Source organism: Aegilops tauschii, chromosome 6 (genome assembly GCF_002575655.3).
Source record: "Aegilops tauschii subsp. strangulata cultivar AL8/78 chromosome 6, Aet v6.0, whole genome shotgun sequence".
NCBI lineage: Eukaryota > Viridiplantae > Streptophyta > Magnoliopsida > Poales > Poaceae > Aegilops > Aegilops tauschii.
Window position 1 is genome coordinate 309,483,731 of NC_053040.3, and position 72,089 is coordinate 309,555,819.

The 72,089-nt window shown below is 44.6% G+C and overlaps 1 long non-coding RNA gene across 1 annotated transcript; it reads left to right on the top strand.

Annotated features, from left to right (window-relative positions):
- Positions 1 to 21,233: 21,233 nt before the first annotated feature.
- On the top strand, positions 21,234 to 35,422 carry LOC109743015 (uncharacterized). The gene is made up of 5 exons (XR_012187817.1): positions 21,234 to 21,711; positions 31,161 to 31,416; positions 31,530 to 31,669; positions 31,854 to 32,808; positions 33,958 to 35,422. It is a non-coding gene; the product is annotated as an uncharacterized lncRNA (long non-coding RNA).
- Positions 35,423 to 72,089: the final 36,667 nt, after the last annotated feature.

Consider the following 72,089-nt stretch of genomic DNA (forward strand, 5'->3'; position numbering starts at 1 on the left):
ATCCTGCAGTAGTGACACTTGCATGTGGACCAAATTTATGTATGAAAAGGGTGGTTTGATTTTCAAATACCAAATGCTACTTCGATGTGGCACCTATCTCGCAAAGCGCACGGTACTGTTTGCCCCCCTGCCCCGCCCCCTCGTGTCGGCACGAAGGGAATCCTAAGCTATGAATGCATGCCCCCTCCCCCCAACTGAGGTTCACCTAGCAAATTGTGAAGTAGCTAGCAGCCCCCCTCCCTCGTGTCGGCATGAAGGGAATCCTAAGCTATGAATGCATGGCCCCCCACCAACCAAGGTTCACCTAGCAAAGTGCGAAGTAGCAGCTCCCCCCCACACACACTTTAAGTCGGCGGGCTAGAGAGGCATATCTCACCAAGATGGATCGTAAAACGGACTAAGAATAATCCACCTTGGTCATACAACCTCTCTCTTGTTGTTGGTCAAAGTGATGGCTGTCCATGCGACCACGAAGATGGGCTAGCTCGCCAAAAATCATGCAATTAGCTAGTCCGTGAAGACAACCACTGCATGCGTGTGGCCCAAACATATGTATGGAGAGGTGTGTTTTTGAGTACACAATAGGACAACTTGGATGTGGCACCGTCATTTCGAACTAGAAATCCCCACACTGAGTGAGGGTTAGGTTGAAGATGCATATGTATGTTACACCACACTTCAAGCCAACGACGAGGATTCATGCATGCGTGCATAGTATATGCGCTCAAACTTCATTAGGTATCACTACTAGGGAAAACCTTATACACAGAAATTTAGCAACAGCGCGGGTCAAAAAAGGGCGCTAGTGCTAGATAGCAGTAGCGGTTCAGAATAAACCGCGCTGCAGACACAATTGTAGCAGTAGCGTGTGTGGCCGTAAAAGCGCTACTACTAATATTCCCATTGGTGGAATGATAGGCTTGGAGGAAGCGCGCTACCGCTAGGGCATGAGTAGCAGCGCGTTTCCTAAGAAGAGCGCTACTGCTAATGGAAATAAAATAAAATGAAAAACAAATAGAGAAGTAAATGAAAATGAAAGAAACAGAAAAAGGAGAAAGAAAAAAAATGTAAAGCAAAATAAATGAAAAAGCGAAAAAACAGAGAAAGGCATAGCTGTAGCGTGTGTTCGTAAGAGGCGCTATAACTAACGTAGCTGCAGCGCGTTTCCCAGACCCCCGCTATAGAAACAGAAAAGGAAATAAAAAAGGGAGAAAATTACATAGCTATAGCAGTAGCGCATTTTAGGAAAAGCACTATAGCTACCTTAGCTATAGCACGTTTTGCGAAACGCGCTACCGCTAATTTTGACTTAACCAAAAAACCGTTTCCCCCCGGCCACCACTTGCACCCCAAATCTCTCGACCCACCCCGCCGCCATCTCCCCGATTCACCGTCGCCCCACTTCGCCGCCGTCTCCTGCCGACGTCGACGCCCCCGAAACCACCAGAGCCGTGCGCCGTCGACGCCACCGGAGCCGCCCCCAACGCCATGGAGCCGCGCGGCCTCATCAACGCCACCGGAGCCGCCGTCGACGCCACCGGATCCTCCCTCGCCACAACTGCCTCCCTCGCCGTCACCGGAGACGCCCCTGCCTCCCTCGCCACCACCGTAGCCATCCTGTGTAAGCCCCAACCCCTCCTCTCTCTCTCATGCATAGGTTAGCTAGTTTAATTATGTTAGTTATCTAGGTTAGGGAAAAAATTTAGTTAGGGCTTTGACAGAGAAGTAGTTAGGTTAACTAGTTTAATTAGGTTAATTATCTAGGTTAGTGCAAAAATTTAGTTAGGGCTTTGACAGAGAACTAGTCAGGTTAACTAGTTTAATTAGGTTAATTATCTAGGTTATTTAGGCAAGCTTTATTTTAAAGATGATCCCTTCCTAGACTTTTATTGTTGATTATATCTTTTCATTGAAGTGGTCATGTTATATCTTTTCATTGAAGTGGTTCGATTGTGCCCAAGTGGCTTTGTTGTTTCAATGAAGCTGAGTGGCCTATATATGTTTTGCCGGAATGTTGATTCATTTCCGTTCCGGAAAATTTCAGGTTCTCGATTTGTCCACTTTTTAGCAAAGGTCATGCCGAAATTTTCCGTGAATTTCGGCATGACTTGTGCTACAAACTAGGACATATCGAGTGCCCGGGATTTGCCGCACCAGGAAGGAGTCAACGTTCCTGCAAAACAATAGGCCTTTTTTTGTCATTATTCATTTTATTAGGTCTAGAATGAATTGACTAGATTTAATCATAGGAAACATGGCTAGCAACGATGAAGGACAGGGTTCTGGTGATTGCGACGACGTCTAGCGGGTGGCAAACAAATTTTTTAGCCTTGCCGACGATCAACCGATGTTGTTGCTGGGCCCACCGGTGGCATCGGGGACTGAGACCGACACGCAGACCGATGCTGAGACTGAGACCGGCGCTGAGACTCAGACCGGCATCGAGACAGGCGCTGAGACTGAGACCGGCGCTGCCTCGGGGAGCGGAGCCGGTGTAGAACCGAAAGCAAAGAGGCAACGGCTTCCTAACAAACTCAGGACTACTAGACTGGTGGTCATGGAGGTGGACAACGTCCATTTTGAGCCAAAGGCGCCCGAGGAAGCGCGCTCGTGCTACGTCAATCAAATAGGCTGCATCGTACGGACAACCGCCACCATCAACGATGAGAAGCTACAAAAGATAGAAAATATGAGGAGCTCCCTCCTGAAGAAGTTTCACCAGATATTCTTGTTCCCGGGCCGCAATGAGAAGGATTATGAAGATCCAGATGACGACCCGGCAATGAAGAAGATAAACAAACACGCCATGACCAAGTTTAGCGACGCGTTGGCCGCCTGGAAAAATTGAGTGAAAGCAAAGATTATCGACAAGAAGGAACCCTACTCCGAGATTGTAAAGGATAATCCGACAATCACGGAAGAGCAGTTTCAAATATTCAAGGAGGCTTGCGAGGCCGAAGTTGCCAAGAAAAGTCTAAGTACATGAAGGGGCTTCAAGAGAGGAACATTGGGAGCCACCACCTCGGAAGTCGTGGTTACGGCGGAAAGAGGTCCAAATGGGCCAAGGAGGACGCGGAAGCCGCGAGTCTGGGCATCCCAGACCCCTTGGCGGAGTTCACCGTCCCACAGGAGCGTGACGTCCTCAGGGCCCGGCACCATTGGGACCCAGTGAAGAAGGTTTACGAGACAAAACCAGTCATTACGGAGTTCATGAGACTGCTGGTAATTTTAGTTTCTGATCAATTCGACTGCACACGTTAGTCATATTTGTAAACGATCCTTGTGCCTTTTGCAGAGAGAGCAGCACAGGACTGCGGCCGAAAGCGACTCGCCGTCTGACGCATTGGCGAGGCCCAAGTGGGACACTCCATTCAACCCGGCGTTGAACATATTGAAACGACAACCGGTGGATACTCGACCGTCGTATCGACGCGTGCACGGTGTCGGAGACGGCGCCACGTGGAAGAAGTACTACTGTGAGACCACGGAGGAGAGAAAGGAAAGACGGAGGTTAACTGAAGAAAACATCGACAAGAAGGTTGAGATTGCGGTTGAGAAGAAATCATCTCAAACAATCGCAACAGCGGTAGCTGCCGCAAAACAGGTGGTTGTAGATTTGTCTACTTCCTTGGTTCCGACCGTTTTCACTTGGACAAGGCAGAATACGGAAAAAAATGGAGAGGACTTTCCCCTTGCTGACTTCTTGGGAGCACCTGCTCCCGCACCGGCTCCCGCACCGGACGTGCTCGGCGGTGCTTCGTCTTTAGCTGAGCTCGATGCCCTCACGGTATCTGTCACACCGGCCCCCTTCAATATAAATGTATAATCTCCCATTTTCGTTGCCTTTCGGATGTCTCACGTCGCAGACTTTTCTTTCCAGGCCGACGAATCCCCGTGCACCATATTGTACACCATCGGCGACCAGAAGGTGGACGTGGGGAAGGCGACGATAATGGAGCCGAAGGAACCATTGTTCCACAGCCGGCCGATCCCCCCGAACGTCTTCAAGGTTTCCGTGGCCAGTGCCAAACCAGGCCACGAGAATTTGCCTCCTCTAATACTAGTGGGGGATGACGACGAGACCCCGCGGCGACTTGGTTATTGTTGCAATGGGTGGGTCCTGTTGTGGCCAAAGAGTCTGCTTCGTCTGGAGGCGGCCGGGAGCACACCCACGAGCACGCAGCCTCAGCAAGGTATGAACATCAACACCCCACCTACCCAATTAGCGTCGGGTGTCGGGTTGGGTGATAGCGGACGGGGTAAGGAGGAGGCTCCATTAGTCGCTGATGACGTCGCCATGGATGAGGATGACGATGACGATGGCGCTGAACAGTATGTCTATACTGGCGCCTCCTCAGGGTTTGAGCGTCACGAGTCGGTGCCTGAATTGCCGTCTCAACATAATATGGATGACCTTCCGGTAGTAAAGAAGTCTAGGAAGAGAGCGAGGAAAGGTAAAAAAGCTAATTCTATGATCCAACCGCCTCAGCAGCCTCGGCTTCAGGACCGTATAGATATCTCCGATGCGGATAAATGGCATATCCCCGGTCAACCAATCCTACCTGCAACAGCGCTACGGGCCAGATTCGGCGATCTAAGGAGACTTCATGACGATGTGCTGCGGGTAGAGAAAGGCCTCATCGCCTCGAAAGATCTAGGATACCCACTGTACGTGGTTAACGTTCCACAGCAAATGTCATACGTCGACTGCTTCCCCGCGGATAAGTTCTTCCTCCGATTCGATTACAAATTCGACATGTTTCACGTGAAGAAGCTGGATTCTACGTTTGTCCGCCTTTATGCCTTGCACATAACTACATCATCAGGGTTGAGCAGATACCTCATATCTGTGTCGCTGACCCGTACTACATGCACGAGGGCTTCTTGGGAGTCTGCGCAAAGCACGGTGAATACGCGAGGGATTACATCGTCAGTTTCATGCTCGCCAGTAAGGAAAAGGAGGCGATTCTCGTGCCTTATCATCCCATGTAAGTCATCCGCGCTGCTATCCTTCCTTCGATTTCAATCATTCATTTGCACGGTGGAGGCTAATTAATTTGAGGTGTACTTATTTTGTGCAGCGGCGGGCGCGCCATCCTCATCATTCTCTACCCCCAATTCTCCCACGCTCTTTACTTGGACTCGTCGAAGAACATTCACAAAAAGGATTACACCCACATCAAGGATGTTCTCGACAGTGCTATGTTTTACTACCAAGCAAGGGGTGGAGATGTCAGGGACAAGAAGAGAAGGGGCGGCAGGGTCGCCTTCAGCCACAAGACCGACTTCTGCTGCATCCAGCAACCGAACGATTCTCTTAATGATGGATTCTATGTCCTACACCACATGCTGGAGTATAGAAGGGATCACCAGAACCTTCGCATGTCACCTAGATCCGGCGATGCCCATATTCTGCAATGGGCAAAGGACATAGGAGATATCGAGGATCATCGACTTCGAGCTGAGTTCTATAACATCCAACGCGAACTTGCCCAAATCATCATGAAGGAGGTCGTCGGAAAAATAGGGATGTTCTACGGAGAAGGACAAATGTCGCGGGAAGACGTCCGAACATGGATAGCCTCTCAGCGTCTCGACATGAAGCCTTTCACTAAGCTCGAGGACTATCTCCCTGACATGGATGGATGGCATGACATGGTGGAGTGATTGTCGATATATGACAATGTGTCCATTTAGTCCATACTTTCTGTATGACAAAACTTTGAGTTATGCGCGGTGAAACTTTATTTGTGATGTAACTAAACCGTTCTCCTCCTCGACTAGCGAAAATCACTCTAGTTATGGCATTTTGGGTACGATGAACTTTGTTATTTATGCTTATGATATGTTGTTTCTATTTTTGCCAAGTCTGTCTCTTTCTGTTGCTCAACTATATATGTTGCATATCATCAACTCATGTGACGATGCAGGTGCATAGATCATAGATGGCGAAGAAGTGCTACGCCAGGAGTATATATACGACGAGTGGCTGGAGTGTCAGGCCCAGGTTTCCGGTTTCCGAGCGACAGGCAGTAGTTAGTTTAGGTCCACGCTAATGCGAGAGAGGGATACGAACTCATGTACTCAAAGTGATAGCTCTTCTCGCGTATATCATTGTTTAGATGGATGACGATGTATTTGCAAGTAATCGAGACTTGTATCGCTATTTTCGAGATGATGACGAGAGACCACTTTGTGTTGGATGATGATTATGATGATGCATGACATGATTTGATGAGACTAATTGTATGTATATGCTATGATTACATTTGTATGTGTATGATATGCTAAAGATTATTGTATAAAGCCTATTCAAATACAAAACAAATAGGGAAAAAAACTAATAAAACTAATAGTAGCGAGGGGGGAAAATTTAGCAGTAGCGCCGCGTTACCAGTAGCGCCTCCTTGTAAAAAGCGCTGCAGATAATATCAGCAGCGCCCTTTCCTAAAGAGTGCTACAGCTATTCATGTATAGCAGTAGTGTGGGACAACAGGCGCTACTGCTATAAGGTAGCTGTAGCGCCTTATTAGTAGCGCCGGCCCCCGCGCTACTGAGAGGCCTAAAACCCGCGCTGCTGCTAGGCTTTTCCCTAGTAGTGTATGAATCTCACCATGACCTATACTACGATAACACGAACCAAATGAAGAATCCGCCATGGTAACCTATCTTGTTGTCGGTCAAGGTGATCATGCATGTCCACGCCGGCCCACGAATATATAGGCTTGTCGCCGATAACCATGCGAGGGAGTGTACCTTTTGAAGGCAACCACTACATGCATATGTACGGAGGTGATGCGTGCATGCATGTTTGAATACCATTTCACAATATTGATGTGGCGCGTGCGTCGAAAATCGTACACTCCCCACACAGAGCGAGACCGGTTCATGACATGTCGTTGTACTAGCCACTTCGACTCGATGGGAGGGATTCATGCATACACATGCATGTGTGTGTGCTTACAATGTATCATGCATGTCTATCAGAACATGACCTATATATATACCATATTACAAGCAAAAAAATAATCCCCTCCTAAGTCAAATTAACCTCTCTCGTTGTCAGGAAAAAAGTAGTGATGGACGAAGCGGGCACACAGAATGAAAGCATCGATATCACTGATAACCGCTTAAGTGGGTGAGAAAGGACAGCCACCATCACTTTGCATGTGGGCCAAACATATATGTTGAATACCCAAAATGCACAACTTTGATGTGCCACACGCCTCAAAAACCATAAACCATGCACCCACACAGAGCGAGGTTCATGAAGCGTACTACATATGATGTTCCCCTTCCCCCCTCTTCGACGCATCCTATATGCTCCTACCGTAATACATACAACCCAAAAATAATCCTCGTCGATGGTGAAATTAATTAACCTCTCCTGATGTAGGTCAAAGTGATGCATGCATGCATCGACGATGGCCTCATGGGCCCATAGATGGAAGGGTCACACGTGAGTGTCCTAGCTAAGATAACCACCACGTGCATGCATGTGGCCCAAAGAGGTGTTATGTGATGTTTGAATAGCCAATTTCACAATTTTGATGTGGCACATGCCTCGGAAACAGAAAAGTCCCGACACTGAGTGAGGTGTATTGTTCAGGGACGCGTACGTATAGTATATATGCTAGTCCCCTCCCACCTCTTTGACGCGTACTATATACCACCATAACACAAACAAAAAAGATTCTACCTTGCTGTTCAAATTAACCTCACTGCCGGCTGTTCGTCAAAGTGATGGATGACGACCTCGCAGGCCCACAGAAAGCATCACACGCGATTATCGAGTGTCGTCTAGGACAACCATCGACTGCATGTGGCTAAAACATGTATGTATGAAAGGGTTGCCTAATATTTTAAATAACGAATTCACGACTCTGATGTGGCACCGGCCTGCCTAACAAAATGGCCAACCCACACGGTGGCTCACAACTCGTAGTGTACTGCGAGTCACCCGCCACCCCTAGAAGCAAACACCCACACACACACCGCGAATCTACCGCAACTACAATGCATGTTAAATTAATTATCCTGCAGTGAACATATGTTACCAAAGGAGGGAAGTTTTAATTTCAGAAAAAAACAGAGATCATTAAGATGATTTAGTACATTAATTGATTGATTTTATACGGGTATAATGTGCAAAAATCAAATTTGAGCTACATGCACATGTGACAGTGCACCTAAATGGATTGCAAAAACATATGTGTTTCACTGGGTGCATGTTTAGTCCCCGGGCAATAAATTTCAAACATTGAGAATCTTGATTTTTAAGTGCTAGTACATCCAAAACTTATTTGAAGTTCATGAAACTTATCGTGTTGTCATATGGACACCAATACAAAGTGGCATTGTACTTTTTTTGTCAAATTTGAGACCAGTTTTGATGTATAATCTTTATCTAATTACAAATGGGAGATTATTAATAATTGGGAACCAATATCTCATACGAATTATTTATTCGAATCATGAGCGTTAGACCAACAATGGATACGTGCCATACTTTGGTTAAGCAATAAAGCGGCAGCATTAATCATCCAAATAGAAAAACAATATACGTGCCATCGCGTCACCCGTGTGCCGTGCGAGCAGGCGTGAGTTGACGGAGCGCATGCGAGCAGTCCGCCGCGCAGGCAAACCGGGAGGCGTGCGTGCATGTGTGTGAATTGACGGAGGCATGCTCGCTGCACAGTGTCATCGGGAGGCGTGCAAGTAGCTGTGTGAAACTTTGGTAGGCATGCCAGCAGTCCGGTGCGTAGGCTCACCGGGAGGCGAGCCATCGGTTTAACCCCCGCCCGCCTCTCTCCCACTACTCCCGCTACCATATTAATGGTGTGCCCGAGTGGCCACAGCCCCCATCTTTGCCACACACACAATCCTCTCTCTCCGCTTGCATCCTCGATGCCGCTCTCAGTCCTCAAAGCCGTCAGTGTATTAGGATGACGCCAAAGTGCCCCATCAGAGGGAGTGGCGATGCCGGGGCTGCTAAAGCACAGGAGCACGGTGTGGAGATGGAGACAGAGGTTGCCGTCACTGCCGGCGAGTTATCTCTGCACCCTAACATCATCGACGGCGTCGAGCTTCCATAGCTGGAGGCGAAGTTGCACACTGACTCTGGTGATGACCCCGGCGACGACTCCGACGACGACGAGCAGCTGGTTAGTCATCTATACCCATTTATGTGTCAAATAGATCATAGGGTTACTATGGTTACTCTTGCCCCACCCCCTTGTTGGAAAAGAAATCCTATGGTTATGTTCTCCGAATCCATGAAATCTGAGTAAGTTTCGTTAGATTCGTGTAGTGTATTGATTGTATGAATGGTAAAAGTGATAAGTGATTAGTTGTTTCATCTGTGCAAATGATTTCTGCTAGTAATCCGACTAGGGTTAGTGTTCGTGCTAATAATTTCTAGCCAGGACTTGACAATTGATTTTGAATGACCTACATATGTTTGTGCCATTATTTTCTTCAAGATTTGTATGTACATAGATGACTGTGCTTAAAAATCGAACCATAATATGTGGATATGTATAAATAAATAGCCATAAATTCCTAATCCTACTTCACGGCATGTTAACATTGATTTGATGCCAAATTTGTTTTACTATTTGTATAGGTTTTGTCTGACGATGTGGACTGCGAGGATGAAGATGGCTAGAGGAGGTACAAGAGGCAAATCGTGAGGTAGCTTTATGCGGGAAAGCATAACAGGCGTATTAGGAGCTGGAACGGTGGCTATCGATGCCCATTTTGCAACCACAAGCTTCATGACGCGTATCTAAGTATTCTCGCGGATGCAAGAGGACGGGCCGTTGGCTCCTTCAAGCAGAAGTATTCTCGCAGGGTGGCGCACAGCACGTACACCAAGTACCTGGAGAAGCTTCAGGATCATGCCGGCATGTGAGATGAGATGTGGGATCGAACTATGTACGCTTGAGTATGCTTAATGGCGGTTGAACTATTTACTTATGGTTGAACTATGCATGTGTATGCGTATGCTTAGTATCTATGTCTAAGTATGTTTAATCTATGTTTACTTATGTCTAACCATGTGATATGGATGCAATCAGTTCGGTTGATGGAATCTACCTCCGTCTTGGTTTATTGGTCCCCTTTGTAATTTATGTTAAATTTTGACCAAAGGTTTAACTGACAAAATGTTAGTGCAGGTCAGCAAAATTATATCGTTGGATGGGTATTTGAGCATAGTGTTCAATGATATAATTTTTTGTGACATGCATAAACATTTCTTAGTTAAATATTTGGTCAAAATTTGGTAAAAATTACAAAGGGGACTAATAAACCAGGACAGAGGTAGTACGTCAATCACACACGGTTACCAAAATTGGAACCGTGTGCAATGACTTTCGTTTTGCCTATTGCATCAATCACACACGGTTGGCTCTACAAACCGTCGCCTCCAAAATTCTTTCTGGGACAGAAAACCCTCACCACCCCATTCAAAAAAGAAAAAAAGAAAACCCTCACCATCCCCACGTCACAAATTCCCCACCCCGCCCGCCACCCCTCCGGTCCCCATTCACAGCTGCACAAGCTCCTCGGCGTCTATGCATGGCACCGCCTATCGCGGCAGTAAGCACTTACCACGATGAGGGAGTCCTGGATTAAGGCGTCCTCGGGTGTCCGGCTCGTGTGTTATGGGCCGAACTGATGGGCCATGAAGATACAAAGTTGAAGGCCTTCCCCTATGTCTGGATGGGACTCTCCTTTGCGTGGATGGCAAGATTGGTGTCCGGATGTATAGTTTGCTTCTTCTGTAAACCCACTCTGTACAACCGTAGGCCCCTCCGGTTTCTATATAAATTGGAGGGTTTAGACCGTAGAGGCCATGAGAATTCGTATTGGCTAGACATCTAGGGTTTGGCCATTACGATCTCGAGGTAGATCAACTCTTGTAACCCCTATACTCGTCAAAGTCAATCAAGCAGGAAGTAGGGTTTTACCTCCATTAACAGGTCCCGAACCTCTGTAAACATCATGTCCCCTTTTGTCTCCTGTTACCTTCAATCCTCAGACGCACAGTTCGGGACCACCTACCCGAGATCGGCCAGTTTTGACACCGACATTGGTCCTTTCATTGAGAGTTCCATTGTGTCGTTGGCAGAAGACTCGATGGCTCGTTCAATCATCAACAGTGATGCTGTTTCCGGGGAAACCTTCCTCCCCGGTCAACTTTTTTTGTTCGGCGGCTTCGCTATGCATGCCAATTTGATTGATCACCTTGAACAGATCCACAGCTACGGCCCTGTTCATCAGATCAGATATGGGAGCCTGAATTACGTCGCCGACATCCGAGGAGACTTGGTCTTTGAAGGGTTCATGGCCTCGACCACCGTTCCTCTGCTCCAAGAAGGAAACCCATCGGACCCGTGATCAGGCACTGCTCAAAGACCTACTATCGAGGATTTAACCAACAAGCTAGATTACGCATCCGAAGACATCGACGGTATGGACGACGATGCCGGTCCCCATTCAACACCCTCACCATCCCCACGTCACAAATTCCCGACCCCGCCCGCCACCTCCTCCGGTCCCCATTCATACCTGCACAAACCCCTCCGCGTCTATGCATGGCACCGCCTATCGCGGCAGTAACCACTTACCACGATGAGGGAGTCCTGGATTAAGGGGTCCTCGGGTGTCCGGCCTGTGTGTTATGGGCGGAACTGATGGGCCATGAAGATACAAAGTTGAAGGCCTTCCCCTATGTCCGGATGGGACTCTCCTTTGCGTGGATGGCAAGATTGGTGTCCGGATGTATAGTTTGCTTCTTCTGTAAACCCACTCTGTACAACCGTAGGCCCCTCCGGTTTCTATATAAATTGGAGGGTTTAGACCGTAGAGGCCATGAGAATTCGTATTGGCTAGACATCTAGGGTTTGGCCATTACGATCTCGAGGTAGATCAACTCTTGTAACCCCTATACTCATCAAAGTCAATCAAGCAGGAAGTAGGGTTTTACCTCCATTAACAGGTCCCGAACCTGGGTAAACATCATGTCCCCTTTTGCCTCGTGTTACCTTCAATCCTCAGACGCACAGTTCGGGACCCCCTACCCGAGATCGGCCGGTTTTGACACCGACATTGGTCCTTTCATTGAGAGTTCCACTGTGTCGTTGGCAGAAAACTCGATGGCTCATTCAATCATCAACAGTGATGCTGTTTCCGGGGAAACCTTCCTCCCCGGTCAACTTTTTTTGTTCGGGGGCTTCGCTATGCGTGCCAATTTGATTGATCACCTTGAACAGATCGACAGCTACGGCCCTGTTCATCAGATCAGATATGGGAGCCTGAATTACGTCGCCGACATCCGAGGAGACTTGATCTTTGAAGGGTTCATGGCCTCGACCACCGTTCCTCTGCTCCAAGAAGGAAACCCATCGGACCCGTGATCAGGCACTTCTCAAAGACCTAATATCGAGGATTTAACCAACAAGCTAGATTACGCCTCCGAAGACATCGACGGTATGGACGGTGATGCTGGTCCCCATTCAAAACCCTCACCATCCCCACGTCAATAATTACCCACCCCACCCGCCACCCCCACCAGTCCCCATTCACACCTGCACAAGCTCCTCCGCGTCTATGCATGGCACCGCCTATCGCGGCAGTAACCACTTACCACGATGAGGGAGTCCTGGATTAAGGGGTCCTCGGGTGTCCGGCCCGTGTGTTATGGGCGGAACTGATGGGCCACGAAGATACAAAGTTGAAGGCCTTCCCCTATGTCCGGATGGGACTCTCCTTTGCGTGGATGGCAAGATTGGTGTCCGGATGTATAGTTTGCTTCTTCTGTAAACCCACTCTGTACAACCGTAGGCCCCTCCGGTTTCTATATAAACTGGAGGGTTTAGACCGTAGAGGCCATGAGAATTCGTATTGGCTAGATATCTAGGGTTTGGCCATTACGGTCTCGAGGTAGATCAACTCTTGTAACCCCTATACTCATCAAAGTCAATCAAGCAGGAAGTAGGGTTTTACCTCCATTAACAGGTCCCGAACCTGGGTAAACATCATGTCCCCTTTTGTCTCGTGTTACCTTCAATCCTCAGACGCACAGTTCGGGACCCCCTACCCGAGATCGGCCGGTTTTGACACCGACATTGGTCCTTTCATTGAGAGTTCCACTGTGTCGTTGGCAGAAGACTCGATGGCTCGTTCAATCATCAACAGTGATGCTGTTTCCGGGGAAACCTTCCTCCCCGGTCAACTTTTTTTGTTCGGCGGCTTCGCTATGCTTGCCAATTTGATTGATCACCTTGAACAGATCGTAAGCTACGGCCCTGTTCATCAGATCAGATATGGGAGCCTGAATTACTTCGCCGACATCCGAGGAGACTTGATCTTTGAAGGGTTCATGGCCTCGACCACCGTTCCTCTGCTCCAAGAAGGAAACCCATCGGACCCGTGATCAGGCACTGCTCAAAGACCTACTATCGAGGATTTAACCAACAAGCTAGATTACGCCTCCGAAGACATCGACGGTATGGACGATGATGCTGGTCCCCATTCAAAACCCTCACCATCCCCACGTCAATAATTACCCACCCCGCCCGCCACCCCCTCCAGTCCCCATTCACACCTGCACAAGCTCCTCCGCGTCTATGCATGGCACCGCCTATCGCAGCAGTAACCACTTACCACGATGAGGGAGTCCTGGATTAAGGGGTCCTCGGGTGTCCGGCCCGTGTGTTATGGGCCGAACTGATGGGCCATGAAGATACAAAGTTGAAGGCGTTCCCCTATGTCCGGATGGGACTCTCCTTTGCGTGGATGGCAAGATTGGTGTCCGGATGTATAGTTTGCTTCTTCTGTAAACCCACTCTGTACAACCGTAGGCCCCTCCGGTTTCTATATAAACTGGAGGGTTTAGACCGTAGAGGCCATGAGAATTCGTATTGTCTAGACATCTAGGGTTTGGCCATTACGATCTCGAGGTAGATCAACTCTTGTAACCCCTATACTCATCAAAGTCAATCAAGTAGGAAGTAGGGTTTTACCTCCATTAACAGGTCCCGAACCTGGGTAAACATCGTGTCCCCTTTTGTCTCCTAATACCTTCAATCCTCAGATGCACAGTTCGGGACCCCCTACCCGAGATCGGCCGGTTTTGACACCGACATTGGTCCTTTCATTGAGAGTTCCACTGTGTCGTTGGCAGAAGACTCGATGGCTCATTCAATCATCAACAGTGATGCTGTTTCCGGGGAAACCTTCCTCCCCAGTCAACTTTTTTTGTTCAGCGGCTTCGCTATGCGTGCCAATTTGATTGATCACCTTGAACAGATCGACAGCTACAGCCCTGTTCATCAGATCAGATATGGGAGCCTGAATTACGTCGCCGACATCCGAGGAGACTTGATCTTTGAAGGGTTCATGGCCTCGACGACCGTTCCTCTGCTCCAAGAAGGAAACCCATCGGACCCGTGATCAGGCACTGCTCAAAGACCTACTATCGAGGATTTAACCAACAAGCTAGATTACGCCTCCGAAGACATCGACGGTATGGACGATGATGCTGGTCTCCATTCAAAACCCTCACCATCCCCACGTCAATAATTACCCACCCCGCCCGCCACCCCCTCCAGTCCCCATTCACACCTGCACAAGCTCCTCTGCGTCTATGCATGGCACCGCCTATCGCGGCAGTAACCACTTACCACGATGAGGGAGTCCTGGATTAAGGGGTCCTCGGGTGTCCGGCCCGTGTGTTATGGGCCGAACTGATGGGCCATGAAGATACAAAGTTGAAGGCCTTCCCCTATGTCCGGATGGGACTCTCCTTTGCGTGGATGGCAAGATTAGTGTCCGGATGTATAGTTTGCTTCTTCTGTAAACCCACTCTGTACAACCGTAGGCCCCTCCGGTTTCTATATAAACTGGAGGGTTTAGACAGTAGAGGCCATGAGAATTCGTATTGTCTAGACATCTAGGGTTTGGCCATTACGATCTCGAGGTAGATCACTCTTGTAACCCCTATACTCATCAAAGTCAATCAAGTAGGAAGTAGGGTTTTACCTCCATTAACAGGTCCCGAACCTGGGTAAACATCGTGTCCCCTTTTGTCTCCTAATACCTTCAATCCTCAGACGCACAGTTCGGGACCCCCTACCCGAGATCGGCCGGTTTTGACACCGACATTGGTCCTTTCATTGAGAGTTCCACTGTGTCGTTGGCAGAAGACTCGATGGCTCATTCAATCATCAACAGTGATGCTGTTTCCGGGGAAACCTTCCTCCCCAGTCAACTTCTTTTGTTCAGCGGCTTCGCTATGTGTGCCAATTTGATTGATCACCTTGAACAGATCGACAGCTACAGCCCTGTTCATCAGATTAGATATGGGAGCCTGAATTACGTCGCCGACATCCGAGGAGATTTGATCTTTGAAGGGTTCATGGCCTCGACCACCGTTCCTCTGCTCCAAGAAGGAAACCCATCGGACCCGTGATCAGGCACTGCTCAAAGACCTACTATCGAGGGTTTAACCAACAAGCTAGATTACGCCTCCACCCCCTCCAGTCCCCATTCACACCTGGACAAGCTCCTCCGCGTCTATGCATGGCACCGCCTATCGCGGCAGTAACCACTTACCACGATGAGGGAGTCATGGATTAAGGGGTCCTCGGGTGTCCGGCCCGTGTGTTATGGGCCGAACTGATGGGCCATGAAGATACAAAGTTGAAGGCCTTCCCCTATGTCCGGATGGGACTCTCCTTTGCGTGGATGGCAAGATTGGTGTCCGGATGTATAGTTTGCTTCTTCTGTAAACCCACTCTGTACAACCGTAGGCCCCTCCGGTTTCTATATAAACTGGAGGGTTTAGACCGTAGAGGCCATGAGAATTCGTATTGGCTAGATATCTAGGGTTTGGCCATTACGATCTCGAGGTAGATCAACTCTTGTAACCCCTATACTCATCAAAGTCAATCAAGCAGGAAGTAGGGTTTTACCTCCATTAACAGGTCCCGAACCTGGGTAAACATCATGTCCCCCTTTGTCTCGTGTTACCTTCAATCCTCAGACGCACAGTTCGGGACCCCCTACCCGAGATCGGCCGGTTTTGACACCGACATTGGTCCTTTCATTGAGAGTTCCACTGTGTCGTTGGCGGAAGACTCGATGGCTCGTTCAATCATCAACAGTGATGCTGTGTCCGGGGAAACCTTCCTCCCCGGTCAACTTTTTTTGTTCGGCAGCTTCGCTATGCGTGCCAATTTGATTGATCACCTTGAACAAATCGACAGCTACGGCCCTGTTCATCAGATCAGATATGAGATCCTGAATTACGTCGCCGACATCCGAGGAGACTTGATCTTTGAAGGGTTCATGGCCTCGACCACCGTTCCTCTACTCCAAGAAGGAAACCCATCGGACCCGTGATCAGGCACTGCTCAAAGACCTACTATCGAGGATTTAACCAACAAGCTAGATTACGCTTCCGAAGACATCGACGGTATGGACGATGATGCTGGTCCCCATTGAAAACCCTCACCATCCCCACGTCAATAATTACCCACCCCGCCCGCCACCCCCTCCAGTCCCCATTCACACCTGCACAAGCTCCTCCGCGTCTATGCATGGCACCGCCTATCGCGGCAGTACCACTTACCACGATGAGGGAGTCCTGGATTAAGGGGTCCTCGGGTGTCCGGCCCGTGTGTTATGGGCCGAACTGATGGGCCATGAAGATACAAAGTTGAAGGCCTTCCCCTATGTCCGGATGGGACTCTCCTTTGCGTGGATGGCAAGATTGGTGTCCGGATGTATAGTTTGCTTCTTCTGTAAACCCACTCTGTACAACCGTAGGCCCCTCCGGTTTCTATATAAACTGGAGGGTTTAGACCGTAGAGGCCATGAGAATTCGTATTGTCTAGACATCTAGGGTTTGGCCATTACGATCTCGAGGTAGATCAACTCTTGTAACCCCTATACTCATCAAAGTCAATCAAGTAGGAAGTAGGGTTTTACCTCCATTAACAGGTCCCGAACCTGGGTAAACATCGTGTCCCCTTTTGTCTCCTAATACCTTCAATCCTCAGACGCACAGTTCGGGACCCCCTACCCGAGATCGGCCGGTTTTGACACCGACATTGGTCCTTTCATTGAGAGTTCGACTGTGTCGTTGGCAGAAGACTCGATGGCTCATTCAATCATCAACAGTGATGCTGTTTCCGGGGAAACCTTCCTCCCCAGTCAACTTTTTTTGTTCGGCGGCTTCGCTATGCGTGCCAATTTGATTGATCACCTTGAACAGATCGACAGCTACAGCCCTGTTCATCAGATCAGATATGGGAGCCTGAATTACGTCGCCGACATCCGAGGAGACTTCATCTTTGAAGGGTTCATGGCCTCGACCACCGTTCCTCTGCTCCAAGAAGGAAACCCATCGGACCCGTGATCAGGCACTGCTCAAAGACCTACTATCGAGGGTTTAACCAACAAGCTAGATTACGCCTCCACCCCCTCCAGTCCCCATTCACACCTGCACAAGCTCCTCCGCGTCTATGCATGGCACCGCCTATCGCGGCAGTAACCACTTACCATGATGAGGGAGTCCTGGATTAAGGGGTCCTCGGGTGTCCGGCCCATGTGTTATGGGCCGAACTGATGGGCCATGAAGATACAAAGTTGAAGGCCTTCCCCTATGTCCGGATGGGACTCTCCTTTGCGTGGATGGCAAGATTGGTGTCCGGATGTATAGTTTGCTTCTTCTGTAAACCCACTCTATACAACCGTAGGCCCCTCCGGTTTCTATATAAACTGGAGGGTTTAGACCGTAGAGGCCATGAGAATTCATATTGCCTCGACCACCGTTCCTCTGCTCCAAGAAGGAAACCCATCGGACCCGTGATCAGGCACTGCTCAAAGACCTACTATCGAGGGTTTAACCAACAAGCTAGATTACGCCTCCGAAGACATCGACGGTATGGACGACGATGCCGGAGACAAACAAAGCCAAGACCCACCATTCACTAGGCGCTGGACGGCTACCTCCACATATGATGTGTATATGGTGGATACACCCAAAGAGGACAACTACAAAGGCAGGAAAGATCCGATAGAGGACAAGCCCGCTGAGGCACCACCAAAACATCGACATTACTGGCGCCGCTCAAAATTGAGTCGCGAAAAGGAAAGCAACACCAGCACCGGAGACAATAACACCCCAGAGGATGCCGAAGATCCCGAAGACCCAGTCGAGCCTGTGTTCGAGCAGGATGAATGGGAGGAGGGACAAGTTAACCTCGACGAGCCGGCCGGGAATGAGGACTCGGAAGATAGTAACTATCTACCAATCTTCGAGGATGATGTCAGCCTCGTCAACGAAGACTTCATTGTGCCAGAGGAACCCCTCGAGCAAGAGCGCTTTAAGCGCCAGCTAATCGCAGCTGCTTGAAGCCTAAAAAGAAACAGCAACAGCTCCAAGCCGAACAGGATACCCTCAACGATAGATGGACCCAGGTCCTAGCTGCGGCCTCGAGCGCCCAACAAAGAGCTATCCAAAGCGTCGGCTACCACCACAATTCGATGACGAGGCCCTTGAGCCAATACCGTCAAGATATGACTGCGCTGATGAACCAGACCGATGACCGCGTGGGAGAGACAAGGCGGCTGCTTACGCCGAATACCAACCCGCACCACCCCGTCATAGAGGCAAAGAGACGGCGGCTCCCGGATACACCTACGACTTATGCCATGACTTGGACAATAGAGCCGGTCAGGCTAGATCAATCTATGGATCCAGGGGGCGTGCCCCAACTTGAGATGACGACCATCAAGCTTGGCGCGATAGGCATAACCTCAACCGGGATGAAAAGCAAACATGGACATCACCTGAACTTTGTCGTGACGTTGCCTGATATAGAGGCGCCGCACACCCCTTATGCTTTACCGACAAGGTAATGCAGGACCAGTTTCCAGAAGGGTTTAAACCCGTAAACATTGAATCATACGATGGAACGACAGATCCCGATTTTCTTCTCCGTATTCACATGGCTCGTAGTGATCTCCACGCCATCAAATACCTCCCCTTAAAGCTGAAAGGACCAGCACGACACTTGTTAAATAGCCTCCCAGAGAACTCCATTGGTAGCTGGGAAGATCTGGAGGATGCCTTTAGAGACAACTTCCAAGGCACCTATGTCCGGCCTCCGGACACTGATGACCTCAGTCATATAGTCCAGCAACCCGGAGAGTCAGCCCGCAAACTCTAGACTAGGTTCTTAATTAAAAAGAACCAAATTGCCAATTGTCCGGATGCCGAAGCCCTCGCGGCCTTTAAACATAGCGTCCGCGATGAATGGCTCACCCGACACCTTGGTCAGGAAATGCCGAAGTCTATGGCAGCTCTTACAACACTCATGACCCGCTTCTACGCGGGAGAGGACAGCTCGTTGGCCCGTAGAAGCAACGGTACCAGCGACCCTGGTACCTCTAATGCCAGGGATGGCAATGGTAGGCCACGGCGCAACAAACATAAGCGTCGGAACAACAATGAAGAAGCTGAAGAAACTACGGTTAATGCCGAATTGAGTGGCTCTAAGTCCAATTCAAAGGAAATAAAGATGGTCCATCCAATTTGGACAAAATACTTGGTCGGCCTTGCCAGATTCATGGCACCCCTGACAAGCCTGTCAATCATTCCAACAGAAACTGTTGGGTCTTTAAACAGGCCTGTAAGTTAAATACCGAACAAAAGCGGAAAGGGCCGCCAAGCGAGGATGATGAGTAGCCCGGCCCACCAAACACAGGGGGGCGAAAGAAATTTCCCCTTGAGGTAAAAACTGGGAATATGATATATCTCACTCATATCCCCAAGAGGGAGTGAAAGCGTGCACTAAGGGACGTCTACGCCGTAGAGCCGGTCGCCCCAAAATTCAACCCCTGGTCAGCTTGTCCGATCACCTTCGATCGTAAGGACCACCCGACCAGTATCCGTCATGAAGGTTCGGCAGCCGTGGTCCTTGATCCAATCATCGACGGATTCCATCTCACCCGAGTCCTCATGGACGGTGGCAACAGTCTTAACTTGATTTATCAAGACACGGTCCGCAAAATGGGTATTGACCCTTCAAGAATCAAGCCTACTAACACCACCTTTAAGGGAGTGATACCCGGCGTAGATGCCCACTGCACGGGCTCAATAACATTGGAAGTAGTCTTCGTTTCACCGGATAACTCCCGAAGCGAAGACTTGATCTTTGATATTGTCCCCTTTCGCAGTGGTTATCATGCACTACTCGGATGAACCGCCTTAGCTCGCTTCAATGCAGTCCCGCACTATGCTTACCTAAAGCTCAAGATGCCTGGACCCCGCGGTGTTATCACAGTCAATGGAAATATGGAGTGTTCTTTCTGTACTGAAGAGCATACCGCGGCCCTCGCAGCCGAGGTACAAAGCGGCCTCGTAAAGCCAAACATCTCGTCGGCCATCAAGCCCCCAGACTGTTAAACAAGTCTGGCCAACTCTTCCAAATGAAAGTTCGGATAATCCAGAACTGGATTAACAGTTATGCCTCCGTCGATCGCCCCACATAACTGCGGCCTATGTACTGCGTGTGCACAACTACGCAGTTAAGATAACATGGGCAACGACGGAGGCACACTACGGATAGGGTATATAGTTTGGCTCAACCCTATTTTGAACTCAACCTTTTCCTTTTGTTTTGTCTCTTTTTATACAGGTTCTTTAAAACCTAATAATCTAAAGGTCGCATAAGGGCTCTTTCTCAGGCCCCCCTTTATATATAAGCGATCTTCGATTTCTCCTCAGAAAGGATTTGGCACCAAGGCGACAGCGGCGCACACGTGCAACAGGGCGTCAGGAGAATCTTCAAGAATACCTTCTCTCTGAAAACCCTGTACACAACTTCCCTTGTGTACAAGCTCTTGGCATGTAAAATAGCCTTGATCTTTATGGAATTATCTGTAATTGAACGCTTTGACGTATCAAATAGAATATAATGGAAACAGGTTTTTACCAACCACTGTTCGGTCTCTGTTTACTTCATACATCTGTGTTCCTTCTTTACGTCAGATTGCCATATATATATAGGACAGGGCTATTCTGTTACTAGTAACAAAATATTATGCTGTTACCCTCCACCCTATAAGGGCCCGATCTGTAGTATCCGAACCGAGGGTGCCCGAATAAAAAAAAGAAGAAATCCCAGCCCACCCACTCCCGCATCCCCCCCAAATCCACCTTCTCTGGCTGGATCTCGGCGATGGTCAAGCCCCCACCTTTTCTCCATCTGGATCCCGGCGACGCCCTGCTCCCAGCTTCTCCCCGGCTGGATCCCGGCGCCGCACCTCCCCCACCTTCCCGGCGTCGCCCCTGCTTCCACCTCCCGGTGACGTGCCGCCCACACCTCCCGGCCACGTGATGCCCCCACCTCCCGGCCACGCACCGCCCCACACCTCCTAAGCGACGCCCGCCCCCTGCTCCGCCTGGCCAAGCGCCACCGCGCCACCGACCTGCTCACCGACCAGGCCCACCTCCCCTACTGTCACCATGGTCGTTTGTGCCCCTCCCCTCCCCCTCTATCTTCCCGGTGACGTCGACCACCACAACTAGGCCCACTTCTTGTCGATGGCCAGATCCGGGACACACCCTGAGTCTTCACCGACTCACCTCCCCCTCCTCTCGGCCTCACGATCCCCTTCGCCCTCCTGGTCATGGCAAATTTGACAATTTTGACCTATAATCGAAAGAAAATCACAGAATGAACTGCTTGCGAAACTATTTCACACCCCTGACCCTTTTGTGTAGCGCCCGCCACGCCGGCGCCACACCCTACGGTGCAGCGCCTAGCTCCGGGGCGTTGCACAACTGTCCAGCGTGGCAGCCCACGGGCGCGCACCCAGCAGTGCAACGCCTCCGAGCTAGGCGCTGCACCTGTAATGTGCAGCGCCTAGCCTCTAGGCGTTGCACGTGTAATGTGCAGCGCCTAGCGGCTAGGCGCTGCACTGTGACTTATATGCAAACGCGCCAGCCCTCTCCTCCCCCACCCTCCCCATTGGCAGTTACAGAAAAAAGGGCGGCGGCCATCTGCACTCCCCCTCTCAATCCCCTCTCCCAAATCCTTCCGATCCGACGATTTGGTCCGTGCATTTGTTCACCAATCCATCGTAGAAGGTACTCTCCTCCGATCCCCTTCTTTCTATCCATAGAAAATATCATATTTTGAAGATTTGGGGAACCCTTGTTTGAATCTTGCATGTATTAGATTTGGGCAACTTTTGTTTGAATCTTGCGTATATTAGATTTGGGGAACCCTTGTTAGATTAGAATTTGGTTTGGATAGATAGGTTGACATGTTATTTATATAGTTTGGATACATAGATTGACATGTTTTTTGTATGGAGAAGTAGATTGACATGTTATTTGTATGGAGAAGTAGATTGACATGTTATAGTTTGGATACATAGATTGACATGTTATTTGTATGAAGTAGGCCCAAGTAGGGGGAAGCACCAAATGCTTTGGATCTTGCATGTAGTAGGCCTACTTTAGTTTTTTTGAATTGAAAAGATAATCGTGTTGACAAGAATGCTTTGTTGAAATTGTTAGGATGGTTTGGCTTCTCGATGATCACTGGGACCATCAACACCGGTCGTTCTCTATGTCGGTGCAGCAGCGGGTAATACTGAAAGTGGCCGGTGTTATGAATTTCGTATGTTTGTTCAAACACAAATGCCCCATATGTAATGTTATGATTTGTTTGTTTGTAGGAGCTTGCACCTCTGAAGCTTCGGTCTCACGGGATCAGCCTTGGAGGGATGAGCTATGATGAGCGGTACACACCTTATGTTAGGGAGGCAGGACTTCTCCCTTTCATTGAGTTGGTCCGCTGGTCGACGCCACCCAACAATGCTGCAGCACTCACCGCGCTTATTGATCATTGGAGGCCGGAGACACACACTTTCCATCTTCGGACCGGGGAGATGACCCTGACGCTGCAGGATATCGCTATGATCACCGGTCTTCCTATCGATGGCAATCCTTTATGTATGAACACCGATTCTGAAGGGTGGCGCGCGCAGATGCAAGCCCTTATCGGTATGGTTCCTCCGGAGCCTCGGGAGCCAGAAAGGGAAGATAAGAAGAAGGAAAGAGTCGCAGCGGGCGCTACTTTCACGTGGATATCATCGCACTTCGCTCATTGCCCCGATGATGCTAATGAGGACATGGTGAAGACTTATGCTCGTGTCTGCATGTGGTACGTGGTATCGAGGACAATGTTTGCTGATGGCACAGGCAAGAATGCTCCATGGATGTGGCTGAAGGCGTTGACCGTCTTCGATAGCAAATGGAGTTGGGGTTCGGCGACACTAGCTTACTTGTATCGACAGGTATGAAGTTGTTTGCTTTTCACTTCATTGATACATTATCAATGCGCTTTTGCGGCAAATTTGACCATGTTCTTTTTTATGTGCAGTTGGACGATGCCAATTGTAGGCACACTGGAGGTATTGGTGGTTGTCTGCTCGCACTTTCCATATGGAGCTGGGAGCGTTTGCCGGTTGGACGACCTAAGACCGTGAAGTACGAGGATTGGGACAATAAAGACGACCCACTACGGCTCCCCACTTGGGCTTACAAGTGGGATGTGTTAAATGAGACGACGGATGATCCCTCTGTAATGTACAAGTTGTACAAGAGCGAGCTGGACGCGATCACGCCTGAGCAGGTGAACCGACCTTGCATAAGTGATTATCATGCTTGCATCTTCACTCGATATCAATTTTGCATTCAATCCCATTTTGCAGGTGGAATGGGAGCCGTATGGAAAAGGAGAGAGTTTTGGTAACCCTATAGAGTTCAGGCTTAATCCGATGTGCATTAGGGATAGGGATCTCTGGCATATGCGGTGCCCACTGATATGCAACTGGGCGGTTGAGCTTCACCTGCCACATCGGGTGTTCCGCCAGTTTGGTTTGTTCCAGCCACACCCGCCGGAGTGGGAGGACACGGACAAGTTGCTACACGCGTAAGATATAATTAACCTTGAGCACTTAGCAGCTTCTCGACGGTTTCGATGATGCTAATATCTTGTTTCTAACTTGCAGGTTGGATAGGAAAAAGCAGCGGAAGATCAAGGATTGGGCCAGCCATCACAGGAAGTATGTCGTGCAGTTCGCTCTTAGTGTGGAGCAAGCAAGGGCTAGAAAATGAGCCCAGCTTCGTCAGCACTGCCCGATCGCGTTCAACAACTATCTCGCATGGTTTCTTGCAAGTACCCGCGTGGAGGTATGCCAGCCGGCGTATGCTGAGGAGATTCTGGAAGAACCCACCGTTTTTGATGAGGTAGCCCAGCACCAGTACAACGCATTAGTCAGGAAAGGCAACTCGGTGATCCCTTCAGCTCCAATGATGAACTTTGTGCTTAGCCCTTTTTGCTTTTCCATTCGCACTTTTCACATCTTCGCTTGCCTAACACTTTGATACCGTTTCTATTCATAGCGTGCCCAGTTCAAGAAAGCAGCTGACGAGACCGAGACTATTCTGGAAACAACCCCGGCTGGCAAAAGCGATGGGGAAGGTGCACTTCGAGAATTCATTAAGGTTCACATCTCCTTCAAACTAGCACTTAACATTTGTTGGTACGTTCCATGTCTCATTCACTTGTACATGTTGCAGCGCCAAGGCCAAAAGTTAAGGCGGCTATCAAACCTTTCCGGTTGTCGTGACCCCGAGTATGTATCACCAGAACGGTCTAGGTCGGCGACACCATCAGATCCCGCTTCGGGGCAGAGCCATGGTGAACCTTTCACGGATGAGGATGTGGGTGGGGTCACCCAAGAGGTATGGCATGACGATATATATCCATTTGTTGATGCATTGCTAACTATATCCTCACACACGGTCTTTCCATATCTTTTGTTGATGCATAGGTTGCTGATGATATGACCTTGGGGACGTACCGGGCTCGGTCTGCATATGAGTTGAAGCCTAGGAGGGGAGTCAACAAGTACACACCTGAAGACTTCACCCAAAGAGGCAAAAGGACGCTCGGCACCTCGCGGATGGCGGCTTTGGATGACTATTTGGATGACGATGTCGAACCGGAGGCGGAGCCGGAGCCGGAGCAAGTTCCTCTTCCTAGGAAGGTGAAGAAGATAAGCGTCAAGAGGGGGGGAGGACCCAGCAAGCGTGGAAAGCACTAGTCATCTTAGTTTTTTTATAATGTTGAACTTCGAGTGCGATTTGTTATGTCGTTGAACTTGGAGTGGTCGTACCTTTTATGTCGTTGAACTTGGAGTGGTGGTAGCTCTATGGTAAACTGGAACTTATTGTGATGGTCATTTGTATGAAATGAAGTCTTTTGTGAACCCTTTGTTTCTTATACTAATTGTTATACTTGGAGAAATGATGTCGTACCTGAATGTTTGTTATACTAGTTGTTGAACTGTGGCTGAAAGAACTGTGGCTGAAAAAGACCCAGTAGAGGGGGGAGGAGGCACTGTAGGTAGGCCTCTAGTTTCAGGCAAAAAAATTGCTAAGTGTTTGTGCAGCGCCTAGCACGGAGGCGCGGCACTCTACAGTGCAACGCCTAGCTCGCAGGCGCTGCACTATAGTGTGTGGCGCCTCCGTGCTAGGCGCTGCATATGTCTGTAACTAGCCAAACTTCTGTTGCTTTCTGGATAGCTACAGACATCTGCAGCGCCTAGCACGGAGGCGCTGCACTCTACAGTGCAACGCCTAGCTCACAGGCACTGCACTATGGTGTGTGGCGCCTCCGTGCTAGGCGCTGCATATGTCTGTAACTAGCCAAACTTCTGTTGCTTTTCTGGATAGCTACAGACATGTGCAGCGCCTAGCTTGGAGGCGCCACACCCTATAGTGCAGCGCCTAGATCGCAGGCGCTGCACTATAGAGTGTGGCGCCTCCGTGCTAGGCGCTGCACATGTCTGTAGGTATCCAGCAACCAACAGAAGGTATGCCTCCAGTTTCAGGCAAAAATTTCGCTAAGTGTTTGTGCAGCGCCTAGCTAGGAGGCGCCACACTATAGAGTGCCGCGCCTAGCCCGCAGGCGCTGCACTGTACAGTGGGGCGCCTCCTAGCTAGGCGCTGCACTGGTCTGTAGCTATGCAGCCAGAACAGAAGGTACTTTACAGTTTGAGGCACTTGGACTTGGACTTAGTGAATTTTTTAGCTATCCAGAGAGCAACAACAGCTAGGCGCCACATGGTAGATTGCAGCGTCGAAGTACTTCACGACACATAGTAGTTCATAACACATACTACTTCACGACAAATGGTAGTTCGTACAACCAAATCAAGGAGGACACATAGTAGTTCACCGCACATAGTAGTTCTTACAACCAAATCGAGGAGGAGACATAGTAGTTCACGGCACATAGTAGTTCACAACCAAATCGAAGAGGAGACATAGTAGTTCACAAGCAAATCGAAGAGGAGACATAGCTCTATTGCGTAGAGGAAGGCCCCTTTCCCTTCTTCTTCCTCTCTTCTTCCTCTTCCTCCTCCCTTTTTCTTATGAGGTGAGCCTCCTTAACCACCCTCTCCATGAATATCTGCTTGTCCCTCTCTTCTTTTTCAGCTGCAATTGCCCAAAGCTTCATGGTTCTTTCTTCAAAATCCTGTTGACGCTTCTTCTGTGCCTCCTCAACTTGCCTCATCAACGCTTGCTCCCTAGCGCGCATCGCATTTGCCGCACTCTGTTTTCGCTTCCTCTCCTTCTCAAGCTCCTCTTCCTTCTTCTTCTTTAGCTTGGCTGCATCCTCCTCTCTAAGCTTCTTCGCCGCCTTCTCCCACCATCCGGCCATCTCATCTTCGCCATCCTCCTTCATCGTTGGTTTGTTGGGTTGGGAAGCCGCCATACCTACAATGAGTGGAACATAATGGTTAGTAAGGACAATAAGAACAAATGGAAGCAAATATGAAAAAGAAGAACATATGGAAAAACAAGAACATATGATACATTATAGTAAGTGAGGAACATACGGAAACGGTCCATCTAGGTATCCAAACATTCCTCTATAACGAACTTGCGCTTGTCCATCACCACGGCCAAGTCCACCACCAAGGCCAAGACCATCACCAAGGCCGAGACCATCACCACGGCCATTACCACCACGTCGAGCTCTTCCACCACCACCACCTCTACCACCACCACGGCCTCTTGTAAGTCCAAGTTGCAGACCTCTTGGTTGGCTAGGCACTTGTTGGCTACCACTTGGTTGCCTTGGCACTTGTTGGCTACCACTAGGTTGGCTAACACTTGGTTGGCTAGGCACTTGTTGGGTACCACTTGGTTGCCTTGGCACTTGTTGGCTACCACTAGGTTGGCTACCACTAGGTTGGCTTCGCACTTGTTGGCTACCACTTGGTTGGCTACCACTAGGTTGGTGACCACTAGGTTGGCGACCACTAGGTTGGCTACCACTTGGTTGGCTCCCTTGTGTAGCTCCATGTTGGCTTGTGCTTGCATCATTTTTCTTGGACCTTTTCCTTGGTTTCGTACATTTTCTTTTGTTGTGGCCATGACCTTTGCACTCCCCACAACGGGAGCTCTCACGAGGCTCTTGGAATTGGTCGTTGCCCGCTTCGCGGCGCCCACCATGGCCCCATCCGTCCATGTCGCCTCTAAGACACTTTGTCTTACGTCTACCCCGTTTAACAACCTTCAACTCCAGATCTGGCCATAGTTGAACTCCATGATACTCCGGCCATTGTGATTGGTCAAAGTATGGGTGAAAGCGGGGAGCCCATGTTTTCTTGACCGTCATGATTGAGAACTGGGACTCCCTCACGGTGCGTGGGTGATTGATGTCCACATTCCTAACGCGGCCGGCGGCATACAAATGTGAGCATGGGAGATGAAGCAACAATGGCCTCCCGCAAGTGCAATCACATTGTGTTAACGACACCTTGAAAGCCCGACCTCCATGTTGCCGGCCATCGTTTGTGGTTCCTCCTGGCTCTTTCACTTCGTACTTCCACTCCTCATTGTCATATAATATAGCTTCTTCTGAGTCCGCCTTCCGTGATTGAAATAGCAACCATTCATCAACTTTGGGTGGGAACTTGTACTTGTACTTCCGTGGGTTCTCACCCGCTATCTGTGCATCGGTTTCCATCAAGTACTTTACAAAGTACGCATTCATCTTGTCAAATATGTATTGAACTATTGCCGTCACGGGTAATCCACGTGCACCTTTGAGCACCCTATTGAAGCATTCGGCCATATTGCTTGTCATTTGACCATATCTCCGGCCATCTTCATCAAAAGCACGTGCCCACTTGTTCCGGTATTGAATGTGCCTATTGAGAAACTCTTGACCCCCGGGATCAAGTTTTTTGTGTGCGAGCAATTTGTTGTACAAAGTGGCGAAGCGCTTATCGGAGAAAGCGAGACAACAATCTTGAAGATCATCGGCCAACTCCTCAAGGCCACATGCCCTATAGAAGTTCGAACAAAAGTGCCTCATGCACCATCGATGCTGCAACGGAGCATGCCCGGGAATGTCAATCTCCACAGCGTTAAGAATTCCTTGATTCCGATCCGATATGACACAAATTTCCCTTTGAGCGGGTAACACCTTCGTCCTCAAAAGATGCAGAAACCACTCCCAGTTGTCATTGTTTTCCACCTCAACCAAAGCAAATGCCAATGGCAACACCCGGTTATTGGCATCACTTGCTATCGCAACCAACAAGGTGCCCTTGTATTGTCCGGTCAAGAACGTGCCATCAATTGCGATCACCGGCCTACAATGTTCGAAAGCCCTCACACATTGCTCGAACGCCCAAAAAGCACGGCCAAATACTCTGACTTTCCTTCCTTCATGAACCGTTGTTTGGTACCCATGAGGCTCGACCACATGAACCATGCCCGGGTTTGTCGCGGCCATGGCTAACAACAACCTAGGGATTCGGTTGTATGCTTCCTCCCATGTACCATACAACATCTTAAATGCGGCTTGCTTCGCCTTCCATGCCTTGCCGTATTTCACCTGGTAATGAAAGATGGCTTTCACAAGGTCAATGACATGTTGGACGCTCATTGTTGGAAGTGTGGATATTGAGTTCGAGAGCCTGTAAGCGATGAACTCGGACGTGAGTTGTTTGTGGTCTTGGGACACAATCTTGCCATCCACCCTTTTGCCTTGTCACATGTGAGTTGGCACACAACTCACTACATGCCAAGTAGGACCTCCTTTCCATGGTCTTGCACGCACAATCCACGGACAACCGCCACGGCGTCTTGCCACTCCTTGTTGGACCTCCTTTCCACGACCTCTACCACCACCACGGCCTCTTGTAAGTCCAAGTTGGACCTCCTTTTCATCTTCACATGCACACGCCACCGTGTAGCGCACATTGACGTCCGAGTGCACCACCTTGTGTGGACGATAATGCGTAACTGAGTAGTTGTCGAGCCACATCTTCAAATCCAACAAGCTGTCAAACTTAGAACCTTTAGCAATCCGGTTCTTGTCGTCTACCAAATCACGGTGAGAGCTTGGCCTAACCCCAAGAGCTACACATTGGCCACCATCTACCACGGCTTCATCCGCGAGACTAACATCCTTGAACAATGTAGTCCGATGATCCCGACCAAATACCTTCTCGAAAGCTTCGGCCTCCTTCACCGTGAACCCCTCCGCATCAACTTGTTCATCGGGACCATCGTCATCCGAGTCCGATGCATATGCACGGGAAAAAGGGATGGAATGGTCCATTGTCTCTTGCAAATGATATTTGTCGAGATCACCCACATTGTTGTCATGGAGATCAACTTCATTGTCATCGTCCGCATACTCATCGTTGCCCTCTTGCAAAGATTCATCTTGGTTGTTTCTACACGGGCTCAATGTTGGCCTCACTTCTTGGGTCAAAAGAGGTTCAACAATTTCATCTTGCTTCAAGGGTGGGGGGCTACTAGCAACCAAAGGGGAGGGGTTCCGGTTCAAGTCGAAATGCAAACTTGACTCAACCTTCTTCGTTGCAAATAACTCAAGAGCCTTGTCTAGTGATTCGGCCACCGTCTCCTTGTATGCAACCCAACGTTGCTCCGAGTTTACACGCATTGTCTTCCAACGGATGTGCATTCCAAAACCAACATTATGCCTTCCCTCCAACTCAATGATATCACTAGGGTCCATCCAATTCAAATATTTCCTAACTTGTTGCAAGAGCTCCGCATAGCTAGGACTACTATCAAACACAATGTCAAGCTCATCCGGGTCCGGTTCTTTATTGCCTTTCAAAAAGGCATCTTTGTCCCCATGATGAACAAACACACATGTTCTTCCCATCCCTATAAGCAATGAACACAACGTAACATTGCTTCCATGAGTACTAATCCATGGATTAACACCGAATACAAACCCTAATATATATATGAAACAATAACCCTAACCCTAACCATAACCCTAACCCTAAACCTAACCCTAACCATAACCCTAGCCCTAAACCTAACCCTAGCACCAACATAACAACACCCATAAGAATAACCCTAGCATACTAACAAAGCCTAATCATAGAAGTTGGCAAACAAACATCTCACATCTCCATGCAAATCTCTAGATCCAAACTAAACTAGGGTTTCCCCAAACTACCAACAAATGAGCAATGGGAGAACTTTACTTCGATCAAAACAAGGGGATCGGAGATTATTACCTTGAGGGAGGGTTTGACTTTGAAATCCACAGACAAATTCTTCAAATTTGCAAGATTTGGAAGAAGATTTGAGAGGGGGGGAGAGTGGGAGAGGGGGCATAGCTCGGGGAGAGAGTGAGAGAGTGTGTGGTGGGGGGGTGGGGGAGGGGGGCCCAGCCAAGTGGCTGGATAAGTCACAGTGCAGCGCCTAGCCGCTAGGCACTGCACATTACACGTGCAACGCCTAGCGGCTAGGTGCTGCACATTACAGATGCAGCACCTAGCTCGGAGGCGTTGCACGGCTGGGTGCGGGCCCGTGGGCTGCCACGGTGGACAGAGGTGCAACGCCGCGGAGCTAGGCGCTGCACCGTAGGGTGTGGCGCCGGCGTGGCGGGCGCTACGCAAAAGGGTTAGGGGTGTGAAATAGTTTCGCACCCAGTTCATTCTGTGAATTTATTTCGTTTCGAGGTCAAAATTGTCAAATTTGCCCCTGGTCACAGCATCCAGCCAATTTCGGCCAGGCCTCTGACAGACGGACGTGGTGATCTCGAACTGACAAGCATCCTCACTTGAATGGCTCTGTCCTCTTCTAACAGGCACATTCTGCTGCTCTCCTCTTCTTTCTCTCTCGCGCGGGTGCTGCTCCTGCTCCTCTCAACTCTCACTTCTGCTGCTGCTGCTCCTTTCGAATCTCACTCCTGCTGCTCTACAATAGTAATTTTTTATGCTACTTCATCTCTACCTGAGAAAAGAATGGTGATGGTGTTTTGATTCCCTTTACCTTTACCAGTACTAATTGGTCATTAGCATCTGGGAAGAAGGCTTCCCCACGCCAGTACAAGCTTTTTAATGTGTGCATTTTGTTACAGCAAAAACTAAACGGGTGGCAAGATGAATATAGTTGTTATTAAACACCCAACTGGTGCATGGAATTGAGGCAATTGATGCACTGGTTTGTGCTTTGCTCATTCCATTGCTGCATTGTTTTGTGCTTGGGAATAGAGTAGAGGTATAGCAGTCTAACATGTATTCTATCGTCGATTCATAACAAAAGAAAATGTATGTGATATTTTGATGAAACATTGATTTGAATTTCAAGCAATGATCAGTTCAAATTAAAGAAGTTTGAATTAAAAACAGAATAATATGTTTCCAGAATCAGAATAATATTTTGTTCCTATCGGTGATGACAGGGTGGTGTACACGAAGCTGGAGGTCGGCAAGTCGGGCAAGGCCACGGGAGTTGAACTATAGAAAAAAATATATCAGCCCAATGACAGAAAAACATCAGTTCAAAAATATACACGCAGGAGGCTTGGATCAAAAAAGCAGGCCACGGCGCACCTCCACCTCCCTGCCGTGGCGTGCCTCCACATCCCGGCCGTAGGCATGTGCAATTACTGACTGCTTCTTGCTTCCACTTTTTACATGATTTAGTGTGTGCACTATAGGAGTGCTTTTTGTCTCGGTAGATCAGCTGCTCAACAACATAATCATGTACCGGTCAGTACATGTATTACTGCTGGGGGGTTCAAAAATCAGAACTCAAAAAGTTCAACCTTGGTGGTATTGTGCACATGCAAAATTAGATAAATACTTGTTAAAATTGCTCCCAGTATTTGACATATTCCATGCAATGCTTACTAGATTGTTCTAAAAAAAGTGTCATGTATATGTGAATTTACTATTGGTATAGCAGTTAAATATGTATTATATCACCCTTCATAATGAAATGCAGAAACAGTTCGATGTGTGTATATGCATCCGTTCATACTTGTCATTTCTTTTTTCCTTTGTTGTTTTTTCTTCGTACACATATGGTTCAGGAAAAAAAGTGATCCAAAGTTCAAAGAAAAACCATTGTGGAGTTGATGTTTCAAAGCGAAGAACGCCTGGTTACGTTGTGCCCACTAGGGCAGGGGAAAAACCAGATGCACATGTTCATATTTTGAGACACACTTAGTTCAAATCTAATTTTAGTTCAGTGCAGTTCTTATTTTTACTTAAGCCCAGTTTATTATTTTACTATAGTGTTATAGTGGACTTTTAGGACTACTTTCATAGTTGTGGAGGTTCATAAAGATGTCAAAGTTCATGGATATATAACATAAAGGTTCAAATATCAAACCAGGATAAATTCACCTGCAGGTAATATTGTTATTTCCTCTTAACTCTTAATTAGTACCTTCCATCCATCTAATCTTATGGTGAGAGTTGATTTTTAGAGGGCTAGCTGCAAAAGCTGAGTATTCAGTTTGGGTACTACATTTTAATGCACCATTTGCACTGAAAAACTTGAATATTATCAACGAAAAAAATGTATCACCCAACCTACCACTGTTCAATTGTTTTGCTGATGTACTGGATGATGGGCTATGTGTGCATGTTTGTGGCTGCGAAACCTGACATGTGTTCAGAGTGATCTTGCACTATTGAGATTGAATTTTGAATCTTTGTCATGACTTTACTTAAGACAAAGCATAGTTTAGTTTATTTTCTAAATTTAAAAAAGGTCATGATAACACTTGACATACAGATAAAAAAAGAACTATATAAAGGTCATGCCTTGGTTTGCTAGAGACTTGTGTTTGTGAGATCCATGTGTGTTGTTCTTATAGTGAAAATTTTTGCCAGTTTCGGGATTTTTTTTGCGAAGTAAAAAAAATCAGTAAGTTCACAAAGGTTAGCCCTTTATGTTCGGAGGAAAAAAGAAGTTCCTTGTAAACAAACCACATGAAAGTTCATCGAGAGAAACTATGTAAGTTCAAAATGGCTATAGGAAAACTTTGCAGGTTCAGATGGGTATAGAAAACTTTGTAAGTTCAAAATGGGAATGCCTAACAGTGCATGAATAAAAAAACTAAACCCAACAAAGTCCATGTTGGTCGGTCTACAGTGTGTTGTCAAGAAGGTTGTTGGCCTTGGAGGTTGACACTGGCTGATTATCTACCTTCCAATTATTATTAGGCATATACCACTGAAACTGCTGGTCGCGCCCTCCCCCCACTGTAGGTCGCGCCCTCCTCCCGCATAGCCCATTGATTGGCGTACCGTGACCCCTCATAATATTTTTGGTATGAATTTGATGAATCTTCTTGCTGCTCTGTTCTTATTTATCTAGACATTCCTCCTCATATTGATTGTTTGTAACGGTTTCATTCTTGCATGTATGTATCAGTTTCATGTTTTGAGATAGCTCAGATTACTTCCAACTATGAAGATTGACATGGATATTTTGGGATGAGATTTTCAGGTACTAGTTTGGCACTGTATCTAACCCGTACTAAAATATTTCAGCAGTTCAACAGGGGCACGGGGTTCAGTTCAACGGTGACGAGTCAGGCAGCCGGCCTTCGCATAACGAACTGGTGCAGTTTGATCTTGTGCGAATTGGAAATCCCCTAATGTTGAGTGCGTCAGCACAACCCTACGCTTCAAGGCACACGTGCATCCACTTCACGTGTTAGTCAATAGTATTGTGCATTTGCTTGGTACCTTTGCTACTCTAGTTACATATCACTTGTGAAATCAAACAAAATTTGTTGTTCACTTTTCTGTGTTTTGTTGAATAATTCTCATGTTGTCTTCTAAGGCATTATTCTTTTAATGTGCAAAATCCTGAGCAAAAATGATACATTTTAGTTTGCTTTGCCGCAAGGGCATTGATGAAACTTAAATCCTGTCTCAACTATAGCCATCCATTTTGAAATAGATGTTACTTTACTTCGGGTGGTTTCTGAATCACATTTCACTAAAAAAATGTAATAGTGAAATTATACTGAATAACTAAATTAAATTGTAGTGACAAAAACACCAACAGTACATGCAGGGTCAGTGATGTAGGTCCACAGAAAATAATTATTATGTAAACTTCCCTCTCCTGATGCGTATAAACAAAAAAAAGTTTTCAAGAGGTCATAATCACTGCTTAAATGATGTTGGAAGGCGGGAAAGAAAAGCTGCTCTTAAATGTGACATGTAGTTGATATGTCTCCAACGTATCTATAATTTTTGATTGTTCCATGCTATTATATTATCTGTTTTGGATGTTTAATGGGCTTTATTATGCACTTTTATATTATTTTTGGGACTAACCTATTAACCGAATGCCCAGTGCAAATTGCTGTTTTTTTTTGCCTATTTCAGTGTTTCATAGAAAAGGAATATCAAACGGAGTCCAAACGGAATGAAACCTTTGGGAGAGTTATTTTTGGAACAAACGCAATCCAGGAGACTTGGAGTGGACGTCAAGGAAGCAACGAGAAAGCCACGAGGCAGGGAGGCGCGCCCAAGAGGATAGGCACGCCCCCACCCTCGTGGGCCCCTCATGGATCCACCGACCTACTTCTTTCACCTATATATACTCATATACCCTGAAAACATCCGAGGGCACCACAAAACCCTATTTGCACCATCGCAACCTTCTGTACCCGTGAGATCCCATCTTGGGCCCTTTTCCGGCGCTCCGCTGGAGGGGGAATCAATCATGGAGGGCTTCTACATCAACACCATAGCCTCTCCGATGATGTCTGAGTAGTTTACCACAGATCTTCCGGTCCATAGTTTTTAGCTAGATGGCTTCTTCTCTCTCTTTGGATCTCTATACAAAGTTCTCCTCGATCTTCTTGGAGATCTATTCGATGTAATTATTTTTGCAGTGTTTTTGTCGAGATCCGATGAATTGTGGGTTTATGATCAAGATTATCTATGAACAATATATGATTCTCCTCTGAATTCTTATATGTATGATTTGTTATCTTCGCAAGTCTCTTCGTATTATCAGTTTCGTTTGGCCTACTAGATTAATCTTTCTCCGTGATGGGATAAGTGCTTAGCTTTGGGTTCAATCTTGCGGTGTCCTTTCCCAGTGACAGCAGGGGCAACAAGGCACGTATTGTATTGTTGCCATCGAGGATAAAAATATGGGGTTTATATCATATTGCTTGAGTTTATCCCTCTACATCATTTCATCTTGCCTAATGCGTTACTCTGTTCTAATCAACTTAATACTCTAGATGCAGGCAAGAGTCGGTCGATGTGTGGAGTAATAGTAGTAGATGCAGAATCGTTTGTCTACTTGTCACGGACGTGATTCCTATATACATGATCATGCCTAGATATTCTCATAACTATGCGCTTTTCTATCAATTGCTCAACAGTAATTCGTTCACCCACCGTAAATTATGCTATCTTGAGAGAAGCCACTAGTGAAACCTATGGCCCTCGGGTCAATTTACTATTCCTTCCATCTTTTATTTTGCAATCTTTAATTTCCAATCTATATCATAAAAATACCAAAAATATTTATCTTATTATCTCTATCAGATCTCACTTTTGCAAGTGGTCATGAAGGGATTGACAACCCCTTTATCGCGTTGGTTGCAGGGTTCTTATTTGGTGTAGGTACGAGGTGACTTGTGTGTGGTCTCCTACTGGATTGATACCTCGGTTCTCAAAACTGAGGGAAATACTTACGCTACTATGCTGCATCACCCTTTCCTCTTGAAGGGAAAACCAACGCATCCTCAAGAAGTAGCAAGAAGGATTTCTGGCGTAGTTGCCGGGGAGGCTAACGCCAAGTCAAGTCAACTCAAGACATACCAAGTACCCATCACAAACTCTTATCCCTCAGATTACATTATTTGCCATTTGCCTCTCGTTTTCCTCTCCCCCACCTCACCCTTGCCGTTTTATTTGCCCTCTTTTTCCGTTCGCTTTTTTCCGTCTGCTTCTTGTGTGCTTGTGTGTTGGATTGTTTGTCACGATGGCTCAAGACAATACTAAATTGTGTTACTTTTCCAATACCAACAACAATGATTTTCTTAGCACTCCAATTGCTCCTCTTACCGATGCTGAATATTGTGAAATTAATGCTGCTTTGTTGAATCCTGTCATGAAAGATCAATTCTCTGTCCTTCCTAGTGAAGATGCCGCTACTCATCTAAACAACTTTGTTGATTTGTGTGATATGCAAAAGAAGAAAGACGTGGATAATGATATTTTTAAATTGAAGCTATTTCAGTTTTCGCTTAGAGATCATGCTAAAACTTGGTTTTCGTCTTTGCCTAAAAATAGTATTGATTCATGGAATAAGTGCAAAGATGCTTTTATCTCTAAGTATTTTCCTCCCACTAAGATCATCTCTCTTAGAAACAATATTATGAATTTTAAGGAACTTGATCATGAACATGTTGCACAAGCTTGGGAGAGGATGAAATTAATGATACGTAATTGCCCTACACATGGATTAAATTTATGGATGATCATACAATTTTTTTATGCTCGATTGAATTTTCCTTCTAGAAATCTTTTAGATTCGGCTGCGGGAGGCACTTTTATGGAAAACACTTTAGGAGAAACTACTAAACTCCTAGATAATATTATGGTTAATTATTCTCAATGGCACACCGAAAGATCTACTTGTAAAAAGGTTCATGCGATAGAAGAGATTAATGTTTTGATTGGAAAGATGGATGAACTTATGAAATTGTTTGCTAATAAGAGTGCTCCTATTGATCCTAATGATATGCCTTTGTCCACTTTGATTGAGAATAATAATGAATCTATGGATTTTAATTTTGTTGGTAGGAACAATTTTGGTAACAACGCGTATAGAGGAAACTTTAATCCTAGGCCGTTTCCTAGTAATTCCTCTCATAATTATGGTAATTCCTACAACAACTATTATGGAAATTTTAATAAAATGCCATCTGATTTTGAGACTAGTGTTAAAGAATTTATGATTTCCCAAAAGAATTTCAATGCTTTGCTTGAGGAAAAATTGCCTAAGATTGATGAGTTGGCTAGGAATGTGGATAGATTCTCTTGATGTTGATTCTTTGAAACTTAGATCTATTTCACCTAAGCATGATATAATGAGTCTCTCAAATTTATGAGCATTTCCATTGATGAGTGCAAGGAAATAACCGCTAGGATGCGTGCTAAGAAAGATTGCTTTGTAAAAGTGTGTTTGTCTAGTTTTCATGATAATAGGGATGAAGATCTAAAGGTGATTGATGTGTCTCCTATTAAATCTTTGTTTTTCAGTATGAATCTTGATAATGATGGGACTGGAGATGAGTCAACTTTAGTTAAAAGGCGTCCCAATGATTCGGAGTTTTTAGATCTTGATGCAAAAATTGGTAAAAGTGGGATTGAAGAGGTCAAAACTTTACATAGCAATGAAGCCACTATTTTGGATTTCAAGGAATTTAATTATGATAATTGTTCTTTGATAGATTGTATTTCCTTGTTGCAATCCGTGTTAAATTCTCCTCAAGCTTATAGTCAAAATAAAGCTTTTACCAAACATATCGTTGATGCTTTAATGCAATCCTATGAAGAAAAACTTGAATTGGAAGTTTCTATCCCTAGAAAACTTTATGATGAGTGGGAAACTACTATTAAAATTAATATTAAAGACCATGAATGCTATGCTTAATGTGATTTGGGTGCTAGTGTTTCCACGATTCCAAAAACTTTATGTGATGTCTTAGGTTTCCGTGAATTTGATGATTGTTCTTTAAATTTGCATCTTGCGGATTCCACCATTAAGAAACCTATGGGAAGAATTAATGATGTTTTTATTGTTGCAAATAGGAGTTATCTGCCCGTAGATTTCATTGTTCTTGATATAGATTGCAATCCTACATGTTCTATTATTCTTGGTAGACCTTTCCTTAGAACGATTGGTGCAATTATTGATATGAAAGAAGGAAATATTAGATTCCAATTTCCATTACAGAAAGGCATGGAACACTTTCCTAGGAATAAAATTAAATTACCTTATGAATCTATTATGAGAGCCACTTATGGATTGCATACCAAAGATGATAATACCTAGATCTATTCTTGCCTTTATGTCTACCTAGGGGCGTTAAACGATAGCGCTTGTTGGGAGGCAACCCAATTTTATTTTTCTTTCTTGCTTTTTGTTTCTTTTTAGTAATAAATAATTCATCTAGCTTATGTTAAGATGTGTTTTCATGTTTTAACTAGTGTTTGTGCCAAGTAGAACCTTTGGGAAGACTTGGGTGAAGTCTTTATGATCTTGCTGTAAAAAATAAAAACTTTAGAGCTCACGAGATTAGCTGCCATTTTTTACTGGAGAGTGCTTTTAGGTTGATTATTTTTGAAGATGATTACTAGACAAATTCCTCACGTCCACCAATTTATTTCAGAATTTTTGGATTTACAGAAGTATACGTTTGATACAGATTGCTACAGACTGTTCTGTTTTTGACAGATTCTGTTTTTCGTGTGTTGTTTGCTTATTTTGATGAATCTATGGCTAGTATCGGGTGTTATGAACCATAGAGAAGTTGGAATACAGTAGGTTTAACAAAAATATAGATAAATAATGAGTTCATTACAGTACTTTATGGTGGTGATTTGTTTTCTTATACTAACGGAGGTCATGAGATTTTCTGTTGAGTTTTGTGTTGTGAAGTTTTCAAGTTTTGGGTAAAGATTTGATGGATTATGGAATAAGGAGTGGAAAGATCCTAAGCTTGGGGATGCCCAAGGAACCCAAAGGTAAAATTCAAGGACAACCAAAATCCTAAGCTTGGGGATGCCCCGGAAGGCATCCCCTCTTTCGTCTTCGTCTATCGGTAACTTTACTTGAGGCTATATTTTTATTCACCACATGATATGTGTTTTGCTTGGAGCGTCTTGTATGATTTGAGTCTTTGCTTTTTAGTTTATCACAATCATCCTTTCTGTACACACCTTTTGGGTCAGACACACATGAATCGGAATTTATTAGAATACTCTATGTGCGTCACTTATATCTTTTGAGCTAGATAATTTTGCTCTAGTGTTTCACTTATATCTTTTAGAGCACGGTGGTGGTTTTATTTTATAGAAATAATTGATCTCTCATGCTTCACTTATATTATTTTGAGAGTCTTTTAGAACAGCATGGTAGTTTTCTTTGGCTATAAAATTAGTCCTAATATGACGAACATCCAAGATAGGTATAATAAAAACTATCATATAAAGTGCATCGAATACTATGAGAAGTTTGATACTTGATAATTGTTTTGAGATATGAAGATGGTGATATTAGAGTCATGCTAGTTGAGTAGTTGTGAATTTGAGAAATACTTGTTAAAAAGTTTGTGATTCCCGTAGCATGCACGTATGGTGAACCGTTATGTGATGAAGTCGGAGCATGATTTATTTATTGATTGTCTTCCTTATGAGTGGCGGTCGAGGAAGAGTGATGGTCTTTTCCTACCAATCTATCCCCCTAGGAGCATGTGCGTAGTACTTCGTTTCGATAACTAATAGATTTTTGCAATAAGTATGTGAGTTCTTTATGACTAATGTTGAGTCCATGGATTATACGCACTCTCACCCTTCCACCATTGCAGGCCTCTCTAATACTGCACACCTTTCGCTGGTATCATACACCCACCTTATACCTTCCTCAAAACATCCACCGTACCTACCTATTATGGCATTTCCATAGCCATTCCGAGATATATTGCCATGCAACTTACCACCGTTCCATTTATTATGACACGCTCCATCATTGTCATATTGCTTTCCATGATCATGTAGTTGACATCGTATATGTGGCAAAGCCACCTTTATAATTCTTTCATACATGTCACTCTTGATTCATTGCATATCCCGGTACACCGCCAGAGGCATTCACATACAGTCATATTTTGTTCTAGTATTGAGTTGTAAGTAAATAAAAGTGTGATGATCATCATTATTAGAGCATTGTCCCATGCGAGGAAAGGATGATGGAGACTATGATTCCCCCACAAGTCGGGATGAGACTCCGGACAAAAAAGAAAAAAAAAAGAAAAAAAGAGGCCATAAAAAAGAGAGAAAAAGGCCCAAATAAATAAATAAATAATAGGAGAGAAAAAGAGAGAAGGGACAATGGTACTATCCTTTTACCACACTTGTGCTTCAAAGTAGCACCATGATCTTCATGATAGAAAGTCTCCTATGTTGTCACTTTCATACACTAGTGGGAATTTTACATTATAGAACTTGGCTTGTATATTCCAATGATGGGCTTCCTCAAAATGCCCTAGGTCTTCGTGAGCAAGCGAGTTGGATGCACACCCACTTAGTTTCCTTTTGCGCTTTCATACACTTATAGCTCTAGTGCATCCATTGCATGGAAATCCCTACTCACTCACATTGATATCTATTGATGGGCATCTCCATAGCCCGTTGATACGCCTAGTTGTTGTGAGTCTACCTTCTCCTTTTTGTCTTCTCCACAACCACCATTATATTCCACATATAGTGTTATGTCCATGGCTCACGCTGATATATTGCGTGAAGATTGAAAAAGTTTGAGAACATCAAAAGTATGAAACAATTGCTTGGCTTGTCATCGGGGTTGTGCATGATTAAATACTTTGTGTGATGAAGATAGAGCATAGCCAGACTATATGATTTTGTAGGGATAACTTTCTTTGGCCATGTTATTTTGAGAAGACATGATTGCTTTGTTAGTAGGCTTGAAGTATTATTATTTTCATGTCAATATTAAACTTTTGTCTTGAAACTTTCGGATCTGAACATTCATGCCACAATAAATAAAATTACATTGAAAAATATGCTAGGTAGCATTCCACATCAAAAATTCTGTTTTTATCATTTACCTACTCGAGGACGAGCAGGAATTAAGCTTGGGGATGCTTGATACCTCTCCAACGTATCTATAATTTTTTATTGTTCCATGCTATTATATTATCTGTTTTGGATGTTTAGTGGGCTTTATTATGCACTTTTATATTATTTTTGGGTCTAACTTATTAACCGATGGCCCAGTGCAAATTGCTGTTTTTTTGCCTATTTCAGTGTTTCATAGAAAAGGAATATCAAACGGAGTCCAAACGGAATGATACCTTCGGGAGAGTTATTTCTGGAACAAACACAATTTAGGAGACTTGGAGTGGATGTCAAGGAAGCAACGAGGAAGCCACGAGGCAGGGTGGCACGCCCCCACCCTCGTGGCCCCTCGTGGCTCCACCGACCTACTTCTTTCGCCTATATATACTCATATACCCTGAAAACATCCGAGAGCACCACGAAACCCTATTTCCACCGCTGCAACCTTCTGTACCCGTGAGATCCCATCTTGGGGCCTTTTTCAACGCTCAGCCGGAGGGGGAATCAATCACGGAGGGCTTCTACATCAACACCATAGCCTCTCTGATGATGTGTGAGTAGTTTACCACAGACATTCAGCTCCATTGTTTTTAGCTAGATGGCTTCTTCTCTCTCTTTGGATCTCAATACAAAGTTCTCCTCGATCTTCTTGGAGATCTATTCGATGTAATTCTTTTTGTGGAGTGTTTGTTGAGATCCGATGAATTGTGGGTTTATGATCAAGATTATCTATGAAGAATATTTGATTCTCCTCTGAATTCTTATATGTATGATTTGTTATCTTTGCAAGTCTCTTCGAATTATCAGTTTGGTTTGGCCTACTAGATTGATCTTTCTTGCAATGGGAGAAGTGCTTAGCTTTGGGTTCAATCTTGTGTGTCCTTTCCCAGTGACAGCAGGGGCAGCAAGGCACGTATTGTATTGTTGCCATCAAGGATAAAAAGATGGGGTTTATATCATATTGCTTGAGTTTATCCCTCTACATCATGTCATCTTGCCTAATGCGTTACTCTGTTCTTATGAACTTAATACTCTAGATGCAGGCAGGAGTCGGTCGATGTTTCGAGTAATAATGGTAGATGCAGAATCATTTCGGTCTACTTGTCACGGACGTGATGCCTATGTACATGATCGTGCCTAGATATTCTCATAACTATGCGCTTTTCTATCAATTGCTCGACAGTAATTCGTTCACCCACCGCAAATTATGCTATCTTGAGAGAAGCCACTAGTGAAACCTATGGCCCCCGGGTCTATCTTCCATCATATTATTTTCCTATCAATTTACTATTCCTTCCGTCTTTTATTTTTCAATCTTTACTTTCCAATCTATATCATAAAAATACCAAAAATATTTATATTATTATCTCTATCAGATCTCACTTTTGCAAGTGCCCGTGAAGGGATTGACAACCCCTTTATTGCATTGGTTGCAAGGTTCTTATTTGTTTGTGTAGGTACGAGGCGACTTGTGTGTGGTCTCCTACTGGATTGATTCCTTGGTTCTCAAAACTGAGGGAAATACTTACGCTACTTTGCTGCATCACCCTTTCCTCTTCAAGGGAAAACCAACGCATGCTCAAGAGGTAGCAGCAGTTTACTGTGCAAAAGAAATATATGTGTTCACAGTGGTCTCAATTCAGTTTCTTAGTTCAGTTCAATTTCTAATTTTTGTTCAGTTCAATTTTCATATTTTAGTTCATTTCAATTCTTATTTTTTGTTCAGCCATTTTCTTGTTTTAGTTCTGTTCAATTTCTAATTCTAGTCCAGTTCAATTTCTAAATTTAGCTTAGTCCAAATCTTATTCTAGATTCATTTCAGTTCAATTCTTATTATAGTCTATATATCTTCTTGTGCTTCCATACAATATATTTTCTCGATGTACCTATGATGCCCAGTTTCTTTTTTCAGTTCAATACAATTTCTAAATTTCATTCAGTTGAATTCTCATTTTTTCCAGTTTCCTGAGTTCAAGGAATTTGATAGTCTTTAGTGTGTATCTGCAAGTTCCAGTTTTCCCGTAGATGAAAATTACCCTTGAATGCAATATGCTAATTGCTCATGTCTGATATTACCCTTATGATTGTGTACAACAGTGAATGGTTTAGATGGTTGAGATTGGTCAAGTTCCTTTCTATTTCAATTGGTCTCCAAACTGAATAACATGTAGCTTGCTGATGTGGATTTGACAGTCATCAGGGAAGAAGAACTCGACCTATGGCAATGGCGGCTGCACATGCCACACGCTACCAGATTCGCCGCCCACAGCTGCAACCCTTCGACCGGCAAGGCTGCCATTTCCCCCACACCCGATTCCGCCTGGGCCCTCCGGACAACGAGACCATCGTCGCCCCATGCTCAATCTAAAGTTCTTGTGTGTTTGCATGTTAAGTGCTCGTACAAATGCCCCTAAGGATGATTTTTTCCTCGAAAATGTTACTTGTGTTTCTAAATTTGACATGATGCCAGTGGCTAAACCTGACGCACTTGCATAGTAGCTATATCATCTAGCTACTTGCTCTCCATTATATCCCCCTCTTTGCAGGAAAAATCGTCCGTTCAAGTTTCAAGTTGCAAGTTTGTTGGAAGTGTGTGTGGAAAACTCACTGTGCTTGCTCCCACAGTGAATTGTGCAAGTTCAATGGGCGTCGTCGAGCATGTTTAGAAGTATGCCCTTCATGCAAAAGTGTGAATTTTTATCAGTATTTTGTATATTTGATTTGACAGAGGCTTCATGTGATCTTGTGGAGCTTTATAGATGTACTGCCATTACACTTCTAAAGCCATACAGTTCATTATATCATACATGTGGGATCATTCATTATATCATACCTGTGGGGTCATTCAGTATGTATTACATGATCAGTTCTTGAAAAAGAAGAACACATACATAGTTCAATCAGAAACAATGATCAGTTCGATAGTGCTCACTCGTGCCTATTTTGGTTGATGTCCACGAATGGACAAAAATTGCATGGGAAATGTCCTATTATTACTAGCATATAAGTACAGAAAAAAGTTAAACACGATGTCCTAGATAAGTTTGAAAAAAACTCAAACAAAAAAACCATGGAAATTCAAAATGGTAAAAGTTCAAGTGGTAAAATGAGAGAAGTCTAGAATATCGTCGCAAAACAACGCTGAGATCAAATGAAAAACACAACTTTTTTGTTTTATTAAAAATATCATTTTGTACATCTGTGTAAACTATGTAAGTTCGGGCATGATGATACCATTGAGAAATTACGAGGAAAATTGTACCGACAATACAGAGTAATGTCTAATATGTGAAAATACGCTCAGTACAAAACCATACAGGCATCCGTTCAAGTAATCTTTTTTCGGAACCATTCAAAACTACTGTGAATAATACATCAGTACAAACACACACAAAAGATTAGTACGAGTACTCTATTTTTTGGACGGGAAAACAACACGATGGGTCTCACCGTATTCCAAATTACTCTTAAACTATTACAAATTTGCGAAAACGTTCACCATGACTAAGTTTCACATTTTTGATAGCTTTCTAACGGTATATTATTTGCCCCATTTCGACAAAGTTTATAAAAAAATCGCGTTCGAAATCAAATTTGACCGTATTCGAATTCGACTTTAAACCATAAGGAATTAGAAAAAACATTTTGATACGAAACAGTTGTGCATTTTCCATAGCATTTCAACGCCGTATCATTTGCGTCAATCCGACAAACCATTTGCAAAAAACACGAAAATACGTTTCGCCCAGAATTTCATCATTTCTCAAATTTCTTTTAAATTGTATAGAATTTGAAAAAACAACAAATTTATGGAAGAAGCGGATTTTCACTAGCTTTCCAACGCCATCTTATTTGCTCAATTCCGGCAAACCGTTTGAAAATTAAGTCCAAAATACGATTCACGTTTTCGGTTTTAAAAAAAAGGTTTTTTTCAAAACTGCTCTTAAACTGAGATGATTTTGCAAAAATTCCTATATATTTGTAAAGTAGATGTCAAGAGCTTTCCAACGATATATTACACGCCCCATTTCGACGAAGAGGCAATCAGTTCGATGAGATGAAAATCATCAGTACAACCGCCTGAAACCATCAGTTCAAGTAGGGTAACAGAATAATATTCTGTTACCCCCGGCCATATATAGGGCGCGACACGCCTACACCGTAGAATCTTCCCGACCTAGGCCGAACCCAACCCACCTTCTTCCGCCAGAGGCAGCCGTCGTGGGCGAGCGAGTGACGGCAGCAGCCGGAGCGAGGGAGCCCGCGGCACCGTGACTGGCCAGCGACGGATCCACCGCCTCCATCCCCTTCCTCGGTGGCAAAGCAACGACGGGGCCGTGATCCCCACCTCCTGCCTCCCTCCTTCGCCGGGGCTCCTTCGCTCGGGCCGTGATCCCCGCCTCCAGCCTCCCTCCCTCGCCGGTGCTCCTTCGCTGGGGCTATGATCCTCGCCTCATGCCTCCCTCCCTCGCCGGGGCTCCTTCGCCGGGCCCGTGATCCCCGCTACCAGCCTCCCTCCCTCGCTGGGCCCGTGATCCCCGCCAACCGCTGCCTCCTCGAACCTCGTCGGCGGACGTCCACCACAAGCAGGAGCGTCGTCGTCTCCCCAAGCTCGTTGCCTGCATCAGTGGCACCGCCTCCGAAGAACATGCCAGTACAACACCCACGAGAGGAAGAAGAAGAAGTCAGATCCAAGAACATGCCACTGGAGGTGATGTCTGCTTCCCACACTAATTTTCCTAAAAAATTGAATCAGTTCAAAAAATGTTTTCATGTCTGGGTTTGCCTGAAGAAAAATACCACGTTTGTGTCAGTTCATCAGTCCTGCTATGAAGAAGATTCGGTTTAAAAATTGCACACACTATGCTTTGCCTACATGTTACACTATCAGATTCATCAGTACTACATGTGTGTTGCATCACTGACACATGTTTCGATGATGCAGAAGCTGATAATACATTGCAAATGCTTGCATCAGTTCATTACACCCCTGCCACTTGATGCACAATTTGGATCTCGAGGTTACTGTCAGTACCTCTAATATGCTAGCTCCAGTTCAAGCCACAAAAACATAAACTTATGCATCAGTCCAAGTAGCTACTAGGTTCAGCTACCACTTCAAGTTGTATCATGTTATTTATAATAGTACATGTCTGTAGTTGCGTCAGTTCGAACTAGTAGAAAGAATGTTGTTGAAAAAAATATACACTTGTTACACAGTAAGTTCAATGATACATAAACCAGAAGTACTTCTAGTGTAGTTGCATAAGTTATAGATGAAAAAAAAGAGAAGACATGCATCAGTTATATATATATATATATGCATATCTATACATCTCCGAAGTTCAATGTTCAATTTAGCAGTGCACCAAATGTTTATGCATCAGTTATAGGAAAAAATATAAAAAACTTTCCATAACAGATAAAGTTCAATGTTCAGTTTACAAGCAGTGCTAAAAATCAGTACATCAGTGTTGAACATGTACATTCATTAGTTCGACTGAAACTAAACCAGATACAAAATAGAGAACAAAGTTCAATAATGCCCAGTGATGCAAGTTCAACTTGTACATTGCCTTCAGTGCATGACATGTTACCAATAGCATGTATACGAGCAAATGTAGAAAAGATTAATCCCAAAACTGTTGAATGTCATTGCAGAAACATGCAAGGCGGCACATGCAGTGAGGGTTTGATGAGCCAAGTAGATATGGGGCACCGCCTGGTTGGGTAACACCAGAAATAGCACCTAGATACTTCAACAATACAGGCAGATTTCAAGCTACACCAGAATCATCAGAAGCATGGACAGGTTATTCTATGCAGCAAACACCGATATCTGGGAATACAAGCTTTGCCACTGCTGGGCTACCACAAGGTCAATAATTTCCCCAACAACAAATGTTTTCCTTCCCTAGCGCATGCAGAAAGGCAAGGACACACAGGCTTCCACCAGTCGCTCCGTCAACATAAATCATACGTGCTGCAAAAGCGGTTGCGACGGGAAGACCAGGCCAAAGAGACAAAAAATTTGGCCACTCTACCAGGGTGCAAAGTAGAAGATATGAGCCATATAGACAGGAGCAACCTCACAACAAATCTTAGGGAAGACGGCCGTAAAATGAGAGACGGAGAGCTTCATCAACATTGCTCCCTCCAAGAGATGCATTGCTGCATGTGCCAAGGGTGACACCACTCGCACCCATACACCAGTGTGAACTGCAAACACCGGAGGCAGCACAGAGCTATACACATGTAAGTATCCATTCAGAAAAAAACATAAAAGCACAGTCCATACTCTCGTACTGTGATCACCCCATCTAACATTTTCATTACTGCGTTTTTTTTGCTCACTGTTGCGTGCAGCCACCTAACATTGAAGCTTACGTTCTTCCAAGGCTAGAGATGCGCTTTGAAACATTTAAAGAAGCAAAGGACTTGTACAACGTCTATGCAAAGCACGTGGGTTTTGCCGTTAGGGAAGGCTCCAAGGTTAAGAGCAGAGTCTACCTTTATTGCACGTGCGATGGTGTCTATGAATCGAAGGTGTCAGAAGCAAATAGACAGCGGAACAAGACGACAGCAAGGACTAACTGCGGGGCTAAAGTGAGGCTGAAGAGGGAAAAGGATGGAACCCTTGTGGTAAAAGAGATAGTCTGGTAACACAACCACAGGCTACAGCTCTCACCCCAAATGCTTGTCTTCTTGCACTCCCACAAAAACTTTGACAAAACAATCTTGGAGTACGTCAAGTACCTGCAGTTCAAAGGCATTGAACACACGCAAATCAAGAGCATACTCGGCGGTGATGACCCCGGCCGGTAGCTACTTCCTCGAAATGAATGCCAAAGACCTGATTAACATGTAAGTACAAACTTGTTCTCCTCCCATAAACCCCCTCCATCTTTTTTCCTCTGTCAGTACAAACATATTACACAACACATGACCAGACGCCAGTTCAACATGCATTTTTGAATGACTGTTCACTTTTAATATGCAGCAAAGCAAAGAATTCAAGGATGGATGATGTGGATGATGTCCTAAAGACTGTCAACTTCTTTAGGGAGATGATAGCTATAAACAGGGAATTCTTCTGTGACATGCAACTTGATGAGTGCGACCGAGTTAAGAACATATTCTGAGCGAACGCAAGCTGCCGAGGGGCGTATCAAGACTTTGGTGACTGCGTAACGTTTGACACCACATATAAGACCAACAAGTACCATATGCCACTTGGGGTGTTTGTGGGTACTAACAACCACTTACAGACTACATTCTTTGCTTTCTGCCTGATAAGAGATGAGGATGCAGATTCATTCAGATGGTTGTTCAAGACATTTTTAAGGTGCATGCATCCTCATAGGTACAACCGCCAAAACCACCCCCAACCACCTCCCCCCCAAAGGAAAATAACACAGTAAAAATGTTGTGTCAATTCTATTTGTATATATGCACTACCATCGGCTGACCACTCCACGTCTCTTTTCTCATTACCAGACCAGTGCCCGGCAATGGCTTTGGCGATCCCAGATGCTTTCAGGAACACAGTACAAAAGCTGTGCCGCTGGCACATTATGAAGTAGTACAGGGAACACCTCGCATACCTGTACAACCTCCACGAAGACTTTAAGGATGAATTCACATCAATCCTCAACTGGCCCCTCATGCCAACTGAGTTTGAGGCTGCCTGGAAAGGACTCATGGATACGTAGAACCTCCATGATGATACCACGATGGTGGCCATGTGGAACGAGCGTGAGAGATGGATATCAACTTACTTCAAAGAAATTTTCTGTGCCAAAATGACATCCACGCAACAAAGTGAGAGCATGAACAATGTGCTCAAGAGAACTTCCTAAGTGAGAGACAAAACCTCCACCGGTTTGTCAACTAGGTAAACTCATGCGTCAAAACCAGGAGGCAAACAGAGAACTAGGAGACAATGGGTAACCGGTTATAGCTCTATCACCTGTCATAAGACAAAATAACATGCTTACTGAAGTAAAACTTTATTAGTTAGACAAGTTTTTGCTGCGAGAAAACTAATAATTTGGTCATCACTCTTGCTTGGGCAGAAGGAACAAAACATGTTGACCTTCTATGGGTTTGACAAGATGGCAAAGGTTTACTCACGAGCTATGTACAGCGAGATCTGAAAAAAGCTAAAACTGAGCACACTCTTCACGGCGACAGAGACGGAAGAGCCCACAAAGTACCTCGTGCGCTACAGCAACCCACAAAAACTGTCTGCATGGTCTCAGCACGCGTTCCAGGTGCTTGCAGACCCCGTGGGAGAAATATATGACTGCGAGTTCAAGCTATGGGACCACACAGGTGAGGACTGAAAAAAGATATTACATACTGGACTACTTATTTTTGCAAAGTTTTTGTTCGAATGAAATGATAAAAAACATGCACCTCTTCCAAAAAATACAGGTATTTTATGCATGCATCTCCTGTACATGATGCACACAATTAAGGCTGCTAGTGTTCCAGAGAAATACATCCTCAAGAAATACACCAAATGCCCGAACATCCAGCCAACATTCAACAGAAATGACTTGAGGACAGTAGCGTCAAACAAGGTATCCCAATACTGCATTGAAAGCTCACTGCTGCAGCTGAACATGAGGGTGCACAGAAAAAGCTTGAGAAGCCAAGAGCAAATGGAGAGGTCACGGGTTGTCATGGACAAACTTGAACAAGAACTCGATGCCATGCATTCTGCTGAAAACATAGGTGTCGTGGACAATGAAGCCATTGAGCAGGATATTGCTACAATCTTATCAGAGATAAACCATCTGGGAGCTATTGACCCATTCGACAACGAGGAAGAGGAGCAACAGCAACCAGAGCTTGCCCATGTACACACTCAAGAGCAGCAACATGCTCACATGCAAGATCATGAGCTTGATGGTGTTGTAGGCGAACGACATGACAACAAAGCCTGATGGTGTTGTAGGTGAACGACATGTACACACTCAAGGGTAATTAAACCACCCATATTCTCAGACACAAAGGGGAGTAAGAGTAAGATGCAAGCAGCGAAAGCAGCAAAAGTAGCAGCCAAAAAGCCGCCACGCCCCATCAGACGGGCGGAATTTGGCCCGAACGGCAAACCTCTCGGGATAAGGGCATGCAGATTCTGCAATGTGGTGACCAATCATAATTACCGCATATGCCCACTCCGCACAGATGCCATTGTCAACAAGCAAAAGCTACAGAAGCAGATTGGAGCCGCCCAGGTTTCTACCAATGGAGATGACACACGTAACATCTACACTTGCCGCAAGTGTGGGGGAACTGACGAACATAATGCCCGCACATGGGAGGTGGGCAAGGAGGTCAGTAGCGCTGAACGAAAACAGGGCAAGGTCCAGAGTTCCAAAAAATCAAAAGAAGAGGATGAAGAAGAAGAGTTTGACGAGAATGACGACCAATCAGACGAAGACAATGAAGATGACAGTATTCGGGACGAGGAAACTGAAACTAACGATGAAGCTGCCAAGGCTAAACCAGGAAAGGGCGCCGGCAAGGGACAACATTCAGGGCGAGTAAGGAGGAGCTCAAGAGTGAAGAATACATAGTGGTTATGCTGCTGCGTCAACTGAAAAATAAGTTTGTACTCTCAGTTACCTCGGTACACAATGAGGAAACATATCAGAAACACTGTCGTTAGCAAAACTTATTTAGCTTTATCATCGATTTCTCGATCAGTACTGTAGTTAAGATATAATTTGTGATTTGTGCCCGCTGGACAAGTGAGATTATTATGTAAAACATTGTATAATCCTTTTGAATGCAGTCACAAATATATTTGAAAAAACTTATCTGGATTTATATAATACCGACACTACTCTCGACCAGTAAGTCAGCAAAAATATGTTAAGGAAAATTTGAACTCTTATAGTACATCAGTACTGATAATTCTCACTCGTCGGTACAAGGCAGAGTAACCAAACACACCCGTGAACACCTCAAAAAACATCGTTTCAAGAACAAGCTAATTCAAAACAAGTTATGTCTGGTTCTGTGAGTCCTAGTTCAGAAAGTCCATCAGTACATAAAAATAATTACCTCAAGCAAATAGAAAATTTTGAAAGTGCAAATATAATACACCTGTACTGATGAAAAACTAATTTATCTATAAAAATACTTTCAAAGATTATGTTGATATAAACAATCCTTTCAAAAAATAAAATTGTTTAAAAAAATTAGCATGACACACAGTCTGACTGGTCTTTGGTAAGTTCAATTACACTTCAATCACCAGTCCAAGTACCGACAGTAGAGGAGTAAAAACCTCCATCCTCACCAACCCTGACACGTGCAAGTGGGATAAGTAGCTGAGTACAGCTTGACAAGACTACTCAGTGCGACCAGATTAATATCCTAGCAAAGAAATTGGCTTGGACGGTTGGTTCTTCTAGGCCACCGCCTGCGCCACCCACTGGGCGGCTACCACGACGGACTTCAACTGCGTCCCACGACCACTACACCCACGACCCGACAAACCGCCTCCCACTGGAAATAACCCATTGTGTTCCATCTCTACCTCATTCCCAGAACCACCATTGCCGCTGCCATCTCCACTGCAGACAAACCAGAAACTTCTCTATCCCAAGCCCACAGTCGTCGGAGGAGGGCACTGGCGGAGGAACCGTCCGCCAAGCGTCATCATGGCGAGACGTCCGACCACAGCAGCAACCTCATCGACGTTCACGTCCCCGGCGAGAAGCGCGAGTACACCCGAACGCTCACATGGGTTGAGCTCGACGGCAAGGAGACGCTGGAGATGGTATGCACCAGCGAACCAGACAAGGCCGACGAGATGATTAACAGGCTCTGGAGGAAGGCTGGCGGCTTGTATCCTAGGTTCATCGGCGTTGGTGTGTAGTACACCAGGGAAGACGAACCTCCCCAGATGGCAGCAGTCCTGCAGTTGTGTGTGGAGGAACTCTGCCTGGTGTACCACATCGCAGCGGCCACAAAATGGTGATCCATCCTACTCATTTGCCCTTTTTGGTTCTTCTGTTTAATTACTACTGTATCTGAAAATTTCATCAAACTTGTTTCCCAACTAGATGTACTATTGTGGTTTGTGAAAGTGGATGCACTAATGCATTTCTCAAGTAGATGCACTATAAATGTATTTTTGAACCTGATGCACTGGATTACTATTTGAAAAATCTTGCAGAAAATTAATTTCTGAAGTTGATGTAGTAGTGTAGTTTCTGATCTTGATCCGATAGTGTAGTTTCTGTACTCGATGTATTAAAAAGATGTTTCTGAACTTGATGTAATGAAGTAGTTTCTGAATTTTGTCTGATGTTATTTTAATAAGCAAAAAAACTAAGAATGTGAAGCACTGGTATGTGTTTTCCTATTCAACAAAAGAAAACTAAACTAGTACTAAAGCAGCACATACAACATTGACTCAAACTATGTATAATCCAAAAATAAAAATAACATGGTGTACTTGAATTTAATTTTAGAACTTTGTTTACTAGTTTCTAAAGTACATTCATCCATTAATTATACTATATAAGCATCTACTTCATGGATTCATCACTTGTAAAACAAAACAAAAATGAAGAATTCAAACATTAAAGTAATGCTAATCTTCAAAATGTCTTTCCCCTTGCAGGCCCAAGCGCCTCAACGAGATGCTGAAGCATGAGAAGTTGTTCACATTTGTCTCTTTAAGCATTGAAGGCGACAAAGACAAGCTGAAGATGTCTGTTTTGGATATCAACCCCAACAAGTACATCGACATTCAGCGCTACTTGAGAGTTCCATACACCGGAAAAGAGTACGACTCCTTGACTGATGTTGCAGCCAGCGTCATCCACCCATTCTACAAAGGCATGAAGAAGAAGATCAACACACAGCAAGACCACAAACTGTGGGGGATCAGCCTGCTGCCAGACAACCTCATCGAGTACGCAGGAGTACATGAGTACGCCTCATACAAGTCATGGAAGATAATCAACAACATCACAAATGGTTGGGCAATTTCAAAAGAGCAGGAGGCTGACCCCTACTACCACTGCTCCTATGCGGGATGAAGATAAATCAAATCCTGCCTTCGTTTTGCTTGCGATTGTGCTTTCCTTTTATCTTGTTGTTTCAAATTCGTAGTTTGCTCTTGTTGGGTTGAACTAGTCTACTTACGTCGTGTTTGTCATGGTTGAACAAGTTTACTTATGTCATCAAGTACATTGTTTTGCTTATCTCATTATATAAGTTTGGTAGCTTCGTATTTTGTTAATCCATCATTTCAAATTCAAAGTAGCTTCTGAATGGAACTTTGTGGCCGCTCTTCAGTACTTGTTATGAAGCAACTAATAACACAACGATGTTCCATGTTTAGTTTCGATTAAGTATTGCATGGAAAACATAACATTGAAAACAATGAGTACAATTTGAGTTGCTTAACAATGCTTCAAAAGATGAAGCAGAAATTCTTAGTACTTCATGTACTATTCTCATTCATATGTAGCTGCTAGAAAATTAACAAGTACTACAACAGAAAAAGTTAAGAAGCATCAACACACACTTATATTGATCTCTTGAAGACTAAGAATGACAGTACTAGTAAACTTGATCGGACAGTCATACTTACTAGAATAAAAAGTACAAAGAAGCATCAGTTCGTAATCCACAAAAAAAATGTCAGACTAAGAACATAAGTGCTACTATGAATGAACCATCAGTACAACTTAGTCTACACGCAAGTACCATAGTGCTAAAAATGATACCAGAAGACCCTTGAGAATAATCACAAAAACAAACACAAAAAGAAGGCAAAAAACTCAAATGAAAAGATACTGGTGGAGTATTAGTCCAAGTTACACACTCAAGGACTAGAACAAAACTCACAAGAACTAGAACACTTCCACAAAACTCACAAGAACTAGAACAAAAAGTATTAGTCCAAGTTACTGGTGGAGTCAAGTACTAGATTCAAGCCAAAAAAGTAAAAATTGACCGTCCAAGGACAGGCAGGCCCTGACGCTGGTAGATACTTGAACTCGAGCCCACGGTGGAACCGTCGGATAATCCCTAGTAATCTGCACAACGCAGGGCCAACCGACCAGGGGCCACATGTCATGAGAGAGAGCAAGCGCCGTGTATAAGCGCTCAGGTAAGTATTCAGAGGAGTTCGACCAGTAGGACTCGGCTGCGCTTATAAACAGGTCAAGAGCCTCCTCCCTTAGCAAGGTGGGACTAAACCCAGAGCACACGCACATCAAGCAGTCCCCAAATCGCCCGCGCGGGCCATTTGGGCCGGAAAACGGCCCAATAGCCTCCATCATCTACAAACACCCCACGAATAAGGCCAGTTAAACAAAGCAGAGCGCGGGGCAAAGAAATAAAAACTACAAAAAATGTTCGAAAACTGAAAATAGAAAAGTTCAAATACTAGTTCGCAACCAATAATTTTAAATACAAAAAATAAAAATAATTTTAGCCCTGCACCTCGGATGATAAAAAAAGGAAAAAATATGATACAAAAACAACAAAACTCTAAAAAGCAGAGAACTTATTACGCTATCTGTTAAATGTACATAATTTAAACCACCGAATTAAATATTACTTTCAAGTTCAACTAGTAAAATCCAAGAAGTTCAAATAGATATTGTTTGTCAATTCTGCTAAATTTCTTATTTATATAAAATCTCACAAGTTCAACTACTAAAATGCAATAAGTTCAAATACATAATGTTTGTCAATTCTGCTAAATTTCTTATTTATATAAAATCTGACAAGTTCAACTAGTAAAATGCAAGAAGTTCAGATAGATATTGTTTGTCAATTCTGCCAAATTTGTTATTTATATAAAATCTGTCCACACCTCAACCAACGATTCCATCGTAAATAATCTCAATCCCAAAAAAACACTCAGTTCAAAGATACATATGACATCAGTACTAAAAAACCAGGAAGGGTCAGGCCACTCACACCACTGTGACACCAATTTTCCAAATCGTACGTTGTATGAAATTACAATTCAGTTCACACAGCACTAAACCAAAAGTACACTTAAAAGAGAATACAAAAACTATAAAGGCCTAACTTAGGTTGGTTCAGATGAAAATAAAATAAGTCCCAGTTCCGAGCAACAAGTCCCAGGGCACTGAAAAATGTTTTGAGGTCAACTAGTGTATAAGACTTCAGTGAAAAAACAAGACTTAACCTCCACACGGAAAAACATCACAAAGCATACGTCACTTAAACAGTGCAAAATGCCTGATTGCTCACTGACTATAGTGCCAGAAAAGCTCCTGTCTACTAGGACTATGTCGGTATTTCCCCAAAGAGGAAGGGATGATGCAGCACAGCGACGGTTGGTATTTCCCTCAGTGAAGAAACCAAGGTTATCGAACCAGCAGGAGAACCAAGCAACACAACGTAAACAACACCTGCACCCGACGTGTTAAAGGGGTTGTCAATCCCTTTCGGGTAACGATGTCAGAAAATTGTAGTAGATTGAAATAATAGTTCGCAAAAAAATAAAGTGCAGCAAAGTATTTTTTATTTTTGGTTTAATAGATCTGAATAAAAATGCAAAGGAAAAGTAGGTCACGAGCAAATATATGAGGAAGAAGACCCGGGGGCCGTAGGTTTCACTAGTGGCTTCTCTCGAGAAAGATAGCAAATGGCGGGTAAACAAATTACTGTTGGGCGATTGATAGAACCTCAAATAATTATGAAGATATCCATGCAATGATCATTACATAGGCATCACGTCCAAGGTTAGTAGACCGACTCCTGGCTGCATCTACTACTATTACTCCACACATCAACCACTATCCACCATGCATCTAGTGTATTAAGCTCATGGAAAAACGGAGTAATTCAATAAGAACGATGACATGATGTAGACAAAATCTGTTTATCCATTACGTAGATATTGATCCCATCTTTTTATCCTTAGTAGCAATGATACATACATGTCGGTTCCTTTTCTGTCATTGGGATCAAGCATCGTAAGATCAAACCCACTACCAGGCACCTCTTCCCGTTGCAAGATAAATAGATCAAGTTGGCCAAACAAAACCCAAATATCGGAGAAGAAATACGAGGCTATAAGAGATCATGCATATAAGAGATCAAAGAAATTCAAATAACTGATCATAAAAAGATATGACTGATCATAAACTGAAAGTTCATCATATCCCAACAAACACACCGCAAAAATAGTTACATCATATGGATCTCCAAGAGACCATTGTATTGACAATCAAGAGAGAGAGATGAAGCCATCTAGCTACTAACTACGGACCCGAAGTTCTACAAAGAACTACACACACATCATCGGAGAGGCACCAATGGAGGTGGTGAACCCCATCCGAGATGGTGTCTAGATTGGATCTGGTGGTTCTGGACTCTACGGCGGCTGGATGAATATTTCGTCGACTCCCCTAGGGTTTTGGGAATATTAGGGTATTTATAGAGCAAAGAGGCAGTCTGTGGGGCACCCGAGGTGGGCACAACCCACCAGGGCGTGCCTGGGCCTCCTGGCGCGCCCTGGTGGGTTGTTCCCTCCTCGGAACTCCCCCCAGGTGCTACCAGGGCCCAACTTGTTCCGTCTGGTCCATAAAAAATCTCCGTAAAGTTTCGTGGCATTTGGACTCCTTCTGATGTTGATTTTCTGCGATGTAAAAAACACGGAAAAAATAGGAATAGGCACTTGGCACTATGTCAATAGGTTAGTACCAAAAAATGATATAAAAGGACTATAAAATGATTATAAAACATCCAAGATTGATAATAAAATAGCATGGAACAATCAAAAATTATAGATATGTTGGAGACGTATCAGCATCCCCAAGCTTAACTCCTACTCGTCCTCGAGTAGGTATGTGATAAAAAAACAGAATTTTTGATGTGGAGTGTTGTTTAACATGTCATGTCATATTCTTTTCTTTATAGCATGGAAAATTGGACTTTTTATGTGATTCAAAGCAATAGTCTAGTTTTGACATAATAATTTAGATACTCAAGCATATCAACAAGCAACCATATCTTTCAAAATATCAATGCTAAAATAAGTTATTCCTACAAAATCATATAGTCTTGTCATGCTCTATCTTCTTAACACAAAGTATTTATCATGCACAACCCCGATGACAAGCCGAGCAATTGGTTCCTACTTTTTGACGTGCTTCAGCTTTTTCAACTCTTATGCAATACATGAGCGCAAGCCATGGATATAGCACTACGGGTGGAATAGAGTATGATGATAGGGGTAAATATAGAGAAGACAAAAAGGTAAGGAAGTCTCACATCGATGCGGCTAACCAATGGGCTATGGAGATGCCCATCAATCGATATGAACGTGAGGAGTAGGGATTGCCATGCAACGAATGCACTAAGAGCTATAAGTGTATGAAAGCTCAATATGAAAACTAAGTAGGTGTGCATCTAATCCTATAATGAAAAATTCCCACTAGTATATGAAAGTGACAACATAGGAGACTCTCCATATGAAAAACATGGTGCTACTTTGTAGCACAAGTGCGGTAAAGGATACTAGCAATGCCCCTTCTCTCTTTGTTTATTTATTTATTTTCTTCTTTTTCCCTTTTTTCTTTTCATTTCTTTTTTTCTTTTTTCTTTCTCTCTTTCTTTCTTTTTCTCTCATTGTCCAGAGTCTCATCCCGACTTGTGGGGGAATCATAGTTTCCATCATCCTTCCCTCACTAGGGCACTGCTCTAAGAATGAATAATGATGATCATCACACTTCTATTTACTTATAACTCAAAAGAAACAAAAATTACAACTAGATACCTATGACAAGTATGAATCTATATGAATGCCTCTGGCAATGATCTAGTGTAACATATATGAAAAATGATGAACGGTGGCTGAGCCACAAACACTATGTCAGCTATATGATCATGCAAAGCGATATGACAATGAATGCTCAAGTCATCAAACAGAAGCGGTGAAGTTGCATGACAATATATCTCGGAATGGCCATGGAAAAGCCATAGTAGGTAGGTATGGTGGCTGTTTTGAGGAAGATATAATGAGGCTTATGTGTGATAGAGCGTATCCTATCACGGGGTTTGGGTGCACCTGCGAAGTTTGCACCACGTCTCAATGTGAGAAAGGGCAATACACGGTACCGTAGAGGCTAGCAAATTGCGAAAAGTTAAAAGTGCGTATAATCCATGGACTCACATTAGTCATAAAGAACTCATATACTTATTGCAAAAGTTTATTAGCCCTCGAAGCAAAGTACTACTACGCATGCCCCTAGGGGGATAGATTGGTAGGAAAAGACCATCGCTCATCCCCGACCGCCACTCATAAGGAAGACAATAAAAAATAAATCATGCTCCAACATCATAGCATAACGAGAGACTATACGTGCATGCTTCGGGAATCACAAACCTTAACACCAATATTCCTACTAGAGCATAATTACTCATCAACATAACTCACATATCACATCATCATATCTCAAAACTATTACTAAGAATCAAGTTTATTTTGTCCAATGACCTTCATGCCATTTTCTTTTCTTTATCCTTCTTGGATATCTATCACTTTGGGACTAATTTTCATGCATTGCTTTTTATAAGCTCAAACAAATACAAGTGAAGATCATGAGCATAACAATTTTTCTTTCTCCCAAAATAATTTAAGTGAAGCGAGAGAGAATTTCATCAAAATTTTACTAACTCTCAAATAAATCTAAGTGAAGCAAGAGAGCATTTCTTCAAAAATACGGAACACACCATGCTCAAAAACATATAAGTGAAGCACTAGAGCAAGTCCTAGCTCATAAAAGATTTAAGTGAAGCATAGAGGGCAATTCTAACAAGTCATGACATAATTTTGGCTCTCTAAAATAGGTGTGTCCAGCAAGGATTGATGAATTAAAACAAAAAATAGAACAAGCAAAGACTCATATCATACAAGACGCTCCAAGTAAATCATATATCATGTGATGAATAAAAATATAGTCTCGAGTAAAATACCGATAGTTGTTGGAAGAAAGCGGGGATGCCACTCGGGGGCATCCCCAAGCTTAGTTGGTTGCTCATTCTTGGATAATAGCTTGGGATGCCGGGGCATCCCCAAGCTTAGGCTCTTCCATCCTTCCTTCATCCATCGTAATATAACCCAAAACATGAAAACCTCAATCACACAAAACTCAACAAAACCTTCATGAGATCCGTTAGTATAAGAATAATAAACCACTACTATAAGTGTTGTATCAAACCAATTCATATTTTTTATTATATCTACTGCATTCCAACTTTTCTATGGCAAAAACTCATCAAACAAAACCATAGAGCCATCAAAATAAGCACACAACAAAAAGAAAACAGAATTTGTCAAGAGAGAACAGTCTGTAGCAATCTGACTATTTCGAATACTTCTGTAACTCCAAAAATTCTGACAAATTAGGACGACCTAAGCAATTTGTATAATGATCTACTTCAAGTGGAATGGATATTTTATCTCTTTCTGGTAAAAATGAAAATTAATTTCCTGAGGGTAAAAGTTTCTGTTTTTTCAGGAAGATCAAACAACTATCACCCAAGAAGATCCTAAAGGCTTTATTTGGCACAAACACTAATTAAAAAATAAAAAAACACAATCATCATAGTAGCATAATTGTGCTAACACACAAGAACAGAAAGCAAAAAGCAAAAATAAATTTATTCATTGGGTTGCCTCCCAAGAAGCGTTATTGTTTTATGCCCCTAGCTAGGCATAAGATTTCAACGATGCTCATAAAAATAATAATAATGGAACTCGAAGAGAGCATCATGAATCATGTGACAACACATTTAAGTCTAACATACTTCCTATGCATAGGAATTTTATAGGAAAACAAATTGTCAAGACAAGAAATATCTAGCATACGCAAAGGAGAGGAATAAAACATTGACAATCTCAACATAACGAGAGAAAATTTAATAACATGAAAATTTCTACAACCATATTTTCCTCTCTCGTAATAATTATAAGTAGGATAATAATCAAATTTAATAATATAACTATCATATAACATTTTCTCTCCATGATCCATATGAATTTAAAGTTGACACTCTTCCAAAATAGTGGGATTATCATCAAATAAATTCATGACCTCTCCAAACCCACTTTCAATATTGTTGCAAACATTATTCTCAATAACATATTCATCATGAGGCTCAAAAAAATTTCAAGATCATAGGAAACATTATCACCCCAATCATGATCATTGCAACAAGTAGTAGACATAGAAAAATTAGCATCCCCGAGCTTGGGGTTTTGCATATTATTAGAACGATTTACATTAATAGAATTTATAGTAAAATCATTGCAATCATTCTTTTCACATTCAAGGAGCTATCATGAATCACTTCGTAAATTTGTTCATCACAATTTTCAGATTCACGAATCTTAAGAAAAACTTCATAACGATAATCTAGTGCACTCAACTCACTAGCAATTGGTTCATCATAATTGGATATCTTGAAAATATTAGCAAGTGGATGAGGATCCATAGCAACAAACTTTATCAAGTAAATATGCAAGCAAGTAGAAGGCACATGGCAACATAAGCAAAGAAGATTGCAAGCAAAAAGATAGATCTGACGAGAAAAAGGCGAACGAAAAGGAGGGCAAATAAAACAACAAATTTTTGCGAAGTGGGGGAGAGGAAAACGAGAGGCAAATGGCAAACAATGTAAATTGTGAGGAGATAAGATTTGTGATTAGGAACCTGGTTATGATGAAGATGCTCCCCGGCAACGGCACTAGAAATTCCTTTTGATTCCTCTCTGACTATAGCGCCAGAAAAGCTCCTGTCTGCTAGGACTACGTCGGTATTTCCCCAAAGAGGAAGGGATGATGCAGCGTAGAGACGGTAGGTATTTCCCTTAGTTAAGAAACCAATGTTATTGAACCAGTAGGAGAACCAAGCAACACAACATAAACAGCACCTGCACACAAATAACAACACCTCGCAACCCGACGTATTAAAGGGGTTGTCAATCCCATTCAGGTAACGATGCCAGAAAATTGTACTAGATTGAAATAATAGATCGCAAATAAAATAAAGTGCAACAAAGTATTTTTTGTATTTTTGGTTTAATAGATCTGAATAAAAATGCAAAGGAAAAGTAGATCGCGAGCAAACATATGAGGAAGAAGACCCAGGGGCTGTAGGTTTCACTAGTGGCTTCTCTCGAGAAAGATAGCAAACGGGGGTAAACAAATTACTGTTGGGCAATTGATAGAACCTCAAATAATTATGACGATATCCAGGCACTGATCATTACATAGGCATCACGTCCATGATTAGTAGACCAACTCCTGCCTGCATCTACTACTATTACTCCACACATCGACCGCTATCTAGCATGCATCTAGTGTATTAAGTTCATGGAAAAATGGAGTAATGCAATAAGAATGATGACATGATGTAGACAAGATCCATTTATCTATTGCGTAAATATAAATCCCATCTTTTTATCCTTAGTAGCAACGATACATACGTGTCGGTTCCCTTCCTATCACAAAGATCAAGCACCGTAAGATCGAACCCACTACCGGGCACCTCTTCCCGTTGCAAGATAAATAGATCAATTTGGCCAAACAAAACCCAAATATCGGAGAAGAAATACGAGGCTATAAGAGATCAAATAAACTCAAATAACTTTCATGGATATAAAAAGATATGACTGATCATAAACTCAAAGTTCATCAGATCCCAACAAACACACCGCAAAAAGAATTACATCATATGGATCTCCAAGAGACCACTGTATTGAGAATCAAGAGAGAGAGATGAAGCCGTGTAGCTACTAACTACGGCCCCGAAGGTCTACAAAGAACTACTCACGCATCATCGGAGAGGCGCCAATGGAGGTGGTGAACCCCATCTGAGATGGTGTCTATATTGGATCTGGTAGTTCTGGACTCTGCGGCGGCTGGATGAATATTTCGTCGACTCCCCTAGGGTTTTGGGAATATTTGGGTATTTATAGAGAAAAGAGGCGGTCCGGGGGGCACCCGAGATGGGCACAACCCACCAGGGCACGCCTGGGCCTCCTCGCGGGGCCTGGTGGGTTGTCCCCTCCTCGGGACTCCCCCAGGTGCTACCAGGGCCCAACTTGTTCCTTCTGGTCCATAAAAAATCTCCGTAAAGTTTCGTGGCATTTGGACTCCGTCTGATATTGATTTTCTGCGATGTAAAAAACACGGAAAAAACAGGAACTGGCACTTGGCACTATGTCAATAGGTTAGTACCAAAAAATGATATAAAATGATTATAAAACATCCAAGATTGATAATAAAACAACATGGAACAAACAAAAATTATAGATACGTTGGAGACGTATCAATGGCATCATCACCAACCCTGAGACGTGCAATTGGGATAAGCAGCTGATAAGTACAGCTTGACAAGACTACTCAGTGCGACAGTAAAAACCCTTGGCTTGGACGGTTGGTTCTTCCAGGGCACCACCCGCGCCACCCACTAGGCGGTTGCCATAAGGGACTGCAAATGGCGACCCCACGACCACTAGACCCACATCCCCGATGAACCGCCTGCCACACATCCCCGTCCACACACAGTGGCAGACTAAGGACAACAGCAAATAGTAGTCTTGGACGCTCAGTACAGCTTAGTCCTGTACGTTAGTACTGTCACACTAAAAATCAGTTTCTAGTTTCAGAAGAACACTAAAAAGACTAAGTTACAACCGAGGTCAACATTCAGTACTAACAGCATCATGCTTATAGTAGTTAGAAAATTACTAAGTACTGCAACAAGAAAAGCAAAGAACCATCAGTACGTATTTCCTAGTCACTAGCATGCTAGGATTGAAAGTAAAGGTACACTTGAACATACAGTACATTCATTCTACAAAAATAAAAAGGAACGGGAAGTGTCGTGGAATTGTCACGGTAGATGTCCTCGTGAAAGGACTTAGTCGTGGAGCCATCGCAACTAGGAAGCTTAAAGGGGTTAAAACGGGACAAAGGACACGAGGGTTTATACTGGTTCGTCCCCTTGCGGTGAAGGTAAAAGCCTAATCCAGTTGAGTTGGAATTACTAGGGTTTCGATAACCAAGGAGCAACTCCTCTATGCCCAGCTCTCGATCTGATCTTACTTGCCCTAAGCCGCCGTCGGGTCGTCCCCTTATATACACGGGTTGACGCCCCGTGGCCTACAGAGTCCCGGCCGGCTCATAAACAGTGTCCGACTTGGTGACTAATTAATCTTGCCTTACAATGCAACTCACGCCATTACGGCGGTTTATCACTACGGGCCTTAAGTCGCCTGCAGGCTTTGGGCCCTTAACTGAACCGCCATCTTCAACCTTGATATTGGGCTTCATATGATAAATCGTCATAGCGTAACCCGGCCCCTCCTGGGCGGGTTACACCAGTAGTTATATCCCCAACATTAGGCCCCAGATTGATTTGAACCGGTTCATGTCAATCTTCAATACCTTAAGAAAAAGTCTTCTGCCTTCTATCTGTGCAAAAGTTATAACCCGCCATGACATCATCTTCTGGATTCATGATAAGCCTCCATGACGTCATCTTCTGGATTCATGATAAGCCTCCATGTCGTCATCTTCCATTAAATTCATATTTTATTCCATCATATCCCAACGAATCCTTATCTTAATGACCATCCCGAAAATCGAGGCGTCTGAGTAGCTGGATAACCATGTTTGGCCTCCTTGTTTTTCGCACCTGCTTTATCAGTCTTCCCTTATAAATAGGCATGACCATCGGTCTTTCTTCATTCTCCCCCTTTCATCATCTTCTTCCTCTCGCTACTCCACTGCCGCACGAGTTCCGCCGCCGCCGCCGCAGAGCACCTCATCTTCGCCGATCTTGGCCGCTGCATCAACCTGAATCGATCAGAGAACGGTGGCGACCCTCCGCAGTAGATCTGCAGCTGTAAGTTCTTGCCGTCCCGCACCCCAGATCCGCATTTAGGGTTAGCAAGTTCCTCTGTGTTTTTCGCTGTTCATCAAAGTTTCTTCAGAGTTCCTCCACCGCGGCCTCTTCTGATTTAAAAAGGCAACATATATTCCTGCGGTAATCGTTTTATGTCCATTTTTGACACTAGCAGATCCCTTTTCTTTGTACAGAGGCCTCCTTAGAACTCACGAACTCATCTGTACCAGTATTTAGGTCTAGAATACTTTCTTTTCTGAATGACCGTTTGATCGAAAATAACAGCTACAACCTGTGAAACTTGTTTGTGCGACACTTAGGCAAAAACTGTATTTGTTAGATCCACTTACCCATGGCGACTTTTATCGCCGGCTTAAAAAAGGCAATGCTTAATCAATAATCTTGACCACTCATGGTGGTTTAAATAACTTAACTGCTTATGATACCCATGGCGGCTTGAATAATCTGATATAATTAGCCATATGTCATTAGGCCCCTTTGTAAGCCGCCATCTTGAATATGAATTGAAATATTTTTCTCCGGCATAAATTTGAGCCGGAAATTTTTATTTTGTCATAGGCTTCCATCTCCATAATGCCGCCCAAGGCTCCCAAAGCACCCGTTACATGCAACTGGGTTAAAATCCATCGTTACAGATAACACCTTTAATGAGTTTGTGAAGACTGGTTATCTGCCGAAGAAGGAAGTCATGTCCTATCGTGCTTCTAATCCGACAGAAGAAAAACCTCAACCCAAGGAAGGGGAAGTTATTGTCTTTACTGATCACATGAACCGGGGCTTTTCTCCACCTGGCTCAAAGTTTTTCACAGACGTCTTGCACTTTTTTGACCTGTGACCTCATGACATCGGGCCCAATTCCGTGTCAAATATTTGCAATTTTCAAGTGTTCTGTGAGGTGTACCTTGGAGAAGAACCCAGCTTGCTACTCTTTAGAGAGTTATTTCATTTGAATCGTCAAAATGAATGTGCCAATGGGCCCAGCTTGGAACTTGGAGGAATCTCAATCCAGCGATGGAGAGACTGTCTCTTTCCATATGCCGAACCACCGAGTCACCCTAAAGATTGGAACCAGACGTGGTTCTATTGTCAAGACACTTCTCCGGCTAATGAGAATCCTCTGCCCGGCTTCCGCGCCCTGCGCCTGGAGTCCACTCACCCCTTGCCAGATAAACTGTCTCCGGCTGAACGTCAAACACTTGCCCCCACCATGAGCAAGGTCAAGGCTCTTCTAGGGAACGGCTTAAACGGCATTGATCTGGTCCGGGTTTGGCTTGCCTGGCAGGTTATTCCTTTGAGCCGCCGCCCCGGCTTGATGTGTGATTACACAGGCCAAATGAATGATCCTCTCCGGCATAGCCCTGATGACTTACCTGAGGACGTCGTTGATGATATGACCAAGTCCCTTCTGAATCAGAGCCTGGCAGACTGTGGGAAAGTGGGTTTAAGTCCTTTCTGCAAGGCTAACCCGGCTCCAGCGGTAAGCCATTGACTTGAATATTTTCACCTTCAATTTTAACCATTTCGTACTTACTCAAAAAACTTTTGTTGTAATTTAAAGGCTGATGACGAATTTTGGAAGGTCAAGTATGACCATGAAGCTGCAAAGAAAGCCAGGAAGACCAAGAAAGCCGCCAGGAAAGCCGCTGCCCGGAAGAAAGGGAATAAGCCTAGCGCCTCAGATATGCTTCATTTGGAAGACACCTCTGACTCAGAAGTAGCTCTTGATTCTTTAGGTTCCTTTTTTAACCACCTTATTGACACTGATTATCACCAGGAGGAGACAGGAGCAAGTCATGCAGTGGATGAAGAGGTAACTATTATTTCCTCCGACTCCGAGCCTTTGCCAAGACGGAAAATCCGAAGAATAACCCGGAAACTAAGATTTTCACATCCTTTAGCTTATCAAGATCCTCAATTTCTTTTGAAGCAACAGATGCATGAGAACCGGAGGCAAACCCGGACCAGCAAGGATGCCGAACTTACCTCCGGCTTACCGAATGCACCCAAGAAGCGCCGGAACAAGGTTACTTCCGATTTACACCCTACTTATCCTTTGGCGGGTCTCATTCGTGAACCACTCAATTCTTCTAACTCAAACTACCAGGAAACTTCACCTTCCTCCGGCGAGTCAATGCAGTCCAACTTGCCGACCTTTAAAACCGCTCCAGGGTAATGTCAATCTGCTTATCTTGTGCTTATCTTACTCATGTTTTTTGCACTAACCTTTTGATTTTTACACAGGATACAAGTAAAGCCCAGCAAGAGGGCGAAGAAGAACAAGCCGGCCGAAGAGCCGATCTTAAATGAACCGGAGCTCAGAACGGCTGCTCCTGACACCTCCGCTCATGAGCCACCACCTGAACCAGCCCACGATATTCCAACGCCTACCGCTGACCCGCCTGTCGAGCAAGCCATTGATGGTTCGGAGCACCCAGAGATTCCTAGCCCGGCCAAGACAGATGACCCGGATGTCGAAATCATCAAGACTAGCTTTGTTGAGTCGGGGAGACCAACCGTGCTAGCCAAGTGCTCTGCCAAAGAAGAACTTTTGGAACGCCGCAGGGCCAAGCTGGATGTAACTGATTATACTCATCTGAGTATTGGGAAATCATCTCTGGTTATATGAACCAAGTGCACAACAGCCGTGATATGGAAACTGACATGGTGAAGCAGATACACCAAAAATCTGAGGTATAACTCTTGCTCTATATTTTATTTATTCTTACCATGCCAGCCCCCAAGTCTATTGCTTCTGATGAAATATGTTGTAGACTTAAGATCAGCTTAGCAGTATATGTAAGAAATCCGGCTTATCCTGTAGCCCCCAAGGGCCGGCTTAAACAACATGTTTGAACCAGTCCTTATCATGTTTTAATCAAGAAGTACTTGAACAACAATATGCATTAGCCCCCAAGTGCCATGTACCTTTGCTTGCAAAGTTCTTGGGACTTACTGTAATAAACCACCACTGCAAACAGAATTCTTCCGCATACATTAGCCCCCAAGTGCCAAGTATCTTTGCTTGCAAAGCGCTTGGGACTTAATGTTGCATTATGACAATCCTGATTGTAACCCGGCATTTGTACAGGCCACCATTAATCAATTTGAATCAGAGATTTCTGACTTGAAGAATTGCCTGGAAGCACAGGAGATTGAAACCCAAAAAGTCAATTCCAAGTTTGAATTCAGTGTATCTGAACAAGAGAAACTGAAAAAGGATTTTGAAGCAGAGAAGAAAGCCTGGGCTGATGAAATGATTGCGTTGATCAACCGGGCTGAGAAAACTGAGGCGGCTCTTGCAGAAACAACCGCCGAGTTATCCGGTTTAAAACGCCATGTATCTCAGATGGTCTCAGCAATCTTTGGTAAGTTACTCTGCAAGTGTTAGATATTTGAATCTTTTCTAACAAGTATATCAATTATCATCGACTCACCTGACTTTGTAATGCAGGCCCCGGGAGTTCCAATCTTGATCAAAGCATGTTGGTGAAATTAAAGGCGGTTTACACACTGGTAGAACAACTCTACACCGGGTCACAGCGTGCCTTAGCTGCAGTGGCTTTGCCAAATGAAGTCCCCACCCTCTTGGCGGATGTATTGAAGCGGCTTGCCGTGCTACCTCAGCGGTTCAAAGAACTAGGGCGATCTTCTGCGAGAGCCGGAGCCGTCACTGCATTAAGCTGGGCCAAAGCGTGGCTACCGGAGCTAGACCAGGCCGACATCGCCATCGGGTATCCCAGCCTAAAAGAAGATGGAACCCCTTTCGGACAGGAGGACTTCACCACTTGCGTTAAGGAAATACGTCCTGTGGCCACTCTGATTGCGAATGACACAGACCTTACCAAATATCATCCGGGTTATGATGATGAAAACCGGAGGATTCCAATGCCACATTATGAAGTGGTTAGCCTGATCCCTCCAATTCGTAAGCATACCTTCGCCCCTAAAGTTGACCCGGCCGGATTAATTGATGATGAAGCTGAATTTGAAGCTTTGAGTGGCATTGACTCATCATCATCAACCTTCCAGGATAGGGAACAAGATGGAGGAGCGGAAAGGGATGATCCAGAAGCCTCAGGCCAACAACGCAATTGATCCATCAGGCGGCTCATATTTACGCCTTGCTGAAAAAACAATGTTTCGTCATTTGGACTCGGGGAGTCATGTAATAGGGTAGAAAAAACACTTGGTTTTGTCGTTCCCTCGTGCATGTGTCTGGAGCTCAACACTGTTTTAAGCCGCCGTCTTATATTCCTCCATATTATGCTGATCATCTGTTTTCCTTATGCTTAAAAGAGCTCTTTTAGCTGTCCTGCATAGGAAAAAAATCACAAGTCCCTTGGCGGTTTACCGCATCTCGGGTTATATATCTTACAGATAATCCGGAATATGAACAAAAATCATAGATAAACCGGCTAACAACCACATCTTTGAAATATAGCCGTAACATCATACCTGTGATCCTTTGATTTACACTGCCGGTTTATGTGACCCGAATAGTAATGGTGCCAACCCGTTCTTTAGAAACCAAAAAACTTCCAAATGTATACTGATGGTCATATGCCGGTGATTTATTGACCGAGGCCCAAACCGGGCTATATAGAAGCCATTTATTAAACACATTCAAATATAACCAAGAAGTCAGAAAATTGTGATTGTAAAGAACTTTACAACCAGGATTCAGAGGCTTCTGATTCGAATACGATCAGAGAACCGTTCCAAAGGGGTTAAGCTAAGATTTGAATACGATCATATAGCCCCCAGTGGCTTTGACGTTGTCGATCAAGAGGGTATCGATAGCTATGTTCTCTTTGGTTCGAATACGACCTATGTTTGAACAGGAAGCCCCCAAATGATCTGGAGAGTTGTTTAATGACGCTGATTCAAATACGATCCACGTCAGACCCAAAAGGGGTTGAGCTATGATTCGGATACGATCAAGAATACCCCTAGTAGGTTTGGCAGTGTGCCAATCAAAAGGGTATCGACAGCTATGTTCTCTTTGGTTCGAATACGACCTATGTTTGAACAGGAAGCCCCCTGGTGATCATGATATTTAACGGCCAGATTCAAACACGATCATAAGCCGGACCAAAGGGAGAGCTGGATTCAAATATGATCAGTTCCCTGTTGGTCATTTTGAAGATATAATAATGAAGACATATAAAGTTTTGAGGATGAAAAGGACAGAGGTCCTGCTTTATTACTTTTCATAATATATACATCATCAAAATATGTACATCATGAGAGCCGGTGGCTTAAGTGTAGTAAGGCCGAAGATGAGCGATATTCCACGGCCGATGGGTCTCCTCCTCGGACTTACGTGAGTCTTTGTGCTCTCGAACATCGATGAGGTAATATGACCCGTTATTCAGGTTCTTGCTGACCACAAAGGGCCCTTCCCATGGTGGGGATAGCTTGTGCATATCGGACTGATCCTGGATGAGCCGGACCACTAAGTCACCTTCTTGAAAGGTTCTGGACTTAAATCGGCGGTGTGATAACGACGCAGGTCCTGCTGGTAAATCACCGAGCGGGCTATCGCTAAGTCACGCTTCTCATCCAACAAATCAAGTGCCTCCTGACAATCTTGTTCATTATTAGCTTCAACATAAGCCACCACTCGGGGCGAGTCATGACGGATGTCACTCGGTAGGACCGCCTCCGCTCCATAAACCATGAAGAAAGGTGTATAACCCGTAGATCTGTTAGGTGTAGTATTGATGCTCCAAATCACAGAAGGCAACTCCTCCACCCAACAACCCGGCGCCCATTGTAAAGGGACCATGAGCCAGGGCTTGATACCTTTCAAGATCTCTTGATTGGCTCTTTCAGCTTGACCATTGGATTGAGGATGAGCTACTGATCAAACATCGAGCCAGATATGTTCACGTTGACAGAACTCTTCCATAGCACCTTTGGACAAATTAGTACCATTGTCAGTTATGATGCTGTGTGGAAAACCAAAACGAAAGATCACCTTTTTCATGAACTGAACCGCCGTGGCTGCATCACATTTACTGACCGGCTCTGCCTCAACCCACTTCGTGAATTTATCAACCGCCACCAAAAGGTGTGTCTTTTTATCCTTGGACCTTTTAAAAGGCCCAACCATGTCAAGCCCCCAGACTGCAAATGGCCAAGTGATTGGAATCATCCTTAATTCTTGAGCCGGCACATGAGCTCGTCGTGAGAATTTTTGACAACCATCACATTTACTGACCAGATCCTCCGCATCAGCATGAGCCGTCAACCAATAAAAACCATGATGGAAAGCTTTGGCCACAAGAGATTTTGAGCCGGCATGATGACCATAATCCCCTTCATGGATCTCATGAAGTATTTCTTGACCTTCCTCAGGCGACACACAATGTTGAAGCGCCCTAGTAACACTGCGATGATGCAACTCACCATGAACAATTGTCATGGACTTAGACCACCGGACGATTTTTCTAGCCAAGGTCTCGTCCTCAGGCAACTCTCCTCGGGTCATGTAAGCCAAATATGGCACTGTCCAATCTGGGATGACGTGAAGAGCCGCCACCAATTGCGCTTCTGGGTCTGGAACAGCTAAGTCTTCCTCTGTGGGCAACTTGACAGAAGGGTTATGCAAAACATCCAAAAAGGTGTTAGGTGGCACCGACTTACGCTGAGATCCCAGCCGGCTTAAAGCATCAGCCGCTTCATTCTTCCTTCGATCAATGTGCTCCACTTGATAACCCTTGAAGTGCCCAGCTACAGCGTCAACTTCACGGCGATAAGCCGCCATGAGAGGATCCTTAGAATCCCACTTGCCTGACACCTGTTGAGCCACCAAATCTGAGTCGCCCAAGCACCTTACCCGGCTTAAGTTCATCTCCTTAGCCATCCGAAGACCATGGAGCAAGGCCTCATACTCAGCTGCATTGTTAGTACAGGGAAACGTCAACCGGAGCACGTAACAAAATTTGTCACCTCGAGGGGAAGCTAAAACAACTCCAGCCAGCCCTCCAATTGCCTGGATCCATCAAAGTGAATAGTCCAATATGTGTTGTCCGGCTTTTCCTCGGGCGTCTGTAACTCTATCCAATCGTTGATGAAGTCCACCAGTGCTCGAGACTTAATAGTAGTGTGTGGCACATACTTCAGGCCATGAGGCCCAAGCTCAATGGCCCACTTGGCGACTCGTCCTGTAGCCTCTCTATTGTGAATGATGTCTCCCAAAGGAGCAGAACTTACCACAGTGATGGGGTGACCCTGGAAATATTGCTTAAGCTTCCGGCTTGCCATGAACACCCCATAAATGAGCTTCTGCCAATGTGGATATCTTTGCATAGACTCAATAAGCACCTCACTGATGTAGTAAACCGGCCGTTGAACCGGATGCTCCTTGCCAGCCTCTTTGCGCTCCACCACAATCGCAACATTGACAGCACGTGAGTTAGCAGCCACATACAACAATAATGGCTCCTTATCAATGGGAGCCGCAAGGACCGGTGGCTCAGATAACTGTCTCTTTAAATCTTCAATGGCAGCGTTAGTGGCATCACTCCAGACAAAATTGTCTGTTTTCTTCATCATCTGATACGGCGGTATGGCCTTCTCACCTAACCGGCTTATGAACCGGCTTACAGCAACGATACGACTGACGGTGTCCTGGACTAGGGGGTACTCACCACGTCATCTCCCGATCTGTTAGATTGGGCCGAGGACCCCCATGGCCGTATACTCATGGGCTAGTTCGGATAATTGCCGCATACAAGGAAGATTCCACAAGACGTGGCGATCAAGACAAGGACTCGTCCCCACCGGCGTATTCGGCTAGGACTCTTGTTATCCTAGGCC